The 72,089-nt window shown below is 38.0% G+C and overlaps 5 protein-coding genes and 1 pseudogene across 5 annotated transcripts in view; 4 read left to right on the top strand and 2 right to left on the bottom strand.

The window, feature by feature from the left end:
• Positions 1-2,335, bottom strand: part of LOC137715941 (septum-promoting GTP-binding protein 1-like) — a 3,119-nt gene extending 784 nt beyond the window's left edge. The window contains exons 1-5 of the mRNA XM_068455307.1: positions 1,645-2,335; positions 1,405-1,525; positions 1,220-1,316; positions 1,073-1,112; positions 852-935 (exon numbers count right to left, since the gene is read on the bottom strand). Of these exons, the coding sequence (XP_068311408.1) occupies positions 852-935; positions 1,073-1,112; positions 1,220-1,316; positions 1,405-1,525; positions 1,645-1,956 (654 nt within the window). The 5' untranslated portion in view covers positions 1,957-2,335. The remainder of the gene's footprint in view (positions 1-851; positions 936-1,072; positions 1,113-1,219; positions 1,317-1,404; positions 1,526-1,644) is intronic.
• A 9,614-nt stretch (positions 2,336-11,949) lies between these two features.
• On the top strand, positions 11,950-15,051 carry LOC137715738 (chloroplastic lipocalin-like). The gene is made up of 5 exons (XM_068455080.1): positions 11,950-12,413; positions 12,908-13,034; positions 13,549-13,788; positions 14,136-14,426; positions 14,603-15,051. The coding sequence occupies exons 1-5, from the start codon at positions 12,346-12,348 to the stop codon at positions 14,879-14,881; spliced, it is 1,005 nt and encodes a 334-aa protein (XP_068311181.1). The 5' UTR covers positions 11,950-12,345; the 3' UTR covers positions 14,882-15,051.
• A 514-nt stretch (positions 15,052-15,565) lies between these two features.
• LOC137715832 (protein MOS2-like) lies at positions 15,566-17,283 on the top strand. Its single transcript, XM_068455179.1, has one exon. It carries the CDS (start codon positions 15,749-15,751, stop codon positions 17,078-17,080), a length of 1,332 nt encoding a protein of 443 aa, XP_068311280.1. The 5' UTR covers positions 15,566-15,748; the 3' UTR covers positions 17,081-17,283.
• On the top strand, positions 17,173-18,703 carry LOC137714513 (pentatricopeptide repeat-containing protein At4g21065-like; annotated as a pseudogene).
• A 22,311-nt stretch (positions 18,704-41,014) lies between these two features.
• LOC137715386 (protein LHCP TRANSLOCATION DEFECT-like) lies at positions 41,015-42,881 on the bottom strand. Its single transcript, XM_068454695.1, has 2 exons — positions 42,557-42,881; positions 41,015-41,485 (listed from the first exon to the last, which is right to left on the bottom strand). The coding sequence occupies exons 1-2, from the start codon at positions 42,815-42,817 to the stop codon at positions 41,228-41,230; spliced, it is 519 nt and encodes a 172-aa protein (XP_068310796.1). The 5' UTR covers positions 42,818-42,881; the 3' UTR covers positions 41,015-41,227.
• A 10,635-nt stretch (positions 42,882-53,516) lies between these two features.
• LOC137714512 (uncharacterized) lies at positions 53,517-53,891 on the top strand. Its single transcript, XM_068453711.1, has one exon. The coding sequence runs from the start codon at positions 53,517-53,519 to the stop codon at positions 53,889-53,891; it is 375 nt and encodes a 124-aa protein (XP_068309812.1).
• Positions 53,892-72,089: the final 18,198 nt, after the last annotated feature.

Genomic DNA, 72,089 nt, shown 5'->3' with positions numbered 1-72,089 from the left:
CCTAACAAGAAAAGAAGGAAAATAGATACTCAATAAAATGAGTAAACAGAATTCGATCTCGACGCGGAAAGAAAAGCATGACTTCGATAGATGTCGAGTCTCGCAAGTTACAGGAGAAGGCCCCCCAAGTCTTCGTTACTATTTATTATCCAAAGCATTCTTCTGCTTCACATGACACACTTTGAAAACTAAATTTTCAGCTACCGTAATCGTCAAGGCAATAATATCTAGGACTTGGGTTCCTTTCTTTGGGATACGGCCAATTGTGATGTTTTCATTTTCGGTGAAATGATGTTTTATATAATTGGACTGAAATGAAGGATTCGAACTTGGACCTTTTCAAACGTTAGAAAGAGATACACTCATACACAGTTCAAAAAAAAAAAAAAAAAAAAAAAAAAAAAAATCTAGTCAAGATGATAAGTAAACTCTGTAAGCAGAACCAGAAATTTTAAAAGAAGTGGGCCCCGACACCGAGACGTAATTGGGTGAGATCGGCTCATTTCTACTTGATGTGATGAAAATCCTAAATATTTACATCGGATCACAGTTCATCCTAATCCAAAGATAGCTCCGCCTCTAATCGCAGATTAGTAATTATTAAGGAAAATTAATGAAAAATGTTTGAAAGCTTTGAGTTGTAATGATAATGATAAAATAAAGGGTAAAATGAACCGTACCATGATTAACTTTTTAGTGTAAAAATATGATTTTTCGTTAAAATGAACAGTACCATGGACTTTTTCGTTAAAACTCTCTAATTATTAAGACCAACCCATTCACTATATCAGTTTTGTCTTTCCCTCTAGGTAGTATTAGTTTTGATCAAAATTTGCAGGAAATTTGTATACCTGGGTTACAATTGTCCATTGCAGGTCTGGGGGAAGTCTCACAAAATCATCAAATTTAGTCCCAATTAGTATGGGAATTGCTGTCTGCACGTTAACAAACACACAGTAGGAACTTGACTATTAATTACATAAATAAATATAATTATTGGCTAATTAACTATGGATGTCTCTAATTTTAATTACTCAATTATGATATGTAAAAGATAAACTGTATATAGTACCTGGTTCCATTTTCTTGCTTGACTGTACCATCCAATAACACTACAAGAACACAAAAAGCACCAGTTTCTATTAGTATTATTAACCATAGTGCTAATTGCTAAACAATTTGGGTTAAAATGTTACATATCAGAAGATTATGAGCTGACCTGTTTAGCGTGCGCCTACTAGTAAGATCAAACATGAACAAAATTGCTACTGCATCTTTACAGGCGATTGGAACATGATCTATCGAACTCTGGTTGCCTACAAAGAACGTATAACAACAAATTGAATACATCATACCGTCGAACTGTCTGGTAATAGAACATTTTTCGCGTGTTTATGTGCATACCTCCCACATCCCACATGCTAAACGAAATCCGAGCGCCTTGAACAGTCAATGTTTTATCCATTAAATTTACTCCAGCCATCTGCAGATAGCTATGTTCTTGCTCATGCCCAACATATTTGCTCTTCAAGAACAAAAAGAAAAAGGAGAAAAAATTAATATAATTCATCATTAGTAGCATAACACTCTACCCAACAACCAAATTAACAAGTCATTAAACCATAAATTACTTATATACTTTACCATAAAACTTGTCTTTCCAATCTGGCAATCACCCAGCAAACTGATCTTCAAGCTCACCAAATCCGCATCTGTCTCATACACGTTATGACTACTACTTGTGGGGTTGTCCACCGCCAAAACACCCTCCAAAACTTCTGGTGGCGGCGAGAAAGCTCTGAGGGGCAATCTCCGGTACCTGACCGCCGGTCTCCCTATCGAACAAACAAGAAACCTGTCCCAGATGAATCTGAAAAACTCCCGGATAACCGGAACCCGGTCGACTATGCACCACCTAAAATTAACGTGAACAATTTTTCGACAAAGCTGTGTCATCTTTTGTGGTAATCTTCACGAATAACTGTGACCATGGAATTTGGAATTTGTCATGATTTTTTGTGTTTGGTAATTTGGTAGAAAGTATAAAACGTACGTTATGATCTTTTTGACAAACAAATACAAATGGTAGGAAGGTCGGAAGGCGACTGAGTAGCAGCCTACGGAGGGCGATGATGGACAGTTGACGGGTATTTTATCGTGGATTCTCAAAACGGTCCAAATTGCCGGCTTCTTGACGGGTTTTTGTTTGTGTTTTGGTAAATTTGGGTCTACGGTATAAAATATTGTGTGCGGTTGCGATGGGTGTTATAGTCATATCCGTGGGAAAGGACAAAGTGTTTTGGGTGGGGAAGATAAATTAAATTAAACGTTTTTATAATAGGAATAAAACTTCGTGGACATGCACACAGCACAAGCAAGCTTATTGTAATGTAGTCTGGATAAGAAAATGAACTCTTTTAAAGTGAGATTTTGAATTTTTTGTCGTATTACAGTTTAACGTCAATTCTTATGTTAATATTTTTGTGCAAAAAATATGAGAGTTCCACTTTTGAGAGAGTCTATTTCGTACTTCTCAAATGAAGAACGCGACCTTTTAATATTAAATAATGTTTTTTGTTTAACTAGTCTTGGGTTTGAAGTTAGTACTCCACAAAAAGGACAATACTTTGCTTACGACATGATATTATTTTATTGTATAAACGTTATTATCAAAATCGTTATTTTTTATTCTTGATTAAAGATTATTTCTAAGAAAACTCATTCGATCATTTTTTTTATTATCTTCTAAACAAAAACTCGTTCAATTTGGCAACTATTTAGTCATTCATATATGTTCAAACAAATCGGATATTATGGCTATAAATAATATCTTCGTGACAAACGATTAATTTGTTTGATTGATGTGATACAATTTAACATGCTTATTGGAAAGTCCAAAATTTTCCGTTCTCCCAAAAAATAAAAAACCAAAATGAGAAATCGAAAATGGAGTGCAAACATATGGTAAGCCGTTTCAATATATTCTTTGAAACTACTCTTTGGAGCATGTGTGTGTTTTCAAACAATTGGTCAAGCATGTTACTACGAATTGTTAAGCGGCGGTGTTATTTACACACTCATTTTACTTTTTATACATTTCTTGTTAATTTTTATCATTTGAAATTCATTCGATCCGACGTTCAAAAATTAAAAGAGAGTGTGTAAAAGGTAAAAAAAAGGTGGGTGGATAACACCACCCTTGTTAATTATTGATGTTTTTAGTAAATTAGTAAAATACATTTACATACATCAATGACTAATAATCTGTCTCCATATAATTGTTAAAAACATTTGCATACAAGTCAAAACCTGACCCTCTTTTGAGAAGTATCTTAAACCTGACTTCAAATCAGAAGCCTTCTTGCAACTTTTTTATTTTTTATTTTTTATTTTTATGCAAAGAATTTATAGCTTAATTAGTTAAGAGTAACGGTGTTGTACTGTAACATTTTCCTCCTTAAAGCTAATTAATTAATTAAATGATAGATCGTAACTTAGATGGCATGATTCCTTCCTGACATAAACAAAGAGAACTAGGCATCTGTGTTGTTTGGGTTTGTGGATCTATAGATCGATCAAGGGGAATTTCAGACTTTTCCGAATAAAGGAGAAAACTTTGAACCCCACCGCGATGCACACAAACAAAACCCCACTTCAGCCCCCAACTCTTTGCTCATTCTTTTTTTTTCACCATTAATTTTAAGAGAAATGCTAAGGAAATTTTCTTAAAAATAGAACTTTTTATAGATTTTCCGTCATATAATGCTTTTTTTGTACAATTCTCGTGCTAATAATATAAAATATTGCGCTAAAAGGTGTCGGATAGTCCATAAAAAGTTTCACTTTAAAAGTCTTCTTAGCATTTCTCTTAATTTCAGAATTAAAATAAATAAATAAATAAATAAATGCTTTTTCCATTTCAGTGGTGAAAGTAAATAAAAATAAGTGTTTTTTTTTTTCTCATTTCAGTGGTTGGTATAATGGTAGTGGTCCTTCTTCTTTACTCTTTCTTCATTTTTCTTTTAAATGAAATATTCTTTACTCTTTCGGCGAATGTATAATTTATATTTTTATGGGATAGCCTACGCTATCTTTTAATGAAAAAAAGTTATTGGTACTATTTAGTTTGAACGATAATTTTGTAACGCAATTAGGTTCGCACATAGCATTCTATATTGATAGTATAATGGTACGTTTACAATGTAAACACCAATTTTGTTCTAGTAATAACAATGTCATTATGTGTTATTTTTCTTTATAAAAAAAAAAAAAAAAGATCAGCTGGTGGCTTCGCCACGATATTCTACCATTTCAAGGGCCAGGAAGGCTCACAGAGGCATTTCAGCCTCCACTTGACCACCATTGTGCAATTCTCCAGCGTCAAGAATCAAACTCAAGTCATGTGGAATACGGGCCTGAAATTTGTTCCCAACCACATAGCCACCTCATGGTGGGTGTCATTATGTGTTATTAAGGTTAATTATTAAATATAACCTTAATTACCACTATTATTGAATTGTAAACTTTGATGATTATAATGTAATATTTTCCTCTATTGTAATTCACATGCTAAATAATGTTAACGTGTCATGTTGTACCGTTTTTCATATAATATTCATAAAATTATCCTTGATTACAAGTAATACTGTACACTGAGGGAATGATAAGGATTTGAACTAGAAACACAGTAAATTAAAGAAAAAAAGTCCTAAACTAACAACGCAAATTATCACTTGCATTATTCATCAAATTATCATTTGAACTTCTAAACTTCAGAACACCATCTCCATGTCAGAGCAAAAAATTTGAGAGAGGCGTTGGAGGTATGCTTAACAAATTGTGGTAGGTCGATAAAACTTTCGGAATATAAATCATGATATTTCAGTTGTTATATCAATCATGATGATCTGTTGGACTAAAACGATTACTGACAACAAAGGATATCAGCTTTCTGGAATAAAATCATTGTGCAAATGTTGTTTACAATTCAACATCGTATTCAACAAACTGGATATGATAAGATCTAACACCACCAAACCAAACACAGGAAAATATAAAGAGGAAAAAGCAAAACTAGAAAAGAAGTAATGATTAGGTACACTCGAATTTCCGTGCCATGCTCGATCAACACACGTGGTGGCACATTACAAGAGAATGAAAAAGATGAGCTGAATGATGGTGCTTATTCTTTAAATTGAATTTTCAAAATAATTTTTTAAATTGAGTCATTAGTTTATGGGGAATCCAGATCCTCTTTGTGAGGATTCCAAAAATTCGTGAATTATATATGTTTATCGTACATCGTATGGTCAGAAATTATTTTAAATATTTTTGTTTAAAATTAAATACAAACGGTACCTAACAAAACTGATCGCACTATATACGATGAACATACATAATTTACAGATCCTCATGATCCTCACCAAAAAAATCTGGAGATGATCCTGTTGGGTTTATGGGACCCAAATAACAGTGGTTTCTACTACTACAGATCAACACGTGTTCTAGAAAAGAAAAATCATTTGAAAATTCTTACTGTAACGTCTCCTTCACTTGTGCTTAGTGGAAAGTAAGGGTGTTTGTGAATGTAGGGAATGATGAAAAAAATAACAATACCATTCACTTGTGATTGTAGAAAGAGGAAATTACCTTGCAACAAAGAAGAAGAATCAGCTCGCAAAAAAAGAGAAAGGACTTCACTACTACGAAACTATTTATTAGTATCGCTATGATAACCGACAAGAAAAATATATTACTTTCGAATTTTAAGAAAATCCGACAGAAAATACTCTAAAACCGATAGAAATTGTGTCGGATATAACCGACAAAGATTTTATTAATAATGAATAAATAAAAGTATTATCTATCGGATAAAATCGATAGAAAATATATTAATAATAAAAAAAATATAAACCACCTTTTGAATCATTTCTTTCCCTTTCAAGTTGGCTTCCCTTGCATTCATTGCATTTTCCAGCGAACAAATCTCCATTATTCCTGCAACAAAACAACTAGTGAACGGATCCGTGAGAACCCTACGCAAACTACCCCCAAACTTTATCATTCTTGCAAATCAACAGATCTTCGACATGCAAAACCAACACAGTTAACTGAGGGCATGAATCTTTAATTTGGATGTTGATCCGTGTTTTGTCTCTCTTGTGTAATGCCGTATCCAAGCTTTGGAGTCCGCTCTTGTGCATACATCAGAACATAGATGGGTGTAAAAATCATAGCACAAAAAAACTTTTAAAATAACATCAAAAGAGAAGTTTGAGGGTGATTGCGTTTTTACCTAAAGATGGGGGAGTCTTGGACGATCCACCATGGATCTGGAACTTTTGGGCGTTGGTGCACCTCCCTTGTTGTAGATCCATGTACTCTCACAAAAAAGAAAACAAAATGTTACATGGATGTGTTAATTCTTTGATTTTTCCATGACAATAAACTCAATGGAACTCCATGGCAGCAAAATGAGATTTTTACCTTTGACTTAGGGGTTTCACTACCGAGATCTAGTGCAGATGATGGCTTCCATGAACCGGACCAAGAGTCATGGAGGCATGGATTACAGTCTCAGATCGAGAGAAATGGAGGCGAAGGGTTTATGTTGAACAACAATAAAGACTAGATTTTGTGTAGGTCGAGAGTTATGAAGACATTTCTCATGGTTGATAGAGGAGTGGGTATGGCTTCTACCTAGGGTTTGTGTTGATTTGAGAAAGGGCTGAGAGAAATGAGAAGACCTCTTTCGGTTTCTAGAGAGAGAATGACCTAAGGTTTCTAATTACACTAAGAAATGAAAGCAGTGAGAGAAACCTATGGCTTTTCATTTGGAATCCTAGGGAGATCCTTTTCCTGATGCACGACACGTGTGCGCATCCTAAGCTTCTGGGCTTACCGAGGACACTGTGAACATTCACAGAAGGAGAGAGCCGTGTGGGTTGTAGGCTCGAGGTCATCAAAAGCTAAAATGAGAATGGGTGTAGCTGCTAAGGTTTTGCTTTGTTCGTGTCGGTTATAACCGCCAGAGTACTAAAATAATAACCGCCATAAACTAAAATAATAAAATACATAATTTCTGTCTGTTAAAACCGCCACCATTAACTTAAAAACTGCCGGAATATGTTAAAAATATTTTTTAAAAAAAAGAATTCAAAAATACTTGCGGTTATAATAATTTTATGGCGGTTGCATCCGACACTAAATATCCGCCAAGAATTTACGTCGGATATAACCGACAGGATTTCATTGTTATCTGACACTAACTGAATGATGTGTCGGATATATTTTATCTGACATAATGGCTTATTAAACCGCAACCATCATCCAACACCTAAAGCTAATATTGTAGTAGTGCATCAAAAGAGAACAATGCTTGGCTCCACAAACTATAAAGCAATTCTCCCCCAAAATACTTTTTTGTTGATTCACATAATTTCATGCTTATGATCAAAATTAGAGGTAGGCACGGTCCGGTTCGGCCCGATTCCACGAACCCAAAATCGATTTCGGAACCTGAAAATATTAACAGTTCGTTTCAATGCAATTTCGCAAAAATTTATTATTACGAAAATTGTACAATTTAGTTCACGTCAGTTCCGATTCGATTCATGCTGGTTTACTGTTCTATCCAAAATTATATATATTTTTTTCGAATCTTCTACTTCTAATACCAAACGCATATTTCAACTACAAATTCAAGCAAATCTAGCTCCCGCTACTAGATCTACAAGATTGTTACTGAAAAATAGAAAGTGTACATATAAATATATATCAAAAGATAGAAAGCCTCAAAGTAAGACCGAAGTGTACATCCTACACTAAATCTAAAGTTTACATAATGCATAATCTATATATGAAACATTCATAACCCCAAAATTGCCCTCTCCCATTATATAGTAATTATAATATAGGGAAAATATCAGTTTACTACCCTCATGTTTCGTGGTTTTCAACATTTAATATATCAAGTTTTTTTTGTTCCAGAGTCATACCTAAAGTGTTAATTTTGGGACAGTCTCATACATCCGTTAGTCAAACTGTTAAGTCTATCGTTAACTGATGACGTGGCGCCTATGTAGACAATGACTAGACGCCATGTGTCATTAAAAGTATTAAAATATTAAAATAATTAATTAAAAAACTATAGATATATATATATATATATATATATATATATATATATATAAAAGAACAAGAAAAAAAACCCAGAACCCCTTTCTCTGCAAATCAAAACAACAAAATATTCCGATCAAATCATCCCCAAAACCCAATCTTTCAATTCAATCCCCCATTCTCAAACCCTAAAGTTCACTTCTTTCAGATCAAAAGGAAAACCCCACTTCAATTAGTTTCAAAGTTTCAGTAAAATTCAAACTGAAAGACGATGTTGAACTCAAACCACCACAACCCCCGTCTCCCTTACTCCCCCTTCGTCTTCCCCACCCGACATCCCTCCATGCCCTCCACCCCTCCATCCTTGTGAAACCCTCATAACCACCACTGTGAACCCCTTACTCCACCATCCTCAATTTGAGAAAAATATAAAGGTCTTATCTTCTTCGTGGGTTTTTTCTAGGCAATGGATGATATGCGGTAGTTTTAGAGAAATGCCTCCAGCCAGTTTTCAGCGCCAACGTCTCTCCGGTTGAGTGGGGATGCCAGTTTAGGTCCCCTGATTCCACTGGTGGTAGCGGCGTTTCGAGTAGACGAAGGGAACCCCGTCAATCGTGCATGGCAGCAACCTCGATTTGGGTCAGATGACGGTGGCTCGCCTTGATTGCAGATCCAAGGCTCCGTTGGACATGTGGACTGGGAATTTAAGGAATGGACGCTCATACATCTCTGATTTTATCAAAAAGGTAGAGACTCAAAGATGGTTGTGACTTGTGAGATCCAAGATTGAGGGGTTCCGTTGGTTTTGAAGAAATCAGGGAAATTAGAGGTGTTGTTTGGGTTTTTTGCGAAATGGAGGATGTAGCTGTTAGGGTTTTCTGGTAAAAGACGAAGATGGAGGTTTTGGGTTCAAGCAAGTCGCCGTCACCACCGGCCACTCCCTCTCCATTCTCGACCTCGTATCCGCCGTCCGCCGATGCTTTCTGTCGAGATCTGACCGGCTGCATTATGCCGATCCTCAATTTCCACGCCAATGGCTGTTTTGTTGTTTTGATTTGCAGATAAGAGAAGGGAGGGAGGGAATTTTGGGGGAAGGGAAGTGACTGGGTTTTTGGGGAAGGAGAAAAGGCTTGGTGGTAGGGGTGGGTATGAGGGACGAGGAAGGGTGTCGGTGGGTAAGGGGTGGAGGGGTGGAGGGATGTCGGGTGGGGAAGACGAATGGGGTTCTAGGTTTTTTTTCTTGTTTTTTAATTTTTAAAATTTTTAATTTGTATAATTAATTATTTTAATATTTTTAATGACACGTGGCGTCCAATCATTGTCCACATAGGTACCACGTCATCAGTTAACAGCAGACTTAACAGTTGGATTAACGGATGTACGAGACTGTCCCAAAATTAACACTTTAGTTATGACTCAAGGACGAAAAAAACTTGATGTATTAAATGTTGAAAACCACGAAATATGAGAGTAGTAAACTGATATTTACCCTATAATATAAATGATTTTAATTATAAAGATAACGTTTCGTAAATGAACCACAAAATGTTTTGACTTTTGAGGAAAAATTCCTTCCCAAATTTTGTGGAGCTTATTATGCAACAGGGCAGAGAATGAAGAAGCAGAGAATGAAGAAGCTCGTCTTCGAACCCATGTTTGATGTTTGGCCCAAAGAACCAGACCCAATATCCCATCCCAGATACATTTAAACCCACTCCAATTTAAGAGAAATTTAAATAAAAATTGAATAATAATAATAAAGAAGAAGAAGAGGAAGTTGCCGCTGCAATCCTTCAACCTACCTCCTTCACCGTGGCCCGCGGCCTGAGCTCCCCTTTAAAGGTATTCAGAGAAATTGGTGTTCAGAGATTGAGGTCCAAATCCTTACAGAATCACTCTACAAAAATTCAGTTCCCATTGCATACAAACTATTTGCTTAAATGCTTATAAGTATGATATATATTTTCAATCCTAATTTCTCCAACAATGATAATCTGCGGTGACTCAATGGATTCGGACGCAGAAGCTCTGGAGGAGAAGTTGGTATCTTTGCTTGGTCAGCTCCAAGCAGAGGCTGCCATTCTAGAAAGAATGGTTTACGTAGTTTGCCTCACTTTTGTTTATGTCAGGTAAGGAGGGACTTGAGGCTTTTACAATCAACTAAACTGGAGGAACTTTTTGGTTGCTGTTTTCAAAGTATTACTGGGAACAAACCTAAGCAAAAGTTGCATCTATTACAAAGGTAAAACATGAAATTTCAATTTGCATCCTATGTATCATTTTTTTGGGGGGAGGTAGAGCAGAGTCAACATTTCATCAGTTGTGCTTATGCATCTGTCGTTGAGCGATACGAATACATCACATGTTTCCGAACACATCTTCCAGTATGATGTAATTCTAGCTGTACGAGTAACTAATTTTCTCCTAAGGTTCATTCAGGTTCAACCGTTTAAGTGTTTGAAAAGTCTACATGAAGTCCTAGCGAACTTTGTTGAACTGAGTTTTACAATTATCTACTTGGTTTATATCCAAGGATTAAAGTCGTTCATAGTAGCTTTGTCTAAGTTTTGTTTTCTCCTCGTCGAAAAGTTTGTTCTTCGTTTAAACCTTGGTTTCCTGTAGTTTAATGTGATTATGGAAATACAATTTACTTGTTGAGTCTTCTTAAACTTTGGTTTGTGCCAGATGATGAAACTATTTGCGAAACGGCGGATGCAAACCACAGCGCTGAAAAAGGTCCAGTCGAGGTCAAGGAGGATAAGATCAATTTGACGTCAGGTCTGTCCAATGACGGTGATAACAGGCAGCTGGTTGAGCATTGCGAAGATGGTTCAACCGTTGGAGAGACTCCGAGCATGAAGTTTTCCGAAGAAGGTTGCTTGCTAACAGGCACGAGCTCGTCTTCAAGTTCCGATGCATCAAAACTGAAGTCTGGACCGGTTAAAGTGGCATTTATACAAGTCAAAACACCTTCACAGTCGAATACAACTGAAATCCCTTCTAAATAAACTGAAATCAATAGCAATACCAAGGAAGATACATCATTCAGTTTGCTTTCTAGTGGAAATGTGGAGAGTAGTCTCATAGATCATGAGTGAAATCATGATTACCCTAATTAAACAGAATTATTAAGAACCTATTCTATTAGGTTTACAATGCAAGACGGTCATTTTATCTCCTCTTTGCCCCAATAATATTGTCGTACGTATTTAACAAGGGTTTCTCTCTTGACATTTTCCTTTGTGTCTATGAGTACATAAGACAACTGTGGTGTTTTTTATTTATTTAACAAAGGATAGAGTATCTACATTAATCTACAGAGAGAGGGTGTCAAAAACGGGATATCAAGTGCAAAAATAAATGTTCTTAACTAACTAAATACAAGGTACTTGTAGACAATTGTGATGTCTTGACTCTTTTAAGTCGAGTAAAAAGTTGGACAATTGGAAAATGTGTTAAATATGGTTCACTGAAATCCGATTTTTGTTTTATATAGCCGACAAAATTGAACAAAAATGCAAAGGACTTTGGTCATGTGGAAGTCTTGAATAGTTGCAGGGCTTTCTCATCCACACATTGTGCCCGAAGTCGATATTTTTCTTTCTTCACTTCAATGGCTCCACTTCACTCAACAAATAAAGTCCAATCATATCCACGTTAGCTAATTTTTGGTCGAAGCGAGGACAATAATGCGAGCAACTTTGAATCCAACTGTCAGTACTCTATATTTTACTCCCAACTCCCAAGTACACGGTGACTTTGATCTTACCCGTTAAATCAAACGACCTGCTCAACATATATAAGAACGTCTCATCACGAGTAAAATGATTAGAAATTTTAATATTCAAATTGATCGGACGCTCTTATAGACTTATTATATCACTCTTATAAGTTTATAACTTTTTTTTAGATTAGTTAGTCCAGCACTCGGATATTGTAGAATCATTATAACAGCCAATTTTCATTTAACTTTCTAAATTTCATTTTCTTCTTTCTCTTTTTGATTTTTATTTTTATAAACAAATGCAGTACATATTGTGTTCAGTTTCCATAAAAGGACGAGACTTGCATGACAAGGTCTTGGTTGAGGTTTGTTTTGGATTATTTGGGGGGCCTAACGGTTTCACTCAAGACATCAAGACGGTGACGTTTAGATGGGATTATAGGAGGGAGGAGAGATTTTACTAGTGGAGTACTCTTGAAGCTTTTGAGAGGAAAAGCATAGAAATGGTACTTGTGCTCCAATGCTCTCTTCCTCCTCCTCCTCCTCCTCCTCCAAATGTCTTTCCCTGCAGGTACAAAAATCTCACTCACTTCCACTTCCCAGTCTATCATCTTTATATTATGGGGCCTTTTTTTGCTTTATTTGCTTACATTTTCCCATTTGTTTTGTATTTTTGCTCATAATCTTGCTGTAATTACTCATAAATGGTTTGTTTTTGCATGTGGTGGATTGCCCTGAGGTTAGGGCCTGCGTCCCGGTTCAAACCCTCTCCCTCCTCCTGTTAGAGTAGAAATATCGCTTGTAATAAAATAAAAAAAGATGGTTTGGTTTTCTTGGATTTTTTGTGTTTCTAATTGTTGTGCTCAAAATGCAGTGGAAAGTAATGTAAAATTGAGTAATTGCAAATGCTTATATGCCTCTATGTTCTTGGATTTCATAAGAAACTATACCAATTATATACGGTTTTTTATTTTCAATTTCAACCACATTTTCCAAGCTAGTGTAGTTGTTTTTCTGGTCTTTGCTGACTGCAAAGAGTGACATTTTTGTTCTCCTGATTTACAGGGGAATGCCTGGTAAAATCATGATGAATTTCTGTTTGGAGCAATCGATCAGCGGCAGCAAGCAACTATCCCGTCATGTTTTATCTGGGTTTGCCGCAACATTAGTGTTTATCTCTCAAATAAACCAGGTTAGCAGATTTAGTCTTTTGTATTGTTATAGGATGCTGGAATTGAATACTAGCAGAAGATTTATATTGCTAGTTGCTAAACTGACTCATCAGATTACATAAAAGAACATAGATTTTGGACCAATCATTTCCTTGCTCGACGTTGTCTAAGCTAATGGACAGAAGTTAAACCCTTTAGATCAATATTTGTTCGAGTTCTTTCATATATCGGGATTGTCAGAGCATTTCTGGCTGAGATGTTTGAGCTTGGTGTTCTTGATGTTGTATTTGAGACCTCGTTAAACACTGAGTTTTCAGTTTCACTTCCTTTAGTGCTTCACTCTATATAACCGGTTTAAATAAGATTAGGATTTCGAATAGACTTAGCCGGACTTTTATGTGTTTGAAAGTTTAATAGGGAATTTAGTCCGAAACTAGGTTGCCTTGAGGTTGTAATAACAAAAAAAGATTTAGGTATTCTTATGTTATTGCAGGAGGTGGAGGATACATGATGCCTTTTACTGATTTTGGGCAGGCGGTTGCATCAGATGTTTCCCATCAAAGAAATATATATGAGTCTGCAAATGCTACGGAGGAGACAGTTACTCTTCCGCTTGATAAGGGATCCGATGAAGGAGATGAGAGGCTAATGATGATGAGAGGCATGACAGCAAATAACTTTGACCCTGTTAGATATTCTGGAAGGTGGTTTGAAGTTGCTTCGCTTAAACGTGGATTTGCTGGGCAAGGTCAGGAAGACTGCCACTGCACCCAGGTAAACACAAAGGGTACGTGTAGTTGTAAAAAACTGCGACGTTTAGTTTGACTCTTGGTTCGGGAAATAGTGTAGATTTGAGAGGAAAATATATTCTCCCCTTTCTGTTGTATTTGACAAGAGTGCAGATCTGAACTGTTGAACCTACTCATCAATCGTTGTTGAGCTACCTAGTTGTTTATCAATAGCCCTTCCAAGTAGCAGGTGGTCGAAATCATCCTGAAAGGAAGACCAGCTTTCTTGTGATGATTTGCTTCTCATTGCTTATGGATAACAGGCTCTTTCTGTCACATGTTCACCACCTATTTTCTGACTGCAAAACCATATATCACCTTATTAAATTGCAGGGTGTGTATACATTTGACTTGGCAAAACGGGCCATCCAGGTTGATACCTTCTGTGTTCACGGGAGCCCTGATGGATATATCACTGGAATACGGGGAAATGTTCAATGCCTTTCGGACCAAGATTTGGAGAAAAAAGAAACAGATCTAGAAAAGCAGGAGATGATCAAAGAGAAGTGTTTCCTCCGTTTTCCATCATTGCCATTCATCCCTAAGCTGCCATATGATGTGATTGCAACTGATTATGACAATTACGCTCTAGTTTCGGGAGCGAAGGACACTGGTTTTATACAGGTACTCACTCATAAACTGCCTTTTAATTCATAGGAATGTTAGATAGAAGTATTCGTGTTTACTACTTTGAACATTTTATACTCTTGTTTGACGTTGCGCGAGTTTTTACTCGCATCCCTACAATTTGAGGACGCATAATATTACGTGGGAATCGATCTGTGGCATTAATATTACAGATTTACTCGAGAACGCCTAATCCCGGTCCTGAGTTCATAGAGAAGTACAAATCTTACTTGGCCAACTTCGGATACAACCCAAGCAAAATCACGGACACACCACAAGACTGTGAGCAAATGACGGACACGCGGTTATCTGCAATGATGTCAATGCCCGGGATGCAACAGGCCTTAACAAATGAATTTCCTGATCTCGAACTGAAGAAATCTGTTCAATTTGACCCCTTTACGAGCGTATTCGACACTCTGAAGAAGCTTGTTCAGCTCTATTTTAAATAGTCCTGAGCTGGTTAGTTTTGCTCCTTGTTGGTTATGTTCTTACTGATCTGTCAAAAGAGAGATTTAAGTTGATGTGCACGTTTTGTTACTTTGATGTAAATCTACATGAACTATGACTATGATTATTCGTTTATGCCTTTCATGATTCTTCTTTGTGATCTTAATGCCTCCCATAAACCTGTCATCGTGCATATTGGAAACAGTATGGGGAATTCTAATACTGGTCTAATGTTTTTAGTCACTTAGTACTGCGGTCTAGAGAAATTATAATTTTCTTGTAAGCGAGATGTCTAAGATTCGAATCTTGTAAATGCCGAATTCGAAAATAATTTATTCCCCACCCTTTAGTGTAGGGTATGTTCCATTGATCCGAAAACTGTTATTTTCGTGCACGTTAACGGGTCGTGTAAGAAATTATCAGGTTAGAAATCATGGTAAATTTTTTTATTTAAAATTATATATAAACATTACCTGATAAAAACTGACCGTACGATATACGATGAACGGCTGTGATTGAAGGATCCTCCGCCGAGGATCCCCTCTCTTGATCAAATATGTTGATGCGCAAACCATCCGCATATTTAATTAAATCTCAACATTCTATTTTTTTTTAAATGAAAATGAACGGCCGACATTTGATCAAATACGTTGATGCGCAACGCATCCGCATGTAAGCCATGGGAAGGGGGGACAACCTCGGAATGGGCATTAGGGGTGGGAATTTTGCCCAATCCTAATTGGAATGGGTTAAATTAAGGCCCTCGGGTCAAAATAAAGCCCACACTAAAAACCCACGCAAACTTAAACGTGGCCAGTAGCAGCAGCCTTCCGAAAATTCTTCCCCTCTGCAAAATCCAAACCCAAACCATGAAACTCTCCTTTTCCCTCCCTCCCAAATCCTCCTCCAAATCAAACCCTAAACGCAACCCCTCCTCCGCCACCGCCACCTTCAACGACGGCACCGGAAACCACCCTAACGACGCCGTTTCCAAACACTTCGTTAGCGAATTCGACGCCTCGAAGCCTCTCTCCGCCGATCCCAAAGCCCGCGTGATCGCTCCGATCCCCAACGAATGGCGGCCCCACAAGAAGATGAAGAACATCGAGCTCCCCATCACCGAGTCCGGCGGCCACGAGCTCCAGTTCGAGGTCGAGACGCTCTCCGTCACCGACGACCCCGACGCCAAGATTTCGTACGGTCTCAATCTCCGGGAGAAATCGGAATTGGAGAATCGGGAGGGGTTGGGGAATGGTGAGCGGCCGAGATTGAGAGGCGTTGAGGATACTCTGCTGCAGAAGTTTAAAGACGATTTGGAGCGCTTGTCGGATCATAGGGGGTTGGAGGAGTTTGAAGAGATGCCGGTGGAGGGTTACGGCGAGGCGTTGCTAACCGGGTACGGGTGGTACCCGGGTAGAGGAATTGGGAAGAATGCGAAGGAAGATGTGAAGATTGTGGAGTATACTAGGAGTACTGATAGGCACGGATTAGGGTTTCTTGCGAATTCGAAAGAGAAGGATAGAAAGAATTCAAAAGAAAAAGAGAAAGAGAAGAGGAAAGATGGGGATGTGGGGAAGGAAGTGAGGATCGTTTCGGGTCAAGACTATGTGGGTTTGAGAGGTAGGATTGTGGAGAAATTGGGCAATGGGAAACTGGTTTTGAAGCTGTTGAGTAAGAGCAAACAGCAAGATGAAGAGGTAGTAAAAGTGAATGCGGATGAAGTTGCGGAATTGGGTTCAAAAGAAGAGGACAAGTGCTTGAGGAGATTGAATGAGACACAAAGGAAAGTAGGTAGTGATAGCAGGCGGAGACGAGAAGAGCGAAGGGCTCATTCGACGTGGCTTGCGAGGAACATTCGGGTCAGGGTTATTAGCAAGGACTTGAAAGGTGGGAAATTGTATTCGAGAAAAGGGGAGGTGATGGATGTTGTTGGACCCTACACTTGCGATATATCTATGGATGGAAGTAGGGAGCTTGTGCAGGGGGTTTCTCAGGATTTTCTTGAGACAGCCCTGCCAAGGCGCGGCGGACCGGTTCTTGTGTTATCTGGGAAGCATAAGGGGGTCTATGGTAGTCTTGTGGAGAAGGATTCTGACAGAGAGACCGGTGTTGTCAAGGATTCTGATACCCATGCCTTGCTCAATGTGGGTCTTGAGCAGATTGCCGAGTTTACTGGTGATCCCAACGACCTTGGATATTGATTCATAGGTACTTTGAATCACAATTTTATTCTCTGTATACTGTGTTTGTAAGCTGACATTCCTATCAACTAAATTTGATATCTTCGTTTGCCATGCCATACTGCTTCTACTTGGGAGTCTATTGGCTCCTCATTATTTCCATGTATGAAATTTCCAGTGTTGTGAATTTAATTATTTCATTCAGATGAATATTTCTTGATTAAGTGTTGGCTGTTAAATCTTAATTGTGCGAATTCCACCGCCATGGTCTTCATTGTATGATGAGCCTTTGTGTATCCATGACAATGGTGCTACTGCTAGTCTGGTACTCAGTGGGTTAACAAGTCCAATTCTTGTCTTGTGTGATGGTCCAAAAGCCTTTGCCTTACCGGTTGGTCGTGATTATGCTGCAAAGAGAGTGATTATTAGGAAAATTACACAAAACTACTTCATAAACCCTAAACCCCAACTCTTAAACCCTCTACTGGGACATCTCACAAACTCCCCCGCCCCACAAACTGCCCTTTTCCTCTACAACCAAATGCTCCACTACCCATCCTCCCACAACCACTACACCTTCACTTACGCTCTCAAGGCATGTTGCTTCCTCCATGATGACAACAAGGGCCGGGGAAGCCCACGCCCGCGTCGTAAAAACCGGGCACTTTTCCGATACCTTCATCCAAAACTCGTTGCCACTTCTACGTAACTCTAGCTGACATTGTATCTGCTACCCGGGTTTTCGATTCCATACCAAACCCTGATGTTGTTTCGTGGACTTCGACGATTTCGGGTCTTAACGAGTGTGGATTTGTAGAGGGAGCAATTGTTAAGTTTATGTCCATGGATGTGCAGCCTAATTCTACTACTCTTGTCATTGTTATGTCCGCTTGTTCGAGTTTAGGAGCTTTAAAGTTTGGTAAGTCTGTTCATGGATTTTGTATGAGGAAGTTATCTGTAAGGAATGTTATTTTGGAGAATGCAGTGTTGGATTTTTACATGAGATGTGGGTCTTTGGTGAGTGCACGGTACCTGTTTGTAAATATGCCCAAGAGTGATGTGTATTCTTGGACTAGCATGGTGGGTGGTTATGCACAAAGAGGATTTTGTAACGAGGCAGTGAGGCTTTTTCAGGAGATGGTTCAGGGAGAGGAAGTTGAGCCTAATGAGGCTACCATTGTAGGCAGGCGTAAAGCTGTGTTTGAGGGGCATTGTGGGAAATGCAGTCACCCAGGTCTAGTCGATCAAGGGTTAATGTTTTTCAATGCTATGAAAAATGTTTATCGGATTGCCCCTCAAACACAGCTTTACGCCTGCCTAGTTGATATGTATGGTCAAGCGGGGTTCTTGGAGGAAGCAGAGAGTTTCATGAAGGAAATGGCAACAGAAGCAGACGGCACTGTTTGGGGAGCGTTGCTTAACGCATGCAAAATTCATGGGAATGAGAAGATGTTTGAGAGGATCAGAAATGGTCTCCTCAAGAGTAGAGGAGTAAGCATCGGAACTTATGCTCTTGTATCGAATACATACGCTACTCACGAACGGTGGGATGAGGCTAAAAAGGTTCGTGATAAAATGAGACAGATGGGGTTGAAGAAATTAGCAGCATATAGTCAGATAGATGTTGATCCAAATATCTTATAATCTCAGTACATGGTTGATGTACCTTGTACAGTAGAAATTATTCAAACAGTGACGTTCTTTTAGATTGACCACAAATCTACTCTCTCTCAAACACCTCAAAACTTTATACTCTGATTATTAGACAATACGATATTTTCATTTTTCATTTTGTTATAATAAGAATAATAATGCTTGATAAATATGTTTGTCTATTTACTGCAGAACGATTAAGGCTAGTCGTGATTTTTTTCCGCTTGTTGCCTTTTTTTTCACACAATGATATTTGGACATTTATGATAGTCACAAACACGACATACAAGTTTAGTTCACGGTTTTTGCAGCTCTATTGTAATAAACTAGTCAATCAAATAATTTGCAAAGAAGTAATATTTGTGCGAAATAATAAAAAGTTAGGTGCTTGTTGAGGTTTAAACAATTTATGGCAATTTGTAAGTTGCTTTTATCATACCCAATAAACACCAAATTTAGAAACTCTCATATTTAATACCTCATATTAGTAAATACGTTGCTAAAGTTGAGAAAGCTGAAAACTTCGCCATTAACGTTTTTACTAAAATGAGTTTACTAAGAGGGTGTGATATAATATTTGTGCTAAAATGAGTTTACCAAGAAATGGGTGCTCATTTACTTATTCTATTGTACTCCAAAAATTCTTCACTTCTTAACAAATTTAATCTCTTACGTCACATTTTCATTTTGATATAGTAGGAATAATAATGCTCGAGAAATACGTTTGTCCATGTACTGCAGAACAATTAAAGCTAGTCGCATTCTTTTTCCTGCTTGTCATATATTTTTCACGCAATGATAGTCACTAACACGACATGCAAGTTCAGTTCACGTTTTTCGCAATTCTATTGTAATAAACTAGTCAGTGAATTAATTTGCAAACAAGTAACATTTGTGCGAAATAATACATAGATATGTGATTGTTGAGATTAATTAAACAATTTATGGGAACTTGTAAGTTGTGTTTATGGTACCAAAATAATACCAAATTAGAAACTCTCGTATTTAATACCTCACATCAATAAATACGTTGCTGAAGTAGTTTTAAAGGAAAATGCGTTTTTCATTTTACGAATGACTCGTACCTTTGCCTCATCCCTTATAAGTGTAGAACTCCTTGCGTCGAAGTTCAACTGCATCTAAGGGATCAGATTTCTAAGAAAATCAAAAGTTACTCATTCTTTCCACCATTATGCACGGACTAAAAATGTTTCCAATTGTGGTCATTTTTCTTTTGGCGAATTGCACACTTCCAACATTGGCGCATTTGGATGACTCGTCGGCCGTGGTTGAGTGCAAAAAACATTTCAGCATAAAGTATGCATTTGACGTGTACAACTATATTTTCAAAGGGAAGAAAATTGGTGACTTTAGTTGCCGGGCCCTTGTGGCGTTGGGAAGACCGTGCCATAATGTTTTCGTGAACAACACCTTTACTTATGAACACACTGGGAATAGAACTACCATTCAAGCTAGGGCTGACCGAGTATTTAATCATTGTATAATTGCAACTTCCGTCCCACCTCCTTCTTCACTATCTTAAATAGAGAATTGAACTTCTCTAGGGCGAACAAATTTGTGGGATGTTTCATGAGTTAGAATAAAATTTCGATGTATTTGCTTTGATGTGTTGTTACGACTTCACTTTGTTGCTTTGAGTTGTAAAGCATTTTCTAAATGATTGAGGAATGAACAATAGTAATAAAACAACTACCATGCCAATTTAAAAAACTTTGTGATGCATCGTAAGTAATAGAGTGTCACGCCTGGACTCGGGGTCGGTAATAAAAACTCAAACTTGAATATGAAATTTGAGTTAAAAGCTCAATAAATAAAAGGAAATTGGCACGGGTTGGAAAATAAATTCTTTTTATAAAAATAATTCATGATTCTTAAATAAATCAAGAATTCTTTCCAACCTACAGTAAATAGATAAATAAACTTTCTCTACTCCGATCTAATCTAATCTCATCCTGCCTACCATCTTAAATGTCTAGTTTGTAAACCTGCATAATAATAGAGGGATGAGCTTCAACAGCTCAGTAGGGGCATAACCTTATCACAGTAAATTGACAATATTAAATTAAGTGTCATGAAATCATATAGCCAAATATCAAATCATTATAGATAATAATGCATGTATGCAATCCAAACTCTTCAGCTACACCCGTTGATTTATATAATAAAACACGCGGACCTGCACGTTCCATACCATGCATTTTACCATTGCAGTGGTGGTTCAGATGTTCTATTATAGAAACTAACCCCCACACGATATCCCAAGTTCATAAACCACTTTTGCTAGTCATTTTATCTAATTCATTGATCTCCAGCCTAAATCACCCACACTGACAATTCCAGTTGATATCCTATTCTAATGTGCACACCGGGCTTGCCTGGAACTGGTTTCACAATAAATAGATTCAACTACACAAAAGATCATTTCCAACTACCTTCATTTCCCGAATTCAAATCTCAACACTGAAGTTCCAACCACATCACCCACAACATGAGTGATGCACAAATAATGTCATTTCATCTTTTGCATATATCACAATATCTTCTCAATGAATTGCGTTCCAGCAATAAGTCCATAACTAATAACAAGTAAGTAAACACTTAACTGAAGTAATTAGCCAATTAATATCCAACCACATTAATCAACCAAAAAAGATGAAGAATATTATAATACTTCACAAAATTTAATAAGATCAATTTCCATAAAGGTTTGCCTTATTTCCCCTACTTGGATTCCAAAGCTAAAATGAAGATCCACGTCACTATTGGAATAGCTAAGCTTCACGTACTTATCCATGTCACTATCAAAATAGCTAAGTTCCACATATTTAAGGATGCTTCTTAATTGCTCTATACACCATATCTTTCATATATACATGCACTATATATATATATATATATATATATATAGACACACACACACACACACCAATCTCTACGTAATGCATGCATTGCATGCTATCTCCATCTCTCTCTCCAACGAGAGCTCACATGCTGCATACTGCCTCCTTTCCAAAAACAATGGAACGAGGCTCATATTTATAGTTAAAAAGGACGGTAACTAAATGCCTCTGATTGGATGATTAGCGCTGCTAGTTCCACCTGGTAGCCTTATCTCTAAGTTTTAGATATTTGTCTCCCACAAATCAAATCCTCAAGCCATTGTCTAACCACTGAATCAACCACAGCTCCTATATGCATGTAATATTTATGCCACCTTACCCCTATACTCTGCCACCTCAACCTATCACCCCACTCAAGTACCACGTGTCATCGTAGCTGGCATATTAAACATAGGGACCAAATGAACTTGGCAAACATAAATAAATAATATCCACTTAATATCCACAATAAATCCTTGTAACAGTCATACGTGTTTTCTTCATTGTTTTCGGGTCAAAGTTAAGAAAGGTGAAAACTTCACCATGGCATATCTCCCAAAATTCTTACAAAACGACGTTCAAATAAGCTTATGAAAGACTCTTGATCGACTCCTGTTGGCCTTTTGGTTCAAGTTGGTATGCACATGCTACACTTTGTAAAAGTGTGTTCATTTTGCACACCTCCATATCTTTTTTTTTTTTTTTTTTTTTTTAAAATCTTTTTGTCATAGGTTTGAATAACAAAAACTAAAATATTTGTTGAATGATTTGAAACTTATCATTGACGCAACCGTAGCTTGTTAACGTTATATTTGGGTGTGTCAGGCATGAGTATTGTACCATACGCAGTAGGGTGTGTTATAAAATTTGTGCTAAGATGAGTTTATCAAGAAATGGGTGCTCTTTTACTTAATCTATTGTACTTCAACAATTCTTCACTTCTTCATAAATTTAATCTCTTATGTCACATTTTCATTTTGATATAGTATGAATAATAATGCTTGAGAAATTCGTTTGTCCATTTACTGCAGAACAATTGAGGCTAGTCATGTTCTGTTTCCTGCTTGTTGACTCTTTTTCATGCAATGACAATCACTAACATGATATGCAAGTTTAGTTCATGGTTTTCGCAACTCTATTGTAATAAACTATTCAGTGTATTAATGTGCAAAAAAGTTATATTTATGCGAAATAATAAATAGCTATGTGATTCTTGAGATTAATTAAACAATTTATGGGAACTTGTAAGTTGCATTTATGGTACCAAAATAAAAACCAAATTAGAAACTCTCGTATTTGATAACTCACATTGGTAAATACGTTGCTAAAGTAGTATTAAAGGAAAATGCGTTTTTCATTATACGAATGACTAGCACGTTTGCCTCATCCCTTATAAGTATACAACTCCGTACGTCAAAGTTCAACTGCATCTAAGGGATCATTTTCTAAGAAAATCATAAGTTACTAATTCTTTCCACCAATATGGGTGGACTAAACATGTTTCCAATTGTGGTCATTTTACTTTTGGCGAGTTGCGCACTTCCAACGTTGGCACATTTAGATGACTCACCAGCCGTGGTTGAGTGCAAAAAACATTTCAGCATAAAGTATGCATTTGACGTGTACAACTATATTTTCAAAGGGAAGAAAATTGATGACTTTAGTTGCCGGGCCCTTGTGATGTTGGGAAGACCATGCCATAATGTTTTTGTGAACAACACCTTTACTTATGAACACACTGGGAACAAAACTGTCATTCAAGCCAGGGCTGACCGAGTATTTAATCATTGTATAATTGCAAATTCTGTGCCACCTCCTTCTTCACTATCTTAAATAGAGAATTGAACTTCTCTAGGGCTAACAAATTTGTGGGATGTTTCATGAGTTAGAATAAAATTTCGATGTATTTGCTTTAATGCCTTGTTAAGACTTCACTTTGTTGCTTTGAGTTGTAAAGCATTTTCAAAATGATTCGGGAATAAACAATACTGATAAAACAACTACTCTGCCAATTTAAAAAACTTCGTGAAACATCGTAAGTAATAGAGATCAATTTTACATTTGTTCGGCCTTTACTCGTGCATTACGTTTGGTTATTGCAGCTACACAGCATATTGATGTGTTATGCTTATTTTTCTAGAAACTTATGGTGCTTGTCCCATTGGAACTATTGATATAGTGGGAATAATAATGCCGAGAAATATATCTGTCCATTTACTGCAGAACAATTAAGGCTTGTTGCGTTCTTTTTCCTGCTTGTCGTCTCTTTTTCACGTAATGGTGGTCACTAACACGACATGCAAGTTCAGTTCACGGTTTTCGCAACTCTATTGTAATAAACTAGTCAGTGTATTAATTTAAAAACAAGTAATTTTTGTGTGAAATAATAAATAGCTATGTGATTGTTGAGACTAATTAAACAATTTATGGGAACTTTTAAGTTGCGTTTATCGTACCAAAATAAATACCAAATTAGAAACCCTCGTAGTTGATACCTCACATCAGTAAATACGTTGCTAAAGTAGTTATAAAGGAAAATACGTTTTTTATTTTACGAATGACTCGCACCTTTGCCTCATCCCTTATAACTGTAGAACTCCGTGCGTAAAGTTCAACTGCATCTAAGGGATCATTTTCTTAGAAAATCAAAAGTTCCTAATTCTTTCGACCAATATGGGCAGACAAAACAGGTTTCCAATTGTGGTCATTTTGCTTTTGGTGAGTTGCACACTTCCAACGCTGGCGCATTTGGATGACTCGCCAGCCGTGGTTGAGTGCAGAAAACATTTCAGCATAAAGTATGCATTCGACGTGTACAACTATATTTTCAAGGGGAAGAAAATTGATGACTTTAGTTGCCGGGCCCTTGTGGCGTTGGGAAGACCGTGCCATAATGTTTTCGTGAACAACACCTTTACTTATGAACACTTTGGGAATAGAACTGTCATTCAAGCCAGGGCTGACCGAGTATTTAATCATTGTATAATTACAAATTCCATGCCACCTCCTTCTTCACTATCTCAAATAAAGAATTGAACTTCTCTAGGTCTAACAAATTTGTGGGATGTTTCATGAGTTAGAATAAAATTTTGATGTATTTGCTTTAATGCCTTGTTACGACTTCACTTTGTTACTTTGAGTTGTAAAGCATTTTCTAAATGATTCGGGAATAAACAATACTAATAAAACAACTACCCCACCAATTTAAAAAACTTCGTGAAACATCGTAAATAATAGAGATCATTTTTACATTTGTTTGGCCTTTACCCGTGCATTACGATTGGTTGTTGCAGCTACACAGCATATTGATGTGTAATGTTTATTTTTCTAGAAACTTATTTTGCTCGTCCCATTTCAAGCTTGTACGGAACTATTGTCCGCTATATGGCTAATCGTATGATCGCGATCTCCTTGGTAACAATCATACGTGTCTTCTTTATTTTTTTCGAGTCTAAGTTGAGAAAGATGAAAACTTCGCCATTGCGTATTGCCCAAAATTCTTTAAAAACGACGTTGAAGTAGGCTTATGAAAGACTCTTGATCGACTCATATTGACCTTTTTTATTCAAGTTGTTATGCATATGCTACACTTTGTAAAAGTGTGTTCATTTTGTGTGGATGCAAATTTCCGCGACCTTATCTTTTGACGAAAATGGTCCTGCAAAATAATAACACCTAAGATGAAGGCCAAAAGCCTCACACACCCTGATGTAGGGAGGAAAACAAAGAGAGGATTGTTGAAATTTCAAGCACAACTAGACCTAAGGAACATATAGAGAACTAATCTTTGTTTACATAAAATCATTCAAAATACATAATTCCCCCTTCCTTAACAATTCTAGCCTTTTAATAGGCCTAGCAACAACCTAATTAAACACTAGCACAACTTCCTAGTCCACTACAACATAAGAAATAATAATCACCAAGTTCTAACCAAACCACATAACTAAAAAACACAATATTCTAAATATTTGATTACTAGGGATATTAACTAGATTTGAAAACTTAAAGGACCATCCCGAATATCAAGATTCCTACTTAATCAACCTCCTTAATACACTGCATCACACCCACGATGAATTAGGGGGGGGGGGGGGTGGGGGCTTTGGCATAAGAATCTCCGATGCCAAAGTTCAAATTCATAAAAGAATGTGTTGAGGGGTTTGTGGGTTGCAAATGGCTTAGCTTTTTAGTGGGATAATAGGGCTATTTATAGTGGAGTGGCTAACCCTATTTGGAGAATAGTGGCCAGCCATATATGGTGTAATTGGGTGAATAATTGCAATTAACATGACAATTAATCCTAAATCAAATAGGAAATTTTGGAGCTACCTTTTGAATAAGGATTTGATGAGGAATGATAAGAGAGATTTGAATAAATACCATTTTGATCACCTTTGACTCTTTCTTGATTGAGCCGTTATTGTCCGTTGTATGCGTGTGGGAATCCCAGTGTGCCTAAAGGGTAGTTTTGTTCTTTTAACCCAAAAGTTCACGTGTCACCTCCATAATTTTCTTGATTATATTTGGCTCCACAAATGCCCCCACACTTGTTGGGTTACTCGTAGGAAAGGGAAACAGGTGTAAAAATTTTCCCTTGCTTTTGGAAACAAAAGATTGTTTCCTATTTTGATGTAGATTCGTACTTTATTTGAAAATTAGATCCTTCTAGGAAATGGAAATAAATCACTTCCAAAGTTTATTTAAGTCTACCTTAAGTAGATGATTAAATTAACTTCAGAGAGCAATTTATTCAACCTTACAAGAGAGGGAAAGCTAGAGGATATTTGTTCCTCCGCCCCTAGCAATCTTCTTCACTTGCTTGTGCAAATGACCATCTTTCATTGCTTTCTTCATCATAACGCCGTACCAAGGTAAGACAAAAATTAATTTTCCTTGTCTTCTTAATTTTTGGAGCATCGGGGCTTGAAATTTGGCTCAACTGAGGTCAAGGAGGTGGCTAGAAAGCCACGGCATGGCTATTTCCATGGGGTTGCTTCTGTTAGCTTAGTGTGGCAGCGGTTGGTTGGGCCAGGTGCGGTTCGGCTCGGGCTGAGGTGTTGATGGCATAGGCTGTGACTTGGCGCATGGGTGATGGCCTCAATAAGCTAGGCTTGATCCAAGATGCTGGGGGAGAAAAGGGCATGAGAGGCCTTGGGCCTAAGGGCCACTAGGTTGGCCTGTGCAAGAGAGAGATTAAGAAAGGCGCGGGGGCGTGTGTCCCTCTTCCATTTGAACTGGGCCCAGAGGCTTGTTGGGCTAAGAAGAAAGGAACCAGGCTGTGAGGCCTAGCATGGCGTCTGGTTTTTTGCGATCTTAGGTTGTCACGCCCGATCCTAACATACGTCTAGGATTGACACGTAATGTCATCAATTACATATATATCTAACATACCCCGACTCCGAGATATGAGTAAAGCACAACTCACGATCCAACTGCGTAGTAATTTTTCGTACACTTTATGGCTGCATCTAATCTCCTCATTAGACTACCTGCGTACCCTCAATAGGGATTAAGCCATTCGTAGTCACCATTCATTACACTTCAACGTTTATCATAGTACGTTCAAAACAAAAAGCAAAGCATTCCTCAATCAATTATTAGAACTTAACAAGCATGAAATTACTAGGTTTAGGGCTACATAACAAACCCACATGATATTCAAGGTTTCCATCCATCCATCATATAAATCACTATGTTTTCAACATGATATCTCCAACCACAACATGTATCATATCAAATAACCAACGAAGCACATTATTATTCTCAAGCCACATTGATCAACTAATATAATCATAATAATAACAATCACATCCAACATTATTCCACAATCCCGTCAATTAATCTATTCATGAATCAAAGATGCATGATCTTAGCATTTAACTATGTTAATCAACCAATGTGATAACATATCATTTCACGAATTTAATTAAAGAACTCTATATAATTTCCTACTTGGATTATGAGTAACAACATGGTAAATCTAATTTATTTTCACAAGGTCTATTGTGGATAATTCTCATTCACTCGAAACTAGGGTTCTAGACTATGCAAGAGTAAGGATTCCAGACCACTCAACTGAATCCGACCACATCGGGTTTTGAACCACTTAATGGAACCAAAATATCAAGCGGTTTCTCGTAATCTACCCAGATCTGTCGCATGTAAAATCAGTGCCTACATCATGGGAATGGTGCACTGACAAACCAGAACTTGGATAAGTTGAGAAGCTCAGGTGAGTGACAATAATACAAGTATGTGATAATCAATAAAAAGAAAGACCATCGATCACAATTTATAAACCTCAAATATAAGTTCGTAATTATGAAAACATAGTCAAGTCTCTAAAAACTCTGAAAGAGTCATCTAGACATCCAATGGCTTTTCCAACTCAAGCCCCAAAGATTCTCAAAAACGATCGTTCATAAATACACTAAAATCTAGGGCTAGAGGGACACAGTTTGACAGAAGCCTACATAAGTAACCAAACAGGAAGTGACCCCTCATAGTGGATTAACTAAGCAAAGCCACCCCTGAGTAACCATGTAGGTAGCGACCCCCCATTGCGGATTAACCAAGCATAGTCACTTCTACAAATTTGCTAGGCAGTGATCACTCATCACGGATTAACCAAGCATGATCACCCCTAAGTATGTATGGCCATAAGGATCGCCCATCGCGGATTAACCAAGCACGATCCATAAATAATATGGTCTTCCATTATGAATTAACCAAGCAGGGTCAAGATAATCAAGTAAGTAGTAACCCCCCATCGCAGATTAACCAAGTAGAGTCACACCTACAAAACTGTTAGGCAGTGATCGCCCATCGCGGTTAACCAAGCGTGATCCATAAATAATATGATCCCCTATTGCGGATTAACCAAGCAGGACCATCCATGTACCACTGCTACATGGTGCATACTCGGTGTTACCTAACCCCGTGACACTAGGGTAACGGTCCCCTACTAGCCCTCAGTTTAACAAACATTTCAGTAGGCACTTCAAATCACCTTTTCACAAATATTTCTTGTCCATGAATCAAATCACATTTAATAAAAATAGATCGATGGACAACTATAAAATCACATTTTTACAAAAAACACTTTTATAAAACCAAGTCATATCCACAAAGGATACTAATATAAGAAAAATAGGGTAACAACCATATCACATATATTAAAGTCACTCACTGAGACAAGTCCGCAAACCTCACTGAGTCTCTAGTAATACTAATTTTAGTAATTCAAAAGGTTTAAGAACTATTAACCAAAAGTCAACTCTCAGTCAACAGTGGGGTCCACACCCTAGTAATTTAATTCGGAAGAACCTCACATCATATTTCGGACCCGTAACTTCTTAGGGTCCACATTATGCTTCTAGAATAACATACTAAAAGTTCATCGTGATCTGACAGTCGGATCTTCGCTAATCTCAAATTCAAGTGGCGGTCAACAATTAGTTTTACAAACTTAAAAAATCCATTTCGGGAAGTTTGGTGCCGATATAACGGTCGGATCGTCAATTCATATAACAACCCCATGGCGGCCAACTAGGTGATCAACTACGAAACTATATTATAACATCAGAATTTCACTAAACAGATGTCAAATATGGAATCGAGGTATCAAAATTAGCCTAGGATGGTTCAGGGAGTCTCGGCCCACGCACCGTTGCACACGGTTGCCCGCCACCCTGGCTTGTCGGAAAATTTAACTATTTCCAAAAATTCTTAAATTTTACAAGAATGAAGATCCTTAATGAGTAGAGCAAACTTTATACCTGTGGCCAAGTCCAATTTGGCGAGGAAATGCTCCAATTTCACTCAAGCCCGTTGGAAACCTTAGAATGGGTGAGCTTCGATTCTCCTTCCTCGGTTCTCTGACGCCCCTACAACTGGTTGGGTCTTGTTTTTGGGTCCAAGAGGAGTTGATTAAGGGTGGTGGTGGGTGGTGAAACTCGCCGGATCGGAGGAATCACCGTCGAGCACCTCATGTGCTCCGATGGAGTTCTACACGGAAATGGACCTTAAACCCTTCGAATTTAAGTGGAGATGGTAGATGGGAAGTTGTGGAGGAGGTTTTAGGTGATGGATGGTGATGATTCGACGGAAAAAATGGCGAAATCCATGTCATCCCATCTGGGGTGTGTGTTAATTGTGTCAAGGAGGGGAGCAGCTGTGAGCTATGTAGTGGGGCTCCAAGAGTTATCAAGTTTCACCCCTACGACTTCGCACTGAGATTTATTTTTCCTATGCCGCGTTTCTTCGAAGAAGTGATTTACTCCATGAAGTGTGCCCCTACTCAGTGTTCTCCAAATTTAGTTTATGTGATGGTGGGATTCCTCAATCTGAGCCAATTCTTTGACTTGGATCTAACTGTCAACGAATTTTGGTATTTCTTTGACATAGGCCACAATGATGGAGTTGGGCAACTAGGATCCCTCCATAGGCTCTTTGATCATTGGAGCAAGGGAGATCATGATTGGGCCAATGAGACTTTGGAGATAAGTGGAGAGTGTCAGCCTTATTCTTCCTCTCAGCTACATGTTCCGACAATTTTCATCACTAGTAAGTAGACTGCTTGGTCTTTAGGCCGCTTTGTGCTTTTGCTGAGCTGCTCTCTAATGTATTGATTGTCTTCCTCTGTTTATATAAATTCAAAATTTGGCTCAATTCACAAGATTTCTCCAGATATGAAGAAAATGCACACTGTTTTAGGTATCCTTACTGAGTACCATGAATGGCGTTGGCTGCTTAGTCATTTTGGCCAGAAGAAAGGTGGGTTGCTTCTAGATAGGAGATAAAACAAATCAAGGTGGATGCATTGGCTCATCCGATCACTATCATGAAGCCTTCCGTGAATGAAGGTGGAAAAAAAAAAAGATCTTCCCCGCTTGCTTAAGAGACAACGGTTGAGAATAAAACTGAAGACTTCCTCTGTTGCTCGTGAAGATCCACCCGCTGTTGAGAAGTGTGTGATTAACTTGACTTCTTCTAAAGGGAAGAAAGATGAGGCTGCTAGATCTGAGTTTACACATGCCATGCCCAAGATAGCTAGTACGATTGCTGATAGGATTGCTCAGCGTAGAGGTTCTATCGTGCCCCCAGCTGAATCTATGATCCTTGACCAAGATGATACCAAGGCTGCCAAGGAGATGGCAACGATTATGGCAGCTGAGGCTTATTCTTCTGTCGAGAAGATCAAAAAGTTGGAGTCTGAGCTCGTTGCTTTGAAAATGTCCAATATCTTTGCCCTCCACTTCTCTGCTGCTTGAGACTCTTAGGCAGAAGATCGTTGACTTAAAGGCTAGGCTTAACGCGATCCAAGTTAAGTATGAAAGTGCAGAAGGAGATTGGGCGTTACATACCTCATATTCAAGATCTTGAGCGTGTCGTTTCTAAGCTTCGTTTTGCTGCTTATGTAAATGATGAAGAGTTGATTGCTGCTTATAATCAAGTGATCCACTTCTAGAAGATCATTAGTAGTCTTGAACGTCAAGTGTTGGAACTCCAAGGTGTGTTAAAGACCAACGAAATTCTGAAGAAGGAAGTGGATGAGTTGCAGCGCGTCCATGTTAGTCTTCTCAAGGAGAACAAGCAGCTGAAGGGTGAGAAGGTTGGACTTGAGGTTTCACTTGTCCAGTGTCAGGCTGATTTCTACAAGCTGGGTTATGTAGATCATCTCTTTGGTAGGCTATCTGACTTTGAGTTTGCTAGAAATGACTTCAAGACCTCTATTTATCTGGAGACTTGATTGCCTTAACTTTCAAGGCTTTCATTGGTGAAGTAGTCAGAGAAGTTGGTGCCTAGGCTGGGGCAACCGAGAATGAAGCGCTGTATGATGCCGTTGTTAAAAATGTGGTGACTGTTGAAGGTGTGGCAGTCGAGTAGTCGTGGGATGTCCAATCTGCTGAAGAGTAGTCTTTAAGGTAGCCTTTAGGATTTTCTTTCTTTTCCTTATTGCCTTTGCTTTGCTTGAACTCCATCAGCCTTTGCTTTTTGTTTATCAATTTTGCTAGAAACTTTAATAAACTTGCCTCATCTGTTTTTCTTCATCTTCGCTTCTTTTGTTTACGCCTAACCTTTGACTTTTAGACCAGTTGCAGGTGTGCTACTTTACTATAAGTAGACAGACCCACGTAGCCTATATAGCTGTAGGTTTTTGTGTAGAACTTTTGCAAAGTTGTTAGCCATAGAATCAGCAGCCAGACACCTTACTTACAAAGGTAGACGAGCCCGCATGACCACTTGGCTATTAACTTTGGCTTTCTTTAATCCTTGGAGCTGCAGCAGCCTGTGTACTTTAATCAAGGATTTATGATAAATTTTGGTACTAATTGGAGATGAATCCAGCATTTCTATTAAATCACATTTAGCATTGAAAGGCAACACCAGTTCTAAATCCTTGAGGATGTCGGATGCTTTAAACGCAAAGCTAAACTTAAACCTTAGGATTTTGAAGTCACCAACTTCCACTCGCCTTAACGGATGGTGGTGATCTAAGAATCCAGGCTCGAAACAAACTCTTTCGACCAAAGTTGGTAGCCCATATCTTGCATTTGCAAGCAACTAGTACATCAAAAAATGTCGCTTCTTGTCTTAACCTTATGCATAACAAAGCTTCAAGACTTTGAAGCCATCAAAGGCTTCTACAAATTGGTTCTCAGAGCTTCTCATGAATGGCACTTTAATAGAAATACTGTTGAGAATGTGGGAGTAGTGGTCTTTTTGTTTTCCATGTATCGAACTTGTTGCTCTAAAGGCCTTTGAAGTATAAGGCATTTGAAAATATAACCATGGTTTTCTTGTTAACTGACTTAGGAGGAAGAGCCTCAGTGATAAGGCCTTTCATCACCTTTTTGGCCTATAAATTCACTTGACGTCTCAGTTGTTAAGGGTTATGGAAACTAACATGCTTTATATCCGCCTTGTATGTAGTGTCCACAACCTCTTTGAAAGAAGGTTTGATAGGGAGAGACTCCTTAACCCAAAGGCATACAAAACAGACTCTGAAATTCAAAGGCGCCAGCAGACTGAGGCTGCTGAAAGTGAAACGACAGCGTCTGGTGTTGTTGCTGCTGGAAAGTTGATTGAGTTCCAATTTCCAAAGGCCAGGTTCCAATATGGTGTCCCGAATGCTAAGTTCCAAGACAGCGAGCTGAAGGTTGGGTTTTATGACAGCGGCATGAAGCCTGCGTTCTAAGATGGCGGCCTAAAGCCTGCTTTCCAAGACAGCGGCTTGAAGGCTGGGTTCGACGATGGCAGCCCGAAGGCAGGGGTCGACGACGGGGTCCCAAAGATTAGGGTTGAAGACGGATCCCCAAGGTTAGTGTTGAAGACAGCTTACTGAAGGCCAGGGTCAATGACGGCGCTCCAAAGGGGAACAACGAAGATTGATCTCCAAACATTGTCTCTTTCTGTTGAATGCCAATGTAGCTGTACTGTTGGATTCCTTGCCAGCCACTCTAGGGTTTAAAAGTTTAATAAGCTCTAAATCTCATATCAAGACGGGGTAAAATTTGGTTTATTTATTTATTATGGGCAGGAATTCTATATTAATCACAGTAGACATTGAAATTTCGATGAAATAAATGCTCACCAATGCATTAAATTTTTGACAGGCCAGGGCATACATAGCATGCGCCACGTGTCACCCAAATTGTACACATGGCGTGTGACTCAACAAAATTGGATGAGTCATCAAGAAGGACACGTGTCAACACTTGGCGGAAAGGAATTGTTTGATTTTAATTTAATTATATCAAATGTTAATTGATGGAGTCAAGGCTTAGTTCTTTCATCAATTAATCAAGCTCACAATCAAGGCCAAATCCATCCATAGTCAAGGCTTGGAAAGTCTATAAGTATGAGGCTCTAAGACAAAGAAAGAGGTCTAGAAATCATTTCATGCCTAGACGCGGAAGCTTTGAAACTTTGAAGCTCTCAAGCACCTAAACACTCAAACACTTGAGAAGACTTGGAAAACCCTTCGTGTTTTTCATCAAATCCCGTGAAGAACCATGAAGCACCCTTACACGTGCCTATTCCTCTATTGCCAAGAGTCAAAACCTTGTGGCATTCGTTTATCTAAGATCAAATCATCACGACCCTTGGATCAACAACACTACGCATCTACACATTTCGGAGATCGAATCAGAGGATCAAGTTGTAAGGAGATTGTAACCCTACAAATTCATTAATACAAATCTATTTTGTACACATGTTCTTGTCTCATTTGTCACAGGAAATTTGTGTTTACAATCACAATTATAATAAACTTGATATGCAAGAAACCTAAACTGAGGTGGAGATTCCGAAGACGGAGATTCTACTTTAGCATGGCTTGACAACTTTGCATGGTCTTAGAGCAACTCCAGCATATCAAAGGCCCCTTAGGGCAACTTACTATTGAATCCCCCCAGTGAACAGTAACTGCCTTTTGCATCTCCACCCCTAAACTGAATAGTCATGACAATAAGCAATAAAATATTAGTATTTTTATTTTATAAAATAATAAAAAATAATTTTATTTGTAATTTCGGATAAAATTTTTAATCGGTCTCGTTGTACCACGTGTCATTAAATAAGAAATTACAATCCAAAGTATTTGAGAAAATATAAAATTGTGGTGTAAGTTGGAAGATAATGATAACATATTTATAGAAAAATTAAATCCTTTTTTTTTTTTTAATTTTTTCTGATTTTTTAATTAATTTTTTTACATTTTTTAATTAATTTTTTACATGTTTTATTAATTTTATAATATGGTTAATGTCAGCCTTGCATCAGTTGGCCCTCAGGCTATGGGTTCCCGCCTGGCCTGTTCACTGGGCCTCCCCCAAGCCCAATCATCCGCATGGGCTGGAGTAAGGAGGAAGGCTATTGGGTTTTTTGGATTGCCTGTCCACCGGGCTGTAGCCTCGGGTAGAGTTGCTCCTTGTATACAAATTTTGTTGCCCCACTAACACAGCCCACAGGCCCCACACCCGAACCGTCCAAATAGTGTCTTTTCGGCTCTAACTCCAGCAACCATCCCTCACCGCTTGTCATGCATTTATAGTTGTGGGGAAAAAAAATTAAAGAACAAAACGCAAAAGGTTGGACATAGAAGAAAGACATTGAATTAAAAAAAAAAAAAAAAAAAATGTTTATGAAGTTCAAAACGTTTAGCAATGCTTTCATCTTATTGGGGTGTTTAATAATTTTTCATTTTTGATACGTTAACGAGTGAGAAAATAAATTAACATCGAATTCGTCATCCACATTATTCAAATTTAAGACCTTTTAATTATAAGTGAAGAGGGATATATGAAAACCACATTTTCATTCAGCTACTTCACAAAACTTTACTTTTTCAAGCAATCCTTGCCTGACCTTGTGCCTGAGTTGGATCTGACATCATGATGACGTTGGCAATTTTTGCACTCTCAACAATGCCAACTCCCCGAGCCAGATTCACTCCCTCCTCCAGACGCTCAACTACGACAATGTTAGAGCAGTTATGTTTTTATTTAAATATATTTATGTTTTGTTTTATTACCAATATTAAAAGTCAATTAATATTGGCCTAAGGAGTTATCTCCCCTAAATATGAAACATGCAATCGAACCGTTTTTTTTCTTTTTCAATTTGAATTTACTAATGTTTTGATTCTTTCCCGTTGTGGCTTTTATGATTTGTCCGTTTTGATTTGCAACGGTTTTGCAACCCCAACTACCCCCTCAACGTCTCTTTATATATATATATATATATAAACATATAAGTGATGCGACAGTAGAGGGATAAAAGAAGAAAAGAAAGTTTTACATATATTGATTTAAAAAGCAACATTTCGAAAAGGTGTGAGTTCGACAGTTCTTCCAGTGTGCAAGGAAGAATCTTATCAGAAGAAGAAGGTTCTGGGCTGTTTTATCCTAGGGACAACATGGTGTTTGTGAACTGCTTGCACATTTTGGACAGAGCCGCGAAACGTCTTAAAGAGAGCGACTTAGTCTGCGACTCATCCCAAGAATCATTCACCATTCAAGGCTTCTACATTTTTCGGGTAACTTCTTTCCTTTCTATTTCAGTTCTCAACAATTTTAAGACGTATTCAATCTGCCATGCGTTATAAGGAAAACTCTGCTTCTCAGGTAAATCTTTTTGAAGAGCAACTGATTGCAATGATATCAGAAATCAACGTAGTTGATGGATCCAAGGGATGGTGGGTGAAAACTGGCGCTTCTTGCCATGTTTGCTACAATCGTTCCCTTTTCAAAACCTATTCTGTGGCTGAGGGAAGGAAGGTCTTGTTGGGTGATTTGCACTCAACTGATATTGCTGGTACTGGAGAGGTGGAATTGAAGTTCACCTCTGGAAAAACCATGATACTGAAGGATGTGATGCATGCTCTGGTGATAAGGAAGAATCTTGTCTCGAGCTTTCTTCTCAACAAGGCTGGATTCACTCAAACGTTTGGATCAGATACATATACTCTTACTAAAAATGGGGTTTTGTGGGAAAGGAATATGCTACTGATGGAATGTTTAAATTGAATACTGATAAAATGACTACTTCTGCTTACATGTTGTCTTCCTTTAATACTTGGCATACTAGACTTTGTCATGTTAACAAACACTTGGTTAAGAACATGAGTAACTTAGGCTTTTTACCTAACTTATCATTGAATGATTTTGAAAAATGTGAATATTGTAGTCAAGCTAAAATCACTAGAACTTCACTTAAATCTGTCAATAGAGAATCTGAACCACTTGACTTAATTCATTCCGATATATGTAAATTTGATAGAGTGTTAACTAGAAATGGAAAACATTATTTTATTACCTTTATTGATGATTGTTCAAATTACTATTTCGTCTATCTTATGAAAAATAAAAGTGAAGCTATTGACATGTTCAAAACTTTCCTGACTGAAGTTGAAAATCAATTTAATCGTAAGATTAAAAGATTTCGTAATGATAGAGGACAAGAATATGAATCCATTGAATTTGTTAATTTGTTTAAGTCTCATGGAATTATTCATGAAACTACTGCTCCTTATTCTCCTGAAATGAATGGTAAAGCGGAAAGAAAAAATCGAACTCTTTGTGAATTGACTGTTGCTACTTTGCTTAGTTCTGGAGCTGCTTCTTATTGGTGGGGTGAAATTGTGTTGACTGTATGTTATGTGTTAAATAGAATCCCTAATTCAAAAATGAATATTTCTCCTTATGAAATTTGGAAAAATGAGAAACCAAATGTGTTGTATTTCAAAACTTGGGGTTGTTTAGCTTATGTTCGTAAACCTGATCCAAAAAGATCGAAATTGGCTAGTAGAGCATATGAATGTGTTTTTATTGGTTATGCATGTAATAGCAAAGCGTACAGATTTTATGATTTGAAAAATCATGTCATAATTGAGTCACTTGATGCTGATTCTTATGAGAATAAATTTCCTTTTAATCTTAGAAATAGTGGGGGTTCTAATTCTTCTAAAATTTCTGAACCTACTGTTAGATACCCCTTTATGGGAGAAACCGATCCAGCAATTTTGATCCATTGTGATAGCACATCGTAATCTCTTATGGAGCTGTAAGAGTGGATCATATACGGTCTGAAGAAAACTTGGCTGATCCTTTGACGAAATGACTAGCACGAGAAAAGGTTTGGAAAACCTCGAAAGGGATGGGACTAAAGTCCGTAGAAAATTGAGTCATTTATGATAGCAACCCAACCTATAGACTGGAGATCCCAAGAAATAGGTTCAAAGGGTAATAACAATTCATAAGTGATATGAGTGAAGTCTTGCTAATTTTAATTTGGAAATTCATTCCATGTCCATCCCTAAGAAGCATGACATCCTGAAACGTTTTTTAGGTTAAGATTTTTTTTCTCTTAGTAAGGTCTATACTCTATGTTGAGTGGGATATATAGCTACAGGAATATCCTTGATAGTCTTACCTATGTGAATGTGGAAGTGAGGCCGCTTCCTATGAAATCTTGGGCAAGTTTCTAGAGCGTTCACTATACTGGGATACAAGCACATGGCCGTAATGTGCTGGCTTTATGATATGTTGCTTGATATATATTTTAAATAAAAACAAGTGGGGGATTGTTAGAGCAATTATGTTTTTATTTAAATATATTTATGTTTTGTTTTATTACCTATATTAAAAGTCAATTAATTTTGGCCTAAGGAGTTATCTCCCCTAAATATGAAACATGCAATCGAACCGTTTTTTTTCTGTTTCAATTTGAATTTACTTATGTTTTGATTCTTTCCCGTTGTGGCTTTTATGATTTGTCCATTTTGATTTGCTACGGTTTTGCAACCCCAATTACCCCCTCAACGTCTCTTTATTTATATAATATATATATATATATATATATATATATATATATATATAGACACAAACATATAAGTGATGCGACAGTAGAGGGTTAAAAGAAGAAGAAATTTTTTTACATATATTGATTTAAAAAGCAACATTTCGAAAAGATGTGAGTTCGAAGGTTCTTCCGGTGTGCAAAGAAGAATCTTATCAAAAGAAGAAGCGTCTGGGTTGTTTTATCCCAGGAACAACGTGGTGTTTGTAAACTGCTTGCACACTTTGGGCAGAACCGCGAAACGTCTTAAAAAGAGCGATTTAGTCCGCGACTCATTCCAAGAATCATTCACCATTCAAGGCTTCTACATTTTTCGGGTAACGTCGTTCCTTTCTGCTTCAGTTTTCAACAACTTCGACTCTGTTCTCCGAGAACTCTCTCAGGTACACCCTCCTCTGTTTTCCCTTTTGGGTTTGATTCGCCTTGTTTGCATACTTAGTTCGAAGCCTAATTTCTGTAATTGGTTGGGGTTTTTGTGGAATTCAGACGAACTTCAATTGCATTCTGGAGTTTAGTGACTAATAGGAGTAAAAAAAGGAGGAAAACATGATCAAAATTTAGCTATGTTTGTTTAGTTTTGGATCACTCAGTGTGCATAGTGTTTGATAATATCGAAGGCGAGCCGCCGTAGTGTGGGTCTCTGTATGGCAGCGGGTATCGTAGGAGAGGGGTTGGGAGGGGTGGAGAAGGAGAAGGGGGTGTAGGCGGAGGAGTTGGAGCCTGGAGGTATGGTGGTGGGTTGCTGGGAGGTGCAGGTTTTTTAAGTTGGAAAAGAAGGGGAGATTGGAGAGAGAGACAGAGATTGCATGTGATGAAGCGTGAGAGAGAGTCACATGGGCCATCTTTTTATTAATTTTTTTAAATCAACTGGACGAACAATTCATTTACGGAGAGAGACGGACAATTACTAATTTCGAGCAGATTGAAAACGGGACCAATAAACTATATCGTTCCAGTCCTTTCATCTTTGATGAAAGATACATGAATTGGTGATCAGCCACAAAGTCTTATCTTTTCGCGAGGAATCGGAAGACCACCAGAACTGAAAGAAACACCCACATACCTAGAAACAGCGGCAACTTTTGTGCCGCTGTGGCAACATTTGTGCAAAGCGTTTACCGATATTAAAGTTGGCAACTAAGACAATAATCATAGTTCAGAAATTTAGAAATTACTGCTATAAATAAGAAAAATATTCGATGAAATTGTTCGCTTTTTTTGAGTTATTAGAGAACTGAGATAGAATCCATTAGTTAGCCTGCACCAAAACGACCACAACCACCACCCCCAAAAACAGCCCACCTGGTTGATGCCCCACCCACCAGCAACCCCGCACCACCGCCGCCACCATTGTCACTCATTTGATGCGAGACGCGCAATTACAACTATAGACACCCGAGACCCCAGTCCACTTCATTGTAGCCTATCAGGCTATCCAAGTAACAAAATGAAGCAGCCATGCTGAACCCCTTCCTCACAACATACCAATCACTCTAGTTCAATGCCAAACGTGTGTTATAAAATATATCAATGACTCTATGCTATGGATATAGGTATAATTGTTTTCTGCCACTGTAATAAAGCATCATCAGCATGATACCTAACTAAGGTTGCCATATTTCAGCAAAGCGAATTAAGATATTGGAGTATACTAAAAAGTTACCCGTGTAAACTCACCACAACAACATCTTATCAAAGCATCATACGCTTATATCAATCCCTTCAAAGAAAATGCAACAAACCGCAACGAGGCGCACCTCCCAAATTTTTTTCTTAGACACAGTCCACAACTCCCAACACCCTGCCTAGAAAACAATATTTGAATATAGCTAGCATGCCTACCCTCCAGAGTCTTCCAACTGCTATTCGAGATGTTGCAGAAGCGGGAATACAAAAAATGGAATATGTAATCCGCCAGCGTTTTGTCCACCTGAAGTCTTCAGATCATCAGACACTGTTAAGAGTATGCATTGTGTAGCAAGAATTCTAAAGTAGTTGCTTTAGCAGTCTTTGTTCGGAGGACAAACGCCAGCATAAATATCAGAAATTAGTATATATGATACAGACGGAAAAGCCACATACACACATGTACAAAGGCGGAGGGAAGGGGGTGAGACGGAGAGATAACATGGTATTATTCTAAATCAAATTTCAAAATTTCATTATCGCATTAAATATTGTAGTTTTTCATTAATAAAAAGTCAGGCAAAGCACAAAACAACCCTATTGGTAGACCACATTTATACTTTTTTTCTAATTATTGTGGACCAGGTAAGCCATATCTCTAATAGAGAGGTGATGCAAATATGTTTACCCGATTATCCTAATCAAGGATGTTTTCTTGGTCACAAGTGACTAAGAAAAGCATGGTCACCCACCCTTGGACAAAAGGTGAAGTTTAAATGGTACGATTATGTCTTAATCTCAACCATTGATATCAAATTTAAGGATGAGTGAGCAACAATCCTTAATCATCAGGTTACCAAGGAAACGAAATTGTAACAATAAAATCATTGTTGGGCTCCTTTGAGTCAATAACTTCATCCAAGTCCTTTGATTGTCTTCCTCATGTGTCAAAGTGCTTTTAAAATGACTGAAAGTGCTTCTGGTGAAATGGATTTTGGGTTCTAAAAGACCTTTTAAGTGATTTTTGGAAGAAGCATCAGATATGTGCTTTTTGCAGGAAGCACTTAAAGTGTTTTTCCGTGTTTTTTTTTTATTTTTTTATTACAACGATATATTTTACATTAAGAAAGAGGGGGGGGGGGGGAGGGGCAGTTCAATTAAGCCACACAATGGGCAACCTCATTTGGTACTGAATTCGCCATCCACAAGATTTGAACCTAAAACCTTTCACTTACAAGTGAAGAAGAATACCACCAAACTGTAGTACGATTTTAATAAAGATTGATTTCAAAAATATTTTTACCAAAAACATTTTTAATCATTTAAAAAACACTTCCAGACAGACGAGCCCTAAATCCGTAGTTATAACTTATAAAGCCATTTTACTCACATGGTAAACATTTTAGTTCAATTAATAGTCTCTCATAAACAATTCATTTGTTCTTCAAAGTAGATAGACACCCTGGAGCCTCGACACCCGCAATGACAAAGAACTAATAAATCAAAGCAAGTGGATAAATTGACAAATCCTCTAGCTATTGATGCAGTAAATCATCTATTGAAAATATTACACGATGAGAAACTCAACCAAAAAAGGAAACATGAGCTAATGGAATTATCGAAATCATGCTTTCTGAACTGAAAAACTTAGAATCAAGTTTTTGATTTCGTCACTGGCAGCCCTATCAAGAGCTGTTCGCCCATCAGCGTCTTTGACGGAGTAACTAGCACCGGCTCTTAAAAGTTCTTCAATTTTTGGCTGGTCACCTTCGGAGGCAGCCATCAACAACAAAATGTCTACTGGGTGGATGTTTTGTCTTAGAAGAGCATTCATCTTGTCATATGTACCTTCCACAGCAAGCATGCCCATGTAGTTGAAATACTGTCATCAAAAGACATAACCATAAGTTTTTCACTGCGGTCGTATTTGAGAAGTAACATATAACCATAAGCATGTCCATGTATGCAACAATTTCATGTCTCTGGTTGCAGAAGTAACATATAAACAATAAAATGAACCCTTTGTAACCCGGTCTTACCTCTCCCCCTCGTCTAGATTTACTTGTTTTTCAAAAACCAAATAAGTACATTACACAACCAAGATACTATCGCGGCGCTGATTAAAAAAATAAGATTCTCCTGGGAATTATACACAATTAAAGAGTCATCAACGACAACATGACAGCAAGAAAATCCTTGTCCTGCAATTTTCCATTTACTAAGTAGTGCAATAGATGCACATATACAGGGGAATACTATATAACTTGTTCCCGACATCAAGAACTTAGGCTTCCATACAGATGTGATACATTTGGAACTCAGGTCTGAGATTTCGGATCCAATTGATGCTAGCACCAAGTTTAAAGATTGCCTTCAATGCTATAGTGTTGATAGATCAATTCAAGCTTTTAACAGTCCCGAGCAAGTTTTTGTTTCGTTTATATGTCAGCAAAATATCGTTGCTGCCCTAAGATTTACTTGAGCAAATTCCCTTTTGGTAGACAACTAGAACTCAAAACTTACGAAGAAAAAAAATTCGAAGAGCATTTGCCAACGAGCACAAATAGAGTCTTACATTCATCCTTCCCTCTTGAATATTTGGAACTAACGCGAACCAAAGAATTCGATACTTTTCCTAAAATATTCGCAGAACAAAACCATTCTTACTTACTAGGACCATGTGCTTTTGATGAACAAATTTCTCGATCTCGTTCATCTTGGTGGATAGAGCCTTTCCCTTACACACACTGCGTCCAAACTCTCCCTCTGTCCCCTTAGTCTAGCTTAGAGTACTAATATCGATATAGAATTCACCTCATCCACTAAAAATCCAAAATATAAGTGTAATATTTAGCTAGTCATGAAACATCATCATATATGCTCAACAGAATATTACACAGAAAATTAAAATTGTTGCAGAGAGAGAGAGAGAGAGGAGAGAAAGTAAAAGAACCTGTTCAACGTCATCTTTATCATAATCATCACGGGATTGGCTTCCATATATGCCAGCATCTTCAGCACCCACACCGTTTTTACCAAATTTGAACCAGCACTTGGCTCTGGACCCGTTGGAGGCTCCAATACCAACGGGTCGGACCCACCCGAGCCCATTCCGAGTACCCAGAAACCGGGTACTGAATTTGGTTGGGGAATTGAAGGAGTTGTTGCCGAAGAATAAGTGGGTGGCAGCTGTAGTACAAGGAATTAAAGCCATTGCTGAGTTTCTGTGAAACTGTGGGAGTTCTCAGTTCGATCACTCCCTCCTATCCACTCATGTCTAAAGGTGGAGAAGATAAACCGTGCCTTCATCTTTCACGGTTCTCGTAGAGAAGCGATCGTAGCCGTTCTTTTGGAATACTAAATTTGTTGACTTTTGTGGCCCCACCAGATTACGAAGAAAAAAACGAGGGTCAAAACAATTTCCTCTTATTTTTCTTTTGATCTAAATACATCGTAGGATTCTGCACCCTTCAGGTTTGAATTTGTTTTCGAAAGAGGTTGAGAACATATTTTCAACTACTAAAATCTATAGGAAAATGGATGGAACTCAATTGTAGTTGGATGGACACACTACTCTAACCAATTGACTTGATTTACTTCTTCAGCTAAAATTGTTGTTTTGAAAACAAAAAGAAACTTGAAGGATAGCTTCAACTGAGAAATCTTGTTTGAACAACACCTTTTTAGGATTCACTCCGTATTTATGGGAGCGTTTATATTTAAATGCCTCGTTGTTCTATTTGTTAGATTAAACATTCGTACCTTTTAGAATCTAGTAGACATATGTTTTAAAAATCTAGAAACATATCAAATTTGATTTATTTATGCTTCGAACATGATATATATTTATGTTCTTCTTTCACGACCATTCTACAATTTTTCGTGCCATTTATTTTTTTGTGAGTTGATACTCTTCCGTCCTCCTTTGTGAATCATGTTCATTCCCTTTTTATTTTCATTTTATGCAAACCTCTTGATTTGAGTATTCGTATTATGGTACATTTGGAAAATAGATTCCAATGGTAGATGATATGGGGTATGTTTCCATTTAGTATTGGTACGTTTCGAGCCAATATGTTGGTACGTTTTAAGTTGCCATGGGTACATTTCATATCAGCATTAGTATGTTTCAATTTGGCATGGGTACATTTCTAGACGATATGTTGGTATGTTTTCATGTTGGCATGGGTACATATCCTATCAGCATTGGTACGTTTCAATTTGACATCGATACGTTTCAAGTCATATTAGTAAATTTCAACATGGCATGAGTACAATTCAAATTAGAAATTAATATATTTTGTGAAATTTCGTCCTCGGATTTCACTATTTAAAATTACGTATCTCACATTTAGTATTCATTTTGGTAGTTTCAACGCGTTTGTATTCACAACGTATAAAATTTTTATTCAATAGGTAAAAGAACGAAATTGCCCTATTGTATTAAATAGGATTCACGTATTTGATCCTTTCAAGATTTTCTAGATATCTTTACATATTTGGATAGTACTCATTGATATGAGTGCATAAGCCCAAACGGAATGGACTTTGGAGTTATAACGAAAGAGTTATAAATGAACGAAAGTAGGGGCAAATAGTTATTTTGCTATGAATCGAGAAGACTCCAGATTTGTGGGAGCCTTGTCTTGCTAAAAAGGAAGCCACGTGAGTGGCTAGGAAGAAGAAGAATTTAAAAAATAAAAAATAAAAAAAAACGAAAGAGGGGAGAGACCAATCGGAGAATGGGGAGGAAAAAGGGAAGAAAAAAAAAAGAAGAATGACAAATAGGGGGAAAGGAAGGAAAGGAAGGAAAATGAGAGAGGAAGAAGGTTGCCCAATGGGAAGAGAAGGAAATTAGGGGAAGGGAAAGGGGAGAAACACCGAATTCTCCATCCCCGCTCGTTTCTCCTCGTTTATCCACTTGGTTTTCGACGAGATTTTCATCGATTTCTTCAGTGAAAATCGACAAACCACCACCACCAAATATCTCAGCGCCGTCCCTGCTACCAATTTTATCCAAACCCAACTGGATTAACCTTAGTTTTGAAAAGAACCGCACCGATGGGTGCGACGGACACTCTTCTAGAGGACAGGAACAAAGTCCAAGCAATGGTGGAGGCGTTAGAGCGTGTATGGAGGTTGAATCGAAGCACATCTAAACCTAGGGTTCCAGCAATTACGTAAGGTTGTGGACCCTACCGTTGGCTGAGGGTTGACTTTTGGTCAACATGTTGGTCAACATGTCTCGAAACATTTGAAATACTAAAATTAGTACTACTAGAGACTCAGTGAAGTCAAGTGGGCCTATATTGGATAAAGAGTGACTTAAGATATGGGATATGATTGTTACCCTAATTTCGTATTCAATCCTTTGTGGATATTACTTGATTTTATAATGTGAATCTATTGAAATGTGATTACTCATTGATCTATGTTTATTAACCATGATTTGACTCGTGTACTGATGATATCATTGAAATGTGATTTGAAGTTTGTTGAATTGTTTGATGTAAAGTAATTTGACGTGCATATTTGCAATATGATTTGATTTGTATGTTTGGCTTGATGTGATGAAATATGAGGGCTAGTAGTGAACCATGAACCCATTGTCATGGGGTTTGTTACTTCGAGAATTGTTTCACATATCATTTTATTGTTTCACTCCTCGTTTCGTTGAGCCATTATAAATTGAGTACTTGATTCATGTCTTATTTCTTTGAGCCGTTGTTATATTTCTTGAACTTCCGCTCAGTTTTGTTAAGTGGTCCAGAACTGGGTTCCATTGAGTGATGGTCTGGAATCTTTTCTACTCATCAATTCCATTGAGTGATGGTACGAAATCGTATCCACATGGATTCCGTTGAGTGAGGGTCCGAAATCTCTTCTACTCCGCGATTCCGTTGAGTGATGGTCCGGAATCCCTTCTACTTCGCAATTCCGTTGAGTGATGGTCCAGAATCGTATCCACTTGGATTTCATTGAGTAATGGTCCAAAATCCCTTCTACTTCGCGATTCCGTTAGTGATGGTCCAGAATCCCCACTCGGATTCCGTTGAGAGGTTCGCAATTCCTTCTACTCTACTATTTCATTGAGTGATGGTTCAGAATCGTATCCACTCGAATTCCGTTGAGAGGTCCGAAATCCCGTCTACTCCGCGAGTTCGTTGAGTGGTCCGGAACCCGATGTTGATGGATTTCGTTGAGTAGTATGAAATCGCATCATTTGACTTGTTGCTTCCTTGGATTTGATTTCAATTTCAGAGATGTAGGCTTCGGTCAAACTGTGTCGCTCTAGCTCTGCATTTTGGTCTATGATATGTGTTATTGATTGATGTGATTTTGGAATGATGTTGGTAGTGATTGTTGTCATTATGATTAGACTTGTTGATTGATGTGGCTAGAGAATAACATCGTGCTTCGTTGAATGTTCTCTGAGATGTTGCATACTATGAATTGCGATATTATGTGAAACATAGTGATTTATATGATTGATGAATTGGAAAGCATATGTGTGAGAATGGCATACCTGCGTGCATGATAGGGTGATAATTGTTGTTTGGTGTAAGGTTGATGTATAACGTGGTACTCTATGATTTTTGCTAGAAGTATTTTACAAAAAGATTAGAGTTTGACGAATGACGAACTACGAATGGCTAGATCCTTATTTAGGGTACGTAGGTAGTCTAAGAATGAGGTTAGATGCAGCTATAAAGTGTACGAAAAATTACTACGCAATTGGATCGTGAGTTGTGCTTTGCACATATACTGGAGGCGGGGTATGTTAGATATACATGTAATTGGTGACGTCGCGTGTCAATCTTGGACGCATATTGGGATCAGGGTGTGACATATTTAAATTTGGTTTCAATTTAAAATTCATACTCATATATCTCATGCCAAATGACATTAATCTCATTCTAACTAATTCCTTTTGTCAACAACTTTTATGCAAATTATATTGTGCTACAATATTTTAAAATCATTTGTTTTCTGTTGCATACTACACAACCATGCAATCAAAGTTGAACTCAACAAGATAAATGTAGCATCCATGGTGTTTTCATCATGTTGGATTGGCTATCTCCATTTTTTCTGCTGATGTAAGTTTTTTCCGTGATCAATGAAGTTTTTTTTTATTATAGAAAAATAAATGCTAAATATTCAAAAATTAAGAGATAATATTGATGATTTAATAGTTAATATCTATTAATTAACCAACATCCCTTAAAAATGGGCATAGATTCTGACACGCCGAAAAACATCTATTAACTAAAAAGATTAAGTGGGAAATCAACATATAATATTTTTCATTTAGAAACAAAGTAATTAAAATAAATTTAAAAATACTTAGGTGGCCACTAGTCAAAGAGTCTTAATTAAATATTTAAAAGACATAAATGTTTAATAAAAAAAATTGTAGAAACAAAGTGAGGCATTCAAATCAAAATCGTCTATATTTTAGGAATTTGAATCCCATCTGGATCCAAATTGTGGGGATCCTAGGGATCCTCACATCTTACTTGTTCTAAAAGGTGCCTTTGAGGGCCTCAGGTGTAGGCCTTGAGGCTCATAATCAAAACTAACTAAGTGTTTAAGCGTGCCACTGCCATCTCAGTATGACAGATGTAGAACAAGTGTGTTTAAGTCGATTACTTACGCCTCAAGTTATTCTGACTTCTTGTTATCAAATGATTGTCGTAGATGGGTTAAGGCTACATTGAGTTCTTTTCTATGCCTTGAGATCAAGGACTTTAAGTTGGTTATCTTGTATGCTTAAAAGGTAAAGGTCCAGATCTAATCAAGTCATCAGTTTAATTCACATTTATGTTAGTAAAACCACTAAGTGAACCAGATCTGAGAACTGATGGAACTTTGGTTCATCAAAAGACTGTAATTGACTTGAATATATACTGGGGAATACATCATAACACCATATCTATTAACTTAAAGACAAAACAAAGAGAGTCGGGCAAGGTTTAAACGTTTTGTGGTCTCTTCTCGTTGTAGTTACAGGGGTTGAGTACTAAAGCAAGATGAGTGGTGAACAAGTTTACACAAGAGAATCGATACTACATCATTTAGAAAAGGTAGCAGAGCTTTTACACTAGACAAAAGATGTCTTTTTAAGGGGAGTCTAAGGCTAAAATGGTGCATAATCTAGACAAATCACAGCTTTCTGGATATTTGCTTGACTGAGAGGCAAGTTGTATGTTTGTTTGTTTGATTGGTTAGGTGTCCTTATCTCTGGGCCTTCTTCCTCCTTTTATAGGCGAATTAACTCGACTGTACAGTTTCTGCTCTTGCTCGAAAGCAACTGAAAGGTAGTGAGTCATCAGCATTTTTACATGTTCTGCTATTCAGAAAGTGCTCTTAGGCCGAGAATAGGTGTATTTCCATCGGTTGTCACTTCTTTTATAAGCACCTAGCCTTTTCATTAACAAGGAGCCGCTATATTGTCTTGAGTGGGTTTATTCACTTTAGCTCTTTTGGGCTTCCATTCCTTCAAGTCCAAAGTTAAAATATTAACGCAAACGGTTCATCCTTCAATCATTGTTAAGCCTGCAAACTAAGGCGTTAATAATGATTGAACAGCCGCTTCCCAATAACCATCATCACATGCCTTCACTCAAAACTTGTGATGTTAATGCAGCTGTTGTTTTTTTGAGACCTTCACACTATCCCATGAATTCTAACCATCACTTGATCCTTCGCTATAAAACTTCATTCAATTCCATTCTTTGGCTAAATACTTTAACCAATTCGAGTCCTTCTGAATTTTCTTCCCATAATCTCTTAGAGCCCTTAGATGTTTTTAGACCCTTCTAATTCTAACTTTTCTTCCTATCTTCTTCTCAAAGGTACCCAAAGCTGCATGAATCCAATTTTCCTTTGAGACTAGTGAAAGGATTTCCACCATGCATCGCATTCTCAATGGCCTTTATCGTTCTTGGGTAGGTCTTTATACTGGGCTCTCCTTCAAAGAGGGATGAGTGCATCCCTTGGAACCTGCATGGACTTCTCATGTCTCAATTATTGTTGGAGATAGCATGCCTAAGGAGAAATCAGCTCTTATAATATCTTCAGAAAGGCGCACTACTCCCTGTTTCCGTTTCAGGACTTCTATGGCATTGAAAAGTAACCGAGCAACCTTAATTGCACCGATCGATTCCACTCGTGCTGATATTCACAAGCCCATACTTCCCCATAGATTCTGTTTTCTTGATCACTTCATCATCATAAAGGTATGCTTTGGGATCAACTACCACGACTTTATTGGCCAGACAACTTGGTCGAGCTTATGGGCGAAGACGCAGAAGATTCGAAGGGGTTGAGATAGCAAATGGAAGTTGGATATGCTGAAACATATTTAGCCAATAGTAACAATGTTTTAGGAGGAGTGAGGCAAAATGTAGACCCACTTTTAAGCTAAATCTGATGTAACTTCCAACATTTGCTGAAATGAACAAGATTTCTTTAACTCACTTTGTCTTGCATTTTCTTGAGATCCATATATGATAAGCACAAAATTGCCTTTAGATTTCAAGCGATGCTTATACTTTTTCTTCTATATGACAGTCCCTAACATCCCACAAGGTTAGGTGATATTTCTTCAAGAATTTAACATTGGTTGGATGCTTTTGTAAGCTCCCCTCCATATCTGCTAAGTAATATCCACCCTTGTCCAATACTTGATTAACAATGAAATGACTTTCCCAAGTTGGGCTTTATTTTCCAAAGCCTCTGATTTGAGCTCCCAAAGGGAGAATTGCCTTCCATATTAATTCTCCTTCTTTAAAGTTCTTCAACTTCACCTTTTTGTTGTATGCTCAGGCAACAGCTCTCTTTCCTTCTTCAATTTTATCTAGTGCTTCAATTCAGGCTATATCAAGGTCATTAATTCCTTGACACATAGCCTGAAGGTATTCTTCATTGTGTAGCCCGAATTGATTTTGAATTCTGACTGAACTTACATTAATTTCCATAAGAATCACAACATCTTGCCCGAAAGTCAGAGCATAAGGAGTAGTTCCAGTTGCTGCCATTTTAAAAGTCATATATGCCCATAAAGTATCTCTCAACATCTCATGCCATTTCTCTGGATCCCCGACTACCATTCTTTTAATAATGTTTACCAAGATCTTGTTCCTGGCTTCTGCTTGACCATTTGACCGGGGATAATAAGGACTAGACTGAACCGTCTTTATCTTGAACTTACTGGCAAACTTCGAGAGTTCAAAGCCAAGATTTGGAACCACGAAAGAGTAAAAGAGCAAAAATTGCAAAGGATTTTGGTCCTGATTTCCTCACTTTTGTAACCGAAGATGAGCCTCAAACTTATAAGGCTGCATTAAATTCGTCTGAAGCACCTTATTGGAAAGAAGCTATTCAAAGTGAAATAGAATCCATCATGCAAAATAATACATGGGAATTGGTTAATTTGCCTCCTGGAAATAAACCAATAGGACACAAATGGATTTTCAAGAGGAAATTGAGACCGGATGGTACCATAGACAAGTATAAGGCTCGTTTAGTTGCCAAAGGGTATCGTCAAAAAGAAGGACTTGACTACTTTGACACTTATTCACCAGTAGCTAGAATAACATCTATAAGGTTATTAATAGCTATAGCGTCTGTGTACAATCTTGAGATACATCAAATGGATGTCAAGACTGCATTTTTAAATGGTGAATTAGACGAAGAAATATATATGGATCAACCTGAAGGTTTCATTGTCAAAGGTCAAGAAAAGAAAGTTTGCAAGTTGATTAAGTCATTATATGGACTCAAACAAGCGCCTAAGCAATGGCATGAAAAATTCGATCATAATATGATTACGAATGGATTTGTAATCAATGAAAGTGATAAATGCATTTATGTTAAGAAAACGAAAAATGCTTGTGTTATTGTATGTCTATATGTTGATGACATGCTTATAATGGGAACAAACAAAGATGTGATTAACTCCACAAAGAAAATGCTAAATTCTAGTTTTGACATGAAAGATATGGGATTAGCTGATGTGATTCTTGGAGTTCGAGTTCTAAGGAATTCAGATGGATATGTCTTAACTCAATCACATTATGTGGAAAAAGTTCTAAAAAGGTTTGGACATTATGATTGTAAACCTGCAGTAACTCCTTTTGATCCCATTCATAAACTTACTAAAAACGAAGAAGAGAGCGTATCTCAATTGGAGTATACCCAAGTTATAGGTTGCTTGATGTACATTATGAATTGTACAAGACCTGATCTTGCTTATTCAATAAGCCGACTAAGTAGGTATTCAAGTAATCCTGAAAGAGATCATTGGAATGCTTTAATAAGGGTATTAAGATACTTAAAGCATACAATAAACTATGGTTTGCATTACACTCAATATCCCCCAGTATTAGAAGGATATAGTGATGCGAATTGGATTTCAGGGAGCATAGACAGTAAATCCACAAGTGGATACGTATTTACACTTGGTGGAGCAGCTGTGTCATGGAAATCATCCAAGCAAACATGTATAGCACGTTCGACAATGGAATCAGAGTTTATAGCCTTAGATACAGCTGCTGATGAAGCTGAATGGCTTAAACATTTTTTGGAAGATATTCCATTTTGGCCCAAGCCTGTGACTGCAATATGTATACATTGTGACAGCATGGCTGCACAAGGTCGAGCCAAAAACGCTGAATATAATGGGAAGTCGAGACATATAAGGCGACGACATAAAACCATTAGACAACTACTCAAGAATGGAACTATTTCCATTGATTATATTAAATCTAAGGAGAATATTGCCGATCCTTTGACAAAAGGCCTATCCAAGGATCAAGTGGCATTTACATCGAGGGGAATGGGTTTAAAGCCAACTCAATGAGTTATAACTTGACGGAAACCTAACCTAGCTACACCTCAAAGTATCTGAAATATCTGACATGAGTTGAGATTGACCAAAGAAAAAGAAACTGAAATTGTCACAGCTACACCTCTGCTCGTGATAGATTCTTAACTCTTCTGCAGAAAAAATGGCTGAAAATCTATTGCCTTCCAACCCTTCTCTTTAATTCTCTCTTCTTACAAAATTATGAAATCAATACAAAACTTCAATTGATCCACCTGCCGCCTTAATTATATGTTCTCGGCATAGCAAACCATATTCTGATTGTAATTTATTTCCATTCATTCTAACCAATCAGATTTAAAAAGAAATGGAGAGAATGAATGCCCTTTCTCAAATTAGGAGAAAGGGAAAATTCACATGGTGTGTGTTGAGAAATTCTATCATGCCTTTCCCATGACCTCTTCAAATGCGATGTAAAATAGAAAAAGAATAAAAATAGGAATGGACCAGCATCCCCCACACCTACAAAGCACTCAAGTTGCTTCACCAAAACTAACACCATCCTTTTTTATTCCCTTGCCATTCAAGACATGGAAAGAAATGAACAACTTACTATTTTTTTTAAATCGGAACTATTGTCCGTGAGATTTGAACTCAGGACTTCCCGCAATAAGAAAGACTGGATGGTGCTCCACCAAATGGTCATGTGCGAAATTCACAACTTGCTTAAGAAGAAAATAGAATAACCAACGTCGTCACTACTCTTACTGCTTGCTTAGTAATACTACGGATAATGCTAGGGAGACTAAGTTTTTAGACTAAATTCTGTAAATTAAATGGTGTGGTTGTTGACAATTGAATTATTACTTAAGTTTTGATTAATGTGCTTATTTCCTATTGGTGACACATCATTTTGTTTGCAAATTTAGTTTAAAAACTTAGTCTATTTAGCATTACCCGTAATACTGTTGGAAACCTGTGTTATGTGGGACTGCCAGTCCCACATTGCCCATACACCTTTTACAACAACTCTTTATAAGTGAGTTCACTCACCTCACTTATAGTTTGAATTGAATTGGGCCAAAGCCATGGATCTTGGGCCTTAGACTTGGAGAGTTTGGGTGTATATATTAAATGTCAAAGATGGGCCTTGGTCCTTGGGGCTCTTGGGCTCGGATGGACGAAAAACACAAGTTACGTTTTTGATTTTTTGGATTCAGTTTTTTCCGAAAGGATAAAACTGATTGAACAGTTTCATTCAGTTTTTTCTGAACAGTTGCATTCGGGTTTCTTTTTAACAAAAACTGATAAGCATGAACGGTTGGGAAAGTTCAAATTATGCCATTATATATATGGCAATAAAATCAGAAACTGAATTCAATTCATATAATCATTCCTCCATATTTCGCTGAGAACAACACAACCAATTCGCCAAGAATCCAAGTTCGAGTGCAAGAACTTGGATTAGATAGTTGTATCCTGCAAGATAGACGTCCATCGAACTGCTGCACTGGTGTAGGGACGAATTTCTGTCTTAGGAGTTTGCTTCTGCAAGCCTCTATCTTCAAGAAACAAGTCAGTGATTTGTGATTTTATATATAATCTCATTAAGTGTTTATGTTCTAATATATTGTGTTTGTCGTTGTATTTTCCATTCGAAATAAAACTGTGCAAATTGTTGTATAATATATACTTAACAATTGATTGGTTCTAACAAATACTACATACTACATACCTAAAATTGTTCCACAGGATCGGACGGTCATTATAAATCCATGACATAATCCAAGCGTCGAAAACTACATTTAGATCAGTAAATGAGACCCAAATGGTTAAAAAAAGAGAGTGCAAAAGTAAGTGATTCTAATTTTTTATCTGCAAGCACGACTGAGGTGACTTTATCACCAGCCAACCAACAAATTCTGGTCACTTTAGATAAAGAACATAAGGTAAATAATCCTTGTTAAATACCAAAGGCTAAACACCAGATGTCCCGAAAGCAAAGCAATTTCCTCACCAGTACTGAATCCAAAACACCTCTCGTCATCCACAAGCCACCCCTTCAACTTCAACAGAACCGAACATGTATAAATCCGGCACTGTTGTCACCAGAGACACTGCAAAGATGGCGGCATATGCTCCTGTGGAAATAGGCACCAAGGGAACTGTTGGATCCCTCATAATGAGAGAAATCGAGCACTTCCGCCAGCTCGAACTAAGCAGCCGGTGTAGCTCGCGAAAGGCTCAGCCCGAACTCAAAGACATGGTTTCATCTACTAGTCATTTGAGACCGACTTTTGAATCAGTTATAAAAACACAAAAGAAGAAAAAGAGAGGCAGCAAGCTCCTACCAATTGTATGTTCTATGGTGGAAGTCTCGGAGAACAATCGACCAACTAGTATTTCTACATACAGTTACAGGAATCTAAGATCTGATGGGAAGAAATTGCCAGGTTAGACAATGCTTTCAGATAGCTTTGAGAAACCCAACTTCTTCAGTCGGTTTGTTATAGGGCCAGCCCATGCTCTATCCGAGCTCCCACATTTTTATGTCCACAACTTCAACAATGTTCGTTCCTTTTTCACTAGTTTTCTGCCTACAAGAGTTTTATCCAGACCAACATGACCAGAGCTCAGCATCGGGATTTGACTAGTATTTTTCAGTATGAGTTTTTGTTTTATGGGAAACTTCAGGGTTTCTCGGATTAATGCCATTGCTGCTTCCACTGCTAGCTACATCACATGATTCTCTTGGTTGTAGCTTTTTTTGGAGTAGTAGCACCACAGGGAACAGAAAAAGAAGCTGTTTGATCTTTATTAATTTCTGGAAGATGCAGACGTCGGAGATACAACTTTGATGGACTCTTATTCTCTTGTCTTTAGGGAACTGACCGTCCCAGTGGTCCCGACTCTGATGGATCCTCCACCACCCTTTATTCCAGCGTCTGAACCATATTTCTTCTCGTCTTAATCAAAGGTTTGAGCAGACACCTTTTGGCAGGGAATTTCTTAGTGAACAGAATCTTGTTGAGAGAGATGTTACAACCAACTCAGTTCAAGAGCCGTTCCTGCAACAGCATCAGCCAATGCGGTTCTGGATATGAATGGTGAATTTGAACAGTAGCTTTAAATCAGACTGTAAGTAGAGTTTGTCAACAAATTTATGGTCAATTTTTAGTAGTAGAAATCTTGAGATGTTTAAGAAACGAATTCAACTGCAAAATTTCGGTACATAAGCATGAGTGGATAAGGCAGAGTATTGAGTGGTATGAGTGAGGTCACCGTCTAGGCATTTCCGATCGAGTAATTTCAACCCGAAAAGTAGTTAAAATCATAGTTAAAAAACGTGCGATATTGCAAAATATAGCGCTATATCGCACCATGGAAGAGATTTTGCGATATAATGCAAAAATATCACAATAATCTTAAAAATGGTCGATTTTTTACATTGTATTGCGCGATATTTACGTGATATTGCATAAATATGCCACGCCAAATGCCTCGTAATCCTATTGCTCCTAGCGTTGGAGCAAGGTTCAACATGAACTGAAAACCTAATCACAATACTAAAGAGACTGAGAGTCGAAGGGCATTACTTGAAGAAGACATTGTCAATGGCACAAGAGATTCTTTTGCTCACTTTAGTTCTTTTTATTCTTATGGTGATAGAACCCTAGTCGTAGAACCGATACTTAGTGAGCAGGGAATCCTTTTATTTATAGATAACAATGGCAGCCAACTCCCATCTATCATGGGTGAGTTGGTTATTGACCCGTTGTATCATATCCAAGAAGAGATGGGGTAGTAGGAGCATTTTGTTCAAAGCACGTTGAATGTGTTTCCGCGAATATAGGAAGCAAGTATTCCACGTACACAACTCTTAATGAATGTGCATTATCAACATATATCTTAACCTTTATCACAACTAGTTGAGCTCATATTGGATTCTTATATTCTCCCACATGGAAACATGAGAATGAAGTTGCAAAGAGAAAATAGAACAATAGTTGAACTGGAAAAGATAACAATGGAATGAAGTTTTATAAACACTGCAGTCTACTTGCTAAATAGATGCCCTACAAGAGCATTAGATAATGTCACACCATTTGAAGTATTATGACGCGCCCCAACCCTGATGTCCTAAAGACAGCGGGATGGTCACGTGCTGGCCGACACCCGAAGAGTGACAAAAGCCACTTAAATTAAGCAAATGCTGATAAATAACCTAAAACATGCAATAGGGACTAATAACACAAAATTAAAGTTCAACTACTAACTATTAAAATTAGGAAAATACATGACATGTTCAGAGAATACGTCTATTACAGAGTACCAGCAGAAATTTAAGATACAGGAGTGCTATTACAATAGGTGCCGAAGCAGAGAAGATATAGCACGAAATCACTGGTAGGGAAATTCCTCGTAGTTCAGATCGTAATCCTCGTTCATAGGTCCTGAAGGGGACGCAAAACAAACATGAATGGACCAAGTTGATATATATATATATATATATATATATATAAAATAAAACAGTTATCAACATACTAACCCCCAGGTTTTATGAAAACACATAAATATCATGATAAACATAGGTTTTCCGAAACCTAGCAATATCTCAAATCATAACTTGTATATATAATAATCACTAGTGAATGTTCGATAACCCCCAGGCCCTATGCCGGCTCCCCGTCCTTGTGCTAAATAGCCAAAGGAAACACACTTCAAGCCCTATACCAACACCAAAGCGTCGCCCGAGACGGACCAGATCTATCCCTACATCTCATAGCGGAAAGGACCACTAGGCAAGTACAAAACCAGTGACCATACATATTTTGAAAAGCAACTTCATAGTATACAGTCATCCATTGGATATTCTATAAGAACACAGGTTATAGGAAAAATAGTAATAATTCAAACTAGCCTCAGTAAGCATGTTATCTCATAAAACGTTTCATAAAACATAGTTATCAAATCATGCTTTCCATGTATGCATTTCTACTATCAAAACATGCATTTTTAGAAGGGGTCCACTCACCGTACACCGTTGGTGCAAAGCCGTGCCAAAAAGGAATAACGAAATCGCCGCTATTAATTGCACCAACGGTGTACGGTGAGTGGAACCCTTCTAAAAATGCATGTTTTGATAGTAGAAATACATACATGAAAAGCATGATTTGATAGGGCAAGGATGTTGGGCGATGAGGCGCTAGATTGGGCCTAGCACGGGCCAAGTTGGTGATAGGTCAAGGAAGCACTAGCCTATTTTTTTAATTTTTTTAATTTTTGCTGGGCTCGGGCTCGTGTTGTTATGGGAGGAAGGGAGGCTTGGGCCTCCTTCCTAGGTTGGATGGTCGGATTTAGCCTAAGCTCGGGTACACGCATGGGTGTTGGGCCAAGGCTCAGGCCGGGTCGACTTGGGCTTGGGCCCGTGTGGTTTGAAATGACATGACTTGGGCCATCTGGTTTTGGGCTAGGCCTTGAAGCTTACTGGGCTCGCGACATCTGGGTTGCTGCTCTTGCAATAGCAGCCTAATTATGGGCTTGCTCAATTTAGGCCGCGCTAGGCTCCCTTGTGGCACGAGCCTGGGCTCACTGTTGCAAGATGGCATGAGCTTGGGCTTGCAACTGCAAGGTGAGGCTTCCACCTTGCGCTCGGATCTAGCCGTGAGCTGTTGCGATGGCTACTGCTGTGGTGGCTACCGTTGGCATAGCCATAGTGGTGCCTCGTAAGGGTGGTGCCACTCCACTCATCACCGCGTTGAGCCTCGTAGATCGTCGTGGTCAAAATCCTTGAATGTAGGAAGTTCCGTTCATCGTGGTTTCCGAATTTCTTGTCATTGTACTTTTCTTTTACGTTTATTCAAAGAATTTTTATATGAAAATTTCTAGGAATAAGAACATACGAAAAATCTACAGATGAACAAAAAATGAGAAACCTTAAATGCGAGAGTCTTCTTTGAGCATATGAATCAAACTCTCAATGAAAGCACCAATTTGTGGATGCAAATTTTTGCCTTCTTCTCCCTTGACGAAAATGCACCTGCAAATTAATAACACCTAAGATCAAGGCCAAGAGCCTCACGTGCCCACGATAAATAGGGGGCTTTGGCCGAAAATTCTCTGATGCCAAAGTTAGAATTTAAGAGAGAGTTTTTAGAGAATTTTAGGAGGAGAATGAACTTAGGTTTTTTGAGAAATATATATAAGGGTGTGGCCAGCCCTATTTGGAGAAATAGGGACCGGCCACTTATGATGGAATTTTGGCTCTAATTGCAAGATATTATGTCAAATAATATCTTGCAATCAATTTGGTACTTAATCAATTAATTTGGTGATTAATCCCAATTTGAAAAGAATAATTGGGAGTTACCTTATGGGTGAGGATTTGATGAGGATAGATGAGAGGCTTTTGAATAAATATCATTTTGATCACCATTGACCTTGATTGAGCCGTTATTGTTCGTTGCATGCGCATGGGAATCCCAGTGTGCCTTAAGGGTAATTTTGTCTTTTTAACCTAAAAGTCGACGTGTCGCCTCCATAATTTTCTTGATTTTCTTTGTCTCCACAGTAATGAAAACACTTTTACCACTGTTTCACTGGCTATAAATAACGAGATAGGATTCTTGTTCGATTCTCTTTGTGAGGATTTTGGGGATCCTTTAATTCTGTTCTTTCATCATACATCGTGCAGTCAGAAATCATTTTAAATTGTATTATTTAAAATTGAACACAAATCGTACCTAACGAAAACTGATCGCACAATGTACGATGAACATACATGATTAAAGGATTCCCAAAATCCTCACAAAAAGGATCCAATGAGAATCTTGTCTCATAAATAACATAGCACACAACTTCTTCGACTCACGCTATACAATTAAAAAACCGATTCACCTTCTCCAAATTAGGAATAAAATGTCATCATCCCAAGTTCATACCTCAAAAATAATTCCTAGTGATGTTAATCGACGTTCAACTAATTATCCTCCCAACTTTTTGGGAGATTATTTTTATGGAAGATTTTAAGAAAAGAGTTTGAGCTAAGTTTATTTTAACAAAATATCATGGTATAACTTTGTTGAGTGAAAAAGATTGAATATTAATGTAAAACACTTAAATTTGAATAAAAATGACAAAAGAACTTAAATTTTAATGAAAATGACACAATTTTAATATAAAAAATATTTAAAAAAACAACCTAGGCGCAGGATCCGTGCGTCCATCACATGCACTGTTTATGACACTGAACGGTACTACACTGTTTATGAAACTGAATGGTACTAACTGTTTATGAAACTGAACGGTACTACACTGTTTATGAAACTGAACGGTACTATACTTTTTATTGGTTCAGTTTCATAAATAGTGTCTAGTTCTTGGTCCACTTTCATAAATAGTGCATGGCTCCAGTTTCATAAATAGTGTATAGTAATTGATACATTTTCATAAATAGTTTTTCTTTCTTAGTCCAGTTTCATAAATAATGCCTAGCTGTTTGTCCACTTTCATAAATAGTGTATAGTCTAGTTTCATAAATAATTTCTATCTATCGGTTTATTTTTAAAAATAGTGCCAAACTCTTGGTTTCATTTCATAAATAATATCTACTTATTAGTCAAATTTTATAAATAATGTCTACTTATTTATCTAGATTCGTAAATAATATCTACTTATAACTACTTTGGTTGGTGCCTCAACAAAACCCGAGTATGATCATGAATGAATTTTTTGTGGTATGACGTGTATGTTTGAGTAACTGTTTTGTTGTCTACTTGTAGCGTAGTAGAGTAATAGATATGACGTCTTTAATTTGAATATTTTAATAGGATTGATTGCAATGGTCAAATCAATCAATAATCAATTACAATAAATGTTTTAAAACAACAAAAAATTAATAAAACCATTTAATAATTAATAAAAATTTGTTTGTAACTGCTGTTAAATTTAGTAGCAAGAGTGAGAAATGACAATCCAAACTATATCATGCCACATCAGATATAGTTTTTCTATTGGAAAACATTACTGTTGTACTTTTTTTTTTTATTTTAAAGAAGATTACAATATTTCATTATTTGATAACAGTGCATTACAAATACACATCATGAAAAGCTCAACCCCAAAAGGATTCTTGCAAAATAGATATAAAAATATTACGATAAACCATCACTAATCGCAAAGTAATAAATAGACTTTAAGCACTCGTCCAAACTATTTGGAAACCACGCAATTATGCAGATTAATAAAAGTGTTAAACTTCGTGTTACATAGAGGTCATGTGAGAACAAAAACTCACATCATAAATTGAGATAAGGAGTACGATGCCTATGAGTCGATCGCATCACCTAATCACCGCCACAATTTCAGAACATCAAATGAAGTAGATCCAGCAAGTCAAACAATTTCACCCTTCACACATAGATCCAAAAGAGGTAGCACACCAAACCGAAAATTAAAATCAAGCATTATTCTATAGAGAGCAATCCAACTAGCAAGTTCTCCTACAAAGAAAAATTAAACCAAATTCTGGGACAATTTGTTGAAATTATTAAACAGAAATCAAACCAAATTCTAGGACAATTCCTTGAGAAATCAAATCAAATGAAGTGCCGCTTGCGGCTTTTATTCTTTTGTATGTGAGGAAGAAGGAAAAGAAAGAGAAGAAGCATTTATAGTCGCGGCATAAGGATTGACAGACTCTCTCCCAGCACCGACACGCACATACAGAGAGGGAGAGAGAAGCCGTGAGCAAGGTGGAAGATTGGAGATTCAAGCTTTGCCATGGAAGTGAGCCGAGATTGGAATCTAGATTGTTTCCTTCTATGCTTTTGAATTCAATTATTTTGTATTTTAATATCATCTGAACTAAATTTCTATTGCTATATCTAAAGATGTCGCTTAGCCACGTATACTTGAAGTTTACAGTTATATAAATCTTCTATTATATTTCATATTGAGTGTTCGCATGTATTCTTAATGCTTGCATTTAATTGGCTATTGGGTTGAGATCAAAAGAAATATTGACAACTTCGAGGCTTGTAGTAATTGCAATACCCCCTAAAAATAGAACTTCACCTATGCTTTTGTGTTTGGACTTTGGACTTTAGTCAACATTTGAGATACAACAATGGATAGTTTAAAGTTGAAGCATTGAAATATTTAGAGTCTGGCCAACTATTTATATATGGGAAAATTTTTGAAATGTTATATGAACTTGTATACATATTTTAATTTATCATATAAATTAAAATTTTAAGCACTTTGTCATATCAACTTTGAGAAATCATCAATTTGTTATCTGACCCTAACTCCATTAAGTTTTTCATCCAAAATAAATCATGTGCGAGACTTGTGTTCAAGGTTATTTATGTCATTTTAAGATCTTTTCACTAATTCTTTACTTGTCTTTAGTAAAACTCTTAAATTTTGTGTTAAAGGGTATTCATGCGGATTGTCACATCCCGGCCCGGGGCGGACCACTTCCCGGGCCCGCTCCACCACTGTAGCACGATATTGTCCGCTTTGGGCCCCGACCACGCCCTCACGGTTTTGTTTCTGGGAACTCACACGAGAACTTCCCGATGGGTCACCCATCCTGGGAGTGCTCTCGTGCGCTACTCGGTTAACTTCAGAGTTCCCATAGAACCCAAAGCCAGTGAGCTCCCAAAAGGCCTCGTGCTAAGTAGGGATGGGAATATACATATAAGAATCACTCCCCTGGGTGACGTGGGATGTCACACGGATAGTTGTGTTCGAGCAGCGCATATGCATCTACAACTCTATTTATGGCACCAAATCTCAGCCCATTTCTCATATTACAGAGCCTATATAAAATTTGATTTCGTAACATGCTAAACTGAACACACCCGCTTTTGTATCTTAGCATATTTTGAGCAAACATGAGAGAATGCAATGCCTGATCATTTCATTGTTACCATATCAAAAATATTGTTCCATTGTTTGTTTATGTTCAAAATAAAAAAACACCAAATGTATTTGAGGAAGGATTGCTTAAAGTTCACAAAATTCTCTTCATCCAAAAAAAAAAATTGACTAACAAAAAGTCTAAATTTCCAAATGATTTCCTTCAAATTCTACGGTTTTCAGGTGGCTTTCTTGAATTGTGCACTTGTGAAATCCCATTCCTGGATTTCACTATTATGATCTACGTATTTGTATTATTGATATTTTGTAATATTTTTTTAGAATTTATATTAATTTATTTGAATTTAGATTTAATTAAACTAGTTATGAAGTTTGAAGTTTGGAAATTAATTATTTAATATCCGTAGACCTTTCAAGGTCACAATTTATATTTTTGAATAAAGCTCGATCTCACGAATGCGTAGGCGTAGACCGTTCGTGAAACAGAGTTATAACGAAAGAGTTATTAACATTAAAAATAGGGACATTGTTGTAATTTTGGCCCTCATCTAGAAGGCTCCAGATTTTCTGGAGCAATCTGATTGAGCCACGTGGACGGTTGTGATGAAGAGTGGAGGAGAGAAAAGAGAGAGATAGACGGAAGAGAAGGGGGGAAAAGGAGGAAAAATGAGGGAGTTTGGGCCAATGAGGAAATGGGAGAAGGAGGAAATGATGAATGAGGAAAAAGAGAAAGGAGGGAAAGGAAAGAGAGGGGGAACAAGCCAAACCCCTGACCCGTTTTCAACCCGCGAACCATCAATTATGACCCGGCCATATCTCCCTCCCGTTTTGGGTGATCTTGGTGTCCATGGAAAGGTCTCGATGAGCCCAACATCTTGGTATTGTTAAAGTTCCCATTTTATCACCCATTTTTCTAGGTTGAAGCCAAGAGCAGAGGGTTTTTCGGCGAATTTTCTCCTTTTCTGGTGACTTTGAAAACTATTTCCTTTGATCCACACCATGAATAGACTTAACTCAACCCCAGGAACAAAGCCCAAGCAGTGGTGGAGGCGTTGGAGCTCGTTTGGAGGTCGAATCGAAGTGCACCCTTTTATAGGGTTTCCGGCAAATCGAGGAAGATTTGAGGTGTTTCTCAGCTGAATTGGAATTTAGCCCATGTATGAAAGTTGTTCCTCTCATTGAACTCTACTTGCTTGTAAAATTTGGTAACTTTTAGAGTTAGTCGAAAAATCGGGTTTTCATTCGCCGGAAACCGCCACTCGCGGCTGCGCATGTGCTGATGCGTGGCCAATGGGCCGACGATACTATTTTATGCTAAATTGATGTCCTAATTTCAGATTTGATATTCACTTGAGGTAATTTGATTGTTTGAACCCATTTTCATTAGAGAAAGCCACTTGATTGTTATATGAATCGACGATCCGACCGTTGGATTGTCACCAAAATTTAATGCGTTATAGAACGTAATATTTGAGGATGTTAGAAACTAACAGATTGGGAATCCGATGTACGGATCTTCCCAAATTGGATTTATAAGTTTGTAAACTAATTGTTCACCGAAATTTTAGCTTGTTGTTTGAGAAGCAAAATGTGGACCTTAGAAAGTTACGGATCTGAAATCCAATGTATGGATCTTCCTAATCGAATTATGTAGGATTGTGGACCCTACCTTTGATCGAGAGTTGACTTTTGGTCAACATATCTCGAAACATTCTAAATACTAAAATTAGTACTACGGGAGACTTAAGTAAAGTCTAATGGGCCTACATTAGTTAGAGAGTGACTTGAATATATGTGATATGGATATTAACTTGATTTCTTATATTGGTATCATTTGTGAATATGACTTGGTCTTATAATGTGATTTCTATTGAAATGTGATTTTATATATTTAGCCATAGACCTATGTTTATTAAACATGATTTGGCTTGTGTACTGATGATGATTGTGATATGTGATTTGACGTGTATATTTGAAATGTGGTTGATTTGCATAGATGGTATGATATGATGAAATGTGAGGGCTAGTAGTGGGTCGTTAACCCATTGCCATAGGGTTTGTTGCTTCGAAACTTGTTTCATATCCCATTTTACTATTTCATTTCTCGCTTCGTTAACCGTTCTAATTAGTACTTGTACTTTGTTTCATTTTGATGGGCCTTTGTAAATTGAGCATTTGACTCATGTTCTATTTCTTCGAGCCGTTGTTATGTTCCTTGGCCCTCCGTTCGGTTTCGTTGACTGATTCGGTACTAGGTCTTCGCTAAGGTTCTGTTGAGTGATCAGGTTCCCTGCTCCGTCTGGATTCCGTTGAGCGGCCCGAAATCCCTCGTGATCTTCAATTCCATTGAAGGTCCGAAATCGTATCTTGCCTTGGATTTCTTTGAGTGGTCTGATACCCATTATACTCCACAATTCTGTTGAGAGCGCCGGAATCCCTTCTACTTAGCGATTCTGTTAAATAGTCCGAAATCGTATCATGGTTTGGATTCCGTTGAGTGGTCTGGAACCTGATGTTGTTGGATTTCATTGAGTGGTCTGATATCCCATTTTTCAGAGATGTAGGCTTTGGCCGAACTGTGTCGCTCTAGCCCTGCATTTCGGTGTTTTGTATGTGTTATTGATGATGTGATTGTGGAATGATGTTGGTTGTGATTGTTGGCATTATGATTAGACTTGTTGATCAATATGGTTAGAGAATATGATTGTGCTTTGTCATTTATTCTTTGAAATATTGCATGATATACATTGTGGTATATTGTATTGTTAAGACATAACGATTTATGTGATGAATGTTCGAGTGTAGTGAAACGGTGAACTACGAATGACTTGATCCTTGGTTAGGGTACGTAGGCAATCTAACAGGAGGTTAGATGTAGCCATAAAGTGTACAAAAAATACTATGCAATTCGAGGCATGAGTTGTGCTTGGTACATATCCCGGAGGCGGGGCATGTTAGATATACAGGTATTTGGTGACGCCACGTGTCGAACCTGGGGGCGTGACAGCACTGACTAGCCTCTTGTATTTTGTTTCACTCTAACCCTTTTAGAAACTTACAAACAATATAAAAAAAAATTAACAAATAGCATTGGGTTATTAAAGCACACACAAGAAAGGGACAAAGACATAGGTCAAAAGAACTTACATTAGAGGCAGATAGTTCTTGTCCCTGATTTGGTGAAGTTTCACTTCCCATATTTCCTCCAGTGGCATGCTACAAAATGACCAATAAAAGAGTTACACATACATCCGCCTATGGATACAAGACTAAAATTTCAAAATACCAAAGTTTTCAATGAGCACATCATTGCTTGTGTTTGCCCACTTTCAGTAGTTGGTGAGTTATGGCCAATTTCATTTGTCCCACAAGTTTGTCCCCTCCCAGCTTCTCCATAGGCCTATCAGTTGATAATCCCCAATTTATAACAACCATATGTGATTAAAAATGAAACCATTAAGCTACTTTTACCTGCGAAGCTTGTTGTTGCATCTTGCCGCATGTTGTACGATTATGACCTTTCTTGCCACACATTCCACAAGTGACCTTGCTGAAGCATTATTTAGGCAATTTGTTTAAGGTTGATGGTGGTTGTGGCTCATCTTGATCTCTTGCCCTCACCTTTCTTGGCCTACCAGCTTGCTTATGATACTTTGGAGGTGCAATGGGTTGGTGATTTGTAGGTGGCCAAAATTCTTGACGAGGCATGGCATGGATATAAGGAGTGTAGGCTCTCAAGTATGCTACTTTCTTGGAACAAGAATCAACATACTTGTATGGATCGTCTTCCTTTCTATAAATTTCAGCAATTCCATGAGCACAAGGAATTCCAGTGAGATCCCACCTCCTACATGTACATGTGTGTTTTGCTAAATCAACCACATATTGAGCTCCACTCATATGCTTCACTTGGTACTCCTTATCACCAGACAACCAAGCAATACATGAACCACTTTCTAATTTATTTTTTTCAACCATTTTATATATTCTAGGGCCAACCTCATTTTTCCACTTTAACTGCTGCTTCTCTCATTCTTGCCATTCTGACCATTAGATATGTCGTAATCCTCTACACCATAGTTAATATTGGTTTATCCCATGCTCCCAAAGACTCACATAGGTTATTCAACAAAATATCACACTTAGATGATGTCCTATATTCTTGAGCCATCTTCAATCCGAAACACACAATGTTAGAACAATATTAGAAAATATGAAAATAATAAAAGAATTTCAATGAAAGTAATCATAAAGAAAATCACAACGCCAATTATATATGAGATTAATAAAAACTAGTGAGAATGTTAGAAATACTGACAAACTTGGGACATAATACCGAAGACATTGATTGACGAAGTGATGCATACTACATCTTTTAGATGGCGCCATTTAAAAGGTCCATACTCAATGTGGTGCCACTTTGTATAAGATGGCACCCACTTAATGACAAGACGGTTTAATACAAACGGTTAAAGCATTTTTCATTCAAATATTGAATTAAATATTATGACTAATAGTATTATAATATATAAATTCCAACAATCCCCTACATGAATGAAAAATTAGGAAGAATTTGAGAGTACAAGCGGACAAGAGATGCATCGGGAAAGATGTCTTTTGGACTTGAACCCTATTGAATACTTATCGGATTTACTTGGTGACGCAGTTGATGTGGAAGATCTTGAATTGTCCACCGCACCAATAAACCGAGAGAATAAGCGACATACAACTCTTATCCTAATATATTACGATTCATACGGTTGTGTTCATTATGGTCGTGAACAAATCCCGAATTCATAAGAGCTTTAAAGAATTTAGCCATCTCATACTCATAGAAGCGACCCACTTCTACTCTCACATAGATGACCACTGATTAGGAATAGTTTGCTCTATTCCTCTTATTTATAAGATATCACTGTCATTAAATATAAATATACACCCTAAAACTTCTGCAAACAACACACTTCTTCCATCATAGGAATGAGGCATATAGTGTGTTAACTTCTTTGAATCATGCCCAACCAATTTGCCTATTGAACTTAGACTATGGGATCTCCAATCAACTAAGTTAGGCTTCCGCCCGGCTGATTCATTAGTTGTGTTGGCTTTAGCTTCATTCCCCTGGATGATCAACTTACTCTCTAGTCAAACCTTTAATATTTGGTACCATTTAGGTTGACTATCTTTAACACAATCTATTTTATGAAATTATATTTCATACGAGAGTAGTTGTTTAGAATGTCAAGTCCTCAACCGTACATGTTGGGACTTTAGTAAGTAATTTGCTAACACTTGGGCATACTCCCCCACATTTAAGGTATTTGTAAGAAGGTCTCTAACTCTTCATACCTTAAAGTTACTCATTATCAGAGATAACTGCTTTTTATTCTCTCTTTAATAAACAAATTACTCTTTACAATTTGGACATCGTGTTTAGCCCTTACTCGGCTAAATTATCACAAAGTACATTTCTCTAGCCTTAAGGTTGTATTCAATTCCATTATAGATTATACCTTTGGACATCCACCTATATGTACTTTGACTTTAAATTATTAAAATTCAATTAGCCAGCATCAATGAATTCATAACATGTCCACTCATATTCCTTGCTTAATAAGCAACATCATGTCTAATTTAATTTTGTGAAATGCCCCACACATTTTCAGTGTATCGTCTTTTCCTTTGCAAAATACCCCCACACTTTCAGTATATAATTTCTCTCAAAGGAATGTCCTTTGGTTTTATCAATGACTAACTTGTCTTATGAGCAAAACTCTGTTCTTCTTTTTTTTTTTTTTGTCACATTTAATTATTAATAGTTGAACAAGACATAAAGAAGACTAAATCTTCCTCCATCATCCTCGTGAAATCCAATTATCCCAAATGACTTGGTTGGTTAATTTCTTTCACCAAATCTTTTGCCCGAATGTAATAAAACCATGTACATGTGGTTTGTAAACAAGGCATAGAGCAATCTGCTTTACAGACAATATCGTTAGGCCTTCCAATTATATCTTTGGCCCTTGATCTCACCTATGGACATCGTCATGCCCATTTCATTCCAATGACCTTGAAATCAATGGTTCTCTTTGTCACAAACCAAAGTTCTTAGCCACATACGGACAAAAGGAGGGCTATCTTGTTTATCAAGACATGATTATCTGGATCATGAAGCCACTCAATCTTTCATTTTAATTATGAAAATAATAAAAGAATTTCAATGAAAGTAATCATAAAGAAAATCACAACATCAATTATGAATGAGATTAATAAAAACAACTAGTGACAAAGTTAGAAATACTGACAAACTTAGAGATTGAGACTTGCATAAATGCAATGTTCTAAAGACAGAATTTCGCCCCTATTCTTATGCTTGTAGTTCTGTAGGCGTCCATCTCCCAGGATTCAACAATCTATAATCCGAAGTCGAAGGATTTCAATCTTCGGACTCTGGCTAATTTTATATATTCCGTACTCCTAAAACACGACTCTGAATTTGACAAAACAAAGAGTGAGAGAAATAGAGTGAGGAAACCCTATTTCTCAAGAGTAAAAATTAACTCTAATTTTATGTTCTTAATGCCATGATTTCATGACGTTAAATAAAACCCAAGACATTGATTGACGAAGAGATGCATACATTCATCTTTTAGATGGCACCATTTAAAAGGTCCATACTCAATGTGGAGCAACTTTGTATAGGATAGTAGCCGCTTAATGACAAAGATGGTTTGATACAAACCGTTAAAGCATTTTGCATTCAAATGTTGAATTAAATATTATAACTATTAGTATTATAATATATAAATTCCAACACATACAAGTGTCGTTCTCCTTTCTGAACGAAAACTCTTAGTGTGACAGCCCATCCCAAAAACGTTTTAACGTACGTGTGAAAAGACACTTTTGCCCCTAGTTCGTTTTCTTTACGTTTATTGGTTGTTTTTTTTTAGTTTTGTTGGCATGTTGTAGGCCACACACGCACCCCACACTCCACCACCTTTCCTCTGTTACGTACGGACACACACACAAGCACACTAAACACCAGCAGATCGAAGGAACTAAACCCATATTCGAGCTCGTGAGGCTGGGAGGAGTGCAGCTATACCATTTTCAGGTAAGAAAACCATCGTTTTCACGTCGATTCCACGAAGCTCGATTTGGGGTACTATTCATGCAAACGTAATTTCTCACGTTTTAGGAAATTTGAAGCTCGTAGGTAGCTTGGTGGAGTCCCAAGGAGTCTCGGAGTAGTTGGTTTGAAGGAATTGGACGTCAGGATCACTGTATTCGAAGTTGGCCGGAGTTGGTTTGTGTGGACAGGTGAGATCTCGTGGTTTTTAACCCTTAAAAGTGGTATAATTGTGTTCTCCTAGGTCTAAGCTTCATTTTGGTAGTAATTTTGTCAAGTTTGGGTGAAAAACGAACGAGATATCGAAGTTAGAAAATTTTCCAGTTTTCCGGCGCCGGCGACGGCGCCGGAGGTTCGCCGGGGAAGGAGACGGAATATTCCTGACGCCGTTGACGGAATCTGTCAAAACTGACGGAATATTCCCTACGGCGTCAGTTGACGCCGTTAGTGTGCCAGGCACGTGCCTGCGCGTAGGGGCGCGTGCGGCGATGAAAATTTTTTCTAAAAATTTGGGTGTGTTCCTGAGGTTGTGTAGAGCACGTTGGTATATTCATTTGTCCAATTTGAGCAATGTATGAGAAGTTATTACGAGAAGTTGGTTATGTGATTTAAAATTTACGTTTTTATAGTTGTTTCGCATATAGGTGATACGTATCCCGAGGACGAGCGTGGTCACTCGAGGCAAGGGGGCTACGACCCTTCCACATACCAGTGAGTGGGCTTTTGGTTTTCCGTATATACCTATATACTTATATTTTCCCAGAAATTGATTTGAATCATTATTTGCCATATGCCATGCATTATATTATCGTTGATTGTGCATCGTTAGTTACATTATTAGTTGCATACATATACATATGCATATTGGGTGCTGTGGATGCACAGGTAAGTGCCAGGTAAGTGTTATTCATGTTTATATTCAGTAGTGATTTGAGATACTTAGAGAGCTCATAACCTGCACCCCCGGTGTTAGTGCTCCCGCCCAGAGTAGGGCACAGTCCTTCACGTGATGTTCACCTCCCGCACCACACGCTCAGCTTGGATCCAAGTTAGGTGCACAGTCCTGTCGTACAGACCACTTTAGGTGGTTCCGACTCGTAGGTGACCCGCGATTATTCGCTCAGCCTTCACGTGATCGTAGCACTAGAGCGTATATATGTATTACACCCAGGCCTGTCGTACAGACCACTTTAGGTGGTTCCGACTCGTGTGCAGGTTCAGCTAGTGAGATTGTGACGTTTTCAAAGACTTTAGGTGGTTTCTGGGTACGGAGTCTGCAGCCTGGTAGGAGCAGGAACTTCGTCGCTTGACTTCAGCTGAGAGGGCTGATTGGGACATTTTCAAAGAGTTGTTCAAAAGGAGGTTTGTGCCTCCTGAGTATGTTGATCATAAGAAGTAGGAGTTCACCGAGCTGAGACAGGGGAAGATGACGGCTAATGAGTACTATCGGAGGTTCACTGATCTGTCTCGCTACCATCTAGACGTCGCTGGTAATCCGGTGGAGATGCTTCGTCGTTTCCGCCTAGGTACTAAGAAGAAGTGGCGTTCGATGGCGACCACTACCCACTGTGATACCTACCAGGATTTCTACGAGATATTGTTGAGGATTGAGGATTCAGAGAACATGCCGAGCGAGAGTGAGGAGGAAGAGAAGGATGGCAATCAGAAGAAAGATGATAAGGGTAAAGGTCAGGCGTCGCTCGGGCCTCGTAGGACGCAGAACTTCAAGAGGGGTGGTGCTAGTTCTAGCTCTTCTAGCGGTGTTTTTAGTGCCACTGGTCAGGGACGAGGAGGTAGGTTTGCTGGTGGTGCCAGAGGGCAGAGACAGGGTGATGGTGGTCGAGGCAGAGCTCCAGTTTGCCGCAGATGTAATAACCGGCATTTTGGTGAGTGCAGGCGTGGCAGCAGTGGTTGCTTCACGTGTGGGCAGTTGGGACATCGGGCTGCGAATTGTCCCCAGAGTCAGCAGCAGAAGCCGCAGCAGACTTTCATGCCACCACCTGCACCGATTCAGCAGATTCAGGGTCCGAGTAGTTATGGTCAGGCAGGTCGAGGTGGTGCTTACCACTACCAGGGTGATGCTGTTCCTTATGCCCCGGGACAGTATCCGTATCCCCAGGACCCATATTCCCAGGGTGGTTATCCTTCGTATTTTGGAGGCTATATGCCGTATCCTCCAGCACCGGTAGGTGGATCTCAGTGGTATCAGGGAGGATAGTTCCAGCAGAGAGAGATTGCTATGAGTAGTGCTGGGTCTTTGAGGCAGTCTGGTCAGCCCAGTCAGGGGCGTGGTACTCAGAGTCGTGGTGGTTAGACGAGCAGAGGTCGCGGCGGACGACAGTAGGGCCAGGGGCGTATTCACAATATTTCACTGCAGGATGCTCAGAATAACCCGGATTTGATTATGGGTACGTTAAATATCCTTGGTTATTTTGCTAGAGTATTAATTGATTGTGGAGCTACACATTCTGTGATTTCTCATACATTTGCTCAAGTGACGCAACCTCGCCCCACACCTCTAGGGTATGATTTAGAGTTCGCTATGCCTAAAGGAGAGAGATGTATTGTAGATCGTGTGTACCCAGGATGTCCAGTGATAGTTGAGGGTGTTGTTTTGCCAGCTGATCTTATCCCGTTAGATATTGTTGACTTTGATGTGATTCTGGGCACAGATTGGTTGCATTTCTATCGTGCCAATATTGATTGTTACGGGAAAATAGTTACGTTTCATCGTCCTGGACTACCTATGGTTACTTTTGTGGGTGAGCAGAGTGGGGTGAGAAATGGCGTTATTTCGGCTTTACGAGCAAAAAGGTTGTTGTCTAAGGGTTGCCAGGGGTATTTAGCTCATGTGGTGTTAGATGAGGCCGTTTCTAGCAGAGTTGAGGATGTGAGAGTAGTCAGACACTTTCCCGATGTTTTCCCCGAGGATTTACCTGGTTTACCCCCAGATCGAGACATGGAGTTCACTATTGAGTTGTTTCCAGGTACTAATCCTATTTCCTTAACTCCTTATCGTATGGCTCCCGCTAAGTTAAGGGAATTGAAAGTTCAGTTGCAGGAATTAGTGGACAAGGGTTTCATTCAGCCTAGTACTTCGCCTTGGGGCGCTCCAGTATTGTTTGTGAGAAAGAAAGACGGAACTTTGAGGCTGTGTATTGACTACAGGCAATTGAATCGGGTGACGATTAAAAACCGTTATCCGTTGCCACGTATTGATGACTTGTTTGATCAGCTTCGAGGTGCTTGTGTGTTCTCTAAGATTGACTTGAGGTCTGGGTATTATCAGTTGAAGATTAGTAGGGATGACGTTCCTAAGACGGCGTTCAGGACTCGTTATGGTCATTACGAGTTTCTGGTTATGCCGTTTGGGTTGACGAATGCACCAGCTGCTTTTATGGATTTAATGAACCGGGTGTTCCAGCCATATTTGGATAGGTTTGTTATTGTCTTCATCGACGATATTCTGGTGTATTCTAAGTCCAAAGTAGAGCATGTTCGACATTTTACTTTGGTGTTGAAGAGGTTGAGGGAACACCAATTGTATGCTAAGTTTAGCAAGTGCCAGTTTTGGTTAGACCAAGTTGCGTTTTTAGGGCACATCATTTCAGCTCAAGGTATCTTGGTGGACCCTCAGAA

Source organism: Pyrus communis, chromosome 14, assembly GCF_963583255.1.
Source record: "Pyrus communis chromosome 14, drPyrComm1.1, whole genome shotgun sequence".
NCBI classification, from domain to species: Eukaryota; Viridiplantae; Streptophyta; class Magnoliopsida; order Rosales; family Rosaceae; genus Pyrus; species Pyrus communis.
Note: the sequence above shows the minus strand (reverse complement) of the source record. Positions and strands in the feature narration are given on the sequence as shown.

Excerpts from the sequence above, each read along its gene's own strand:
- LOC137715738 (XM_068455080.1), top strand. The coding sequence starts at position 12,346 with ATGGTACTTGTGCTCCAATGCTCTCTTCCTCCTCCTCCTCCTCCTCCT. Across the intron at positions 13,789-14,135 it reads AAGACTGCCACTGCACCCAG|GGTGTGTATACATTTGACTT; the intron begins GTAAACACAAAG and ends ATTAAATTGCAG. Across the intron at positions 14,427-14,602 it reads AGGACACTGGTTTTATACAG|ATTTACTCGAGAACGCCTAA; the intron begins GTACTCACTCAT and ends TTAATATTACAG.
- LOC137715386 (XM_068454695.1), bottom strand. The coding sequence starts at position 42,817 with ATGGCTTTAATTCCTTGTACTACAGCTGCCACCCACTTATTCTTCGGC. Across the intron at positions 41,486-42,556 it reads ATAAAGATGACGTTGAACAG|TATTTCAACTACATGGGCAT; the intron begins GTTCTTTTACTT and ends TTTTGATGACAG.
- LOC137715832 (XM_068455179.1), top strand. The coding sequence starts at position 15,749 with ATGAAACTCTCCTTTTCCCTCCCTCCCAAATCCTCCTCCAAATCAAAC.
- LOC137714512 (XM_068453711.1), top strand. The coding sequence starts at position 53,517 with ATGTATAAATCCGGCACTGTTGTCACCAGAGACACTGCAAAGATGGCG.